The 72089-nt window shown below is 41.6% G+C and overlaps 1 protein-coding gene across 3 annotated transcripts; it reads left to right on the forward strand.

Moving 5' to 3' along the window:
• The first annotated feature begins 12523 nt into the window (after window positions 1-12523).
• FGFR4 (fibroblast growth factor receptor 4) lies at window positions 12524-33044 on the forward strand. 3 transcript variants are annotated; one of them, XM_077472492.1, is made up of 18 exons: window positions 12524-12813; window positions 16450-16605; window positions 18658-18909; window positions 19734-19832; window positions 20325-20491; window positions 20624-20747; window positions 22816-23006; window positions 23132-23270; window positions 24633-24826; window positions 25816-25961; window positions 26049-26170; window positions 26283-26393; window positions 26530-26720; window positions 27233-27355; window positions 27472-27542; window positions 28671-28808; window positions 31598-31703; window positions 31817-33044. In XM_077472492.1, the coding sequence occupies exons 2-18, from the start codon at window positions 16509-16511 to the stop codon at window positions 31976-31978; spliced, it is 2433 nt and encodes an 810-aa protein (XP_077328618.1). In that variant the 5' UTR covers window positions 12524-12813; window positions 16450-16508; the 3' UTR covers window positions 31979-33044. The 3 variants fall into 3 exon arrangements, with proteins under 3 accessions (XP_077328618.1, XP_077328620.1, XP_077328619.1); XM_077472493.1 differs by lacking the exon at window positions 12524-12813 and adding an exon at window positions 15357-15493; XM_077472494.1 differs by lacking the exon at window positions 18658-18909.
• The last annotated feature ends 39045 nt before the right edge of the window (window positions 33045-72089 follow it).

Raw genomic sequence — 72089 nt, forward strand, 5'->3', positions numbered from 1 at the left:
AACACACAAGGGCACCGTTTTTTCAGGAATGAAACCAACTCTGGATATCAACATAAGACAAAACAGGAAAGCGCCTCTGAGTGCAATGTTTAATGTAGAGTAATAAAAAATCTATCCAACATAAAAGTAAGGAATGATGTGCTCATAGTGAATCAAATCTCCCGGGATAGTCTCCAGCATCTCTAATGTGTCCCGTGTGAGCAGAGAATCAAGCTGCGGAAACCGCGGTGACCCAGGAAGGAGACCGGCTAATTTTATGGGTGGCTGGAGGAGGTGGAAGTGTTCGGCTCTGGGAGCGATGCTTCTGGGAGTGTAACGTCACCGGGGTGTAGGGGATCCACAACGTGTTTCAGAGCATGCGCGAAGTGCATATGGAGCATGCTCCGTGAAGCTAAAAGGCTACACTGCAAGGTTTCCTTACCCGCTATGTCGGCGGCAGCCCCCGACCAGTCGATGCAAACATCGGCTGCGGTGCCGACATCTCTGGACTTCAGGGCAGGTAAGTGTCCTAATGTTAAAAGTCAGCAGCTACAGTATGTGTAGCTTCTGACTTTTAGTTTTGAGAGGAGCTGGCAGATCTCCGCTTTAATGCACATTACATCTTAAAGAAACTCAAAGAAGCTGCTCATACAGGCTTTTGAGCTTTTTAGAGCTCTCGTTTTTTTCTGCCTGGAAATTCCCCTCCATGTTAGCCAATGTGTCCATGTACACAGGAGTTTACAGGCATATGCTCTTAAAGGCAGAACAAAAACCCCCACCAAACTTGTGTTTTTGAGAGGAGCTTTCGAGCAAAAAAGATGCCTAAAAGGGCACAAAAAATCATAAAAATCCTCAAAGAAGCTTGAAAATGCACAAAATGAAAGAAAGATAAAATTAGTTGAAGGGAGGGTTTGTGAAAAAACAGTGTATGCTCAAAAAAGCTCCAAGAAGCTCAATAAAATACAAAAGAGCACAAAAAAGTACAAGCTTCTTCAAGCTTTTAGGCAGAAAAATAAAAGCTCAAATGCCTGCAAAAGCAGCTTTTTTAAGCTGCAGTGTGCATGAGGCTAACTTTTTCCTGTAGACACAGGCTAAGGACCAACTGACAGTGACAGCACTTGAGAGCAAGGGACATAGTCCCTTGATTGGGACATGGTCCCATTCAAACGAGACACATTTCAGCAACAAGAAGTGCATCTGCAGCTATGCCACTCATGCATAAAGGAGAAGCAGATAAGGGATTTTAAATAATTAAAAAAATTTAAAAAATTATACCGTAATTAAAATTATAATCTTTCTGGTCACCTGGAAGGCATCTGTGGGGCTACAAAAATGTAACGTGATGTGTGGAAATGCTTTGTTGCTTTTAATCATGTACAGTAAATTTTACCGAGTGCTTTCCCACATTAAATTGTGATAACGAATCCTTAAATAGATGCAAACTGTTTTAATATAGATTATATTCTATTTTTTGTACTTATTGAATAGATATAACACAATTGTGTTATAAGATTAACACAATCGTTTATTAGGCAGATCAAAAGGCATGCTGGGAAGATTTTATAGATGATAAGTTCAGCTTTAAGTTACTTTTCTCAACTTATATATTTTTATCTCACAAAAGCATCTGATAAGTCGAGGAAAACTCATACTTAGCTAATGTCTAAAAAAAAGAACATAAAAAAAACAAAAAAAAAAGGTAGGCTGATTTGTGAACCAGCAAACGTCTGCTCAATCTTAAATATTCGTGCATTTTGAAAAGATGTAGGATGGTGGTATCTGTGCACGCACATTTACAGTCACTGTACGACTACTTGCTACATTGCCCACATGATCAGTTTAGACAGTTTTGCCCAAAGACACAAGTGTGGCTACAGTATTGAGGGCAGAGTAAAAAGCAGACAAACACGTGCCATTATATTTAATTAGTTATAATAACTATTAGATTGTGTAATGAAACTGTCTTCCTCCTCATTTACATAGAATGACAGTAGCATTAAGTTGTGAGGATTCAATTGTTTGGCTTGATCACTGAATGGCTATTGAGATCCTAATTTGGTCACAGTATTATTGCCTAAGGGTGGCAATTGAGAGGCAGATATCACCCAGAGAACAATGGCTAGTGAGACATCTACCTGTCCCCACTCGCACTAGGACCCTCTAAATTATATTCGTGCTGTCTCTTAGATGAACAGAAATGGTTCACACACATGGTTTGTTCTTCATTCTAATACTTCCTTACATACTTCTCTCCACTGAACAGCATGGCGATAGGATTGGATCCATTATGCTGATATTTCCCAAACATCTGTGAAATATACAAGAGTGATAATGAGCGAAAATGTGAGACATGTCTGCTGTCCCTACCTTGCTCATAGATATAAGATGTTAATCACCTCTTCTATGGAGAAGGTGCAAAGGGGAAAAGTACCATGCATGCACCATTTAACCATTGTTAAGGGAAAAATCTTCTTACTTATGGGCAGCCTTATACAAAATGAACAATGAGAATGCTAACCGAAGGAGCACCCAAAGCTAAATTAGACCCAGCTCAGGACCAGTTTAAACAAGTGGATATTTGAATTGGAGAAGGTTATTACTCAAATGAACTGGTAAAGGGGCCCTTCTATGTCAGGCAAGCTCCCAATCTGGAATATATGGGTTCTTGTGCCCAATCAAGGTAACTTCCAGTCAATGGGCCAGTTGGAGTTTGCCTTATGTATATAAATGGCATAACACATAGTTAGACATCTGTCACTTTTTATTACGTAATTGCCCTCTTTCTAGATTGTAAGCTCTAACGAGCAGGGCCTTCTGATCCCTACTGTATTGATTTGTATTGTAAGTGTACTGTCTGCCCTCATTTTGTAAAGCGCTGAGGAAACTGTTGGCGCTATATAAATCCTGTATAATAATAATAATTTGGACTATACTAAATGCTTCCCAACATATTTCCCTGTAAAGTGGGGAGGGATTAGAACACTTTTATTGCTGGCTGTTCCCCTGTTAAGGAGATTCACCCTCTCTATGTGTTCTGTTTTACTTTCACTTTCAATGATAATAGTAAAGAAACCCCTAAATGTTGGGTTGTCCTCAGAAAATTAATGTAGGGGAAACCTTCCAACGGGGACACTAGTTCTGGTGACCTGAGGGTCCACAAGGAATTCCCATATTTTGTAGGGGTTTCCTCTCACTTCCTGTTTGGCTATGAGACAGGAAGGGAAGGTAAATCTCTGCAATGGGATGCAGATGGCGAAAATAAAATCTGACAGGGGTTATCCAAAGTGAAAAAAAAGTTTTGTCTATAGTTCTACTTTAACTAAAATGTATAAATGGCTTTCCAGTAGCTGTTTATATTTACAATTAAACACACTGGAGGTAGTTCTACTGTTATATAAATCTCCAAGTTTTCAGTTAGGCTTAGCATAGATGATGGGACAATACAACAGACTTGTATTGTAGTCTATAGTATTAGGGTTCACCTCTCTTAATGAGGCAACTTGCATATGTAAATTTTACACTTTCATTCCCTCTTCTTAGCGAGAAGAGGGAATGACTGGCCAGATTGCTCAGGTATTTTCCAACAAGTTGTAAAAGCTCCACAAGCAATAACAAGCACTTTTAACTTTGAAAGTGCTCATTATCGCCTCCTCAGGATACCCCTATATATCTGAACCTTGCCCAAGCATCAGATCGGGCTGTTGGACCGGCAAAGGATAGAGCTATTTTTGTCTAGCTTTAGTTGTGCTGTTGCTGCCAAATAACTGAACTGTCCAAACCTCATTTGAAGCCAAGACTCAAGTAAAGAGCTTTTCTACTGGAGGCGGCACAATATTTCCAGTACGGAAAGTGACAGAGAGAAGGAGGGAAAAGAAAAAAAGTTTTACTTATCTTATAACTAATAATCCCAACTTTATTTTCACCTCTCAAGCTGGCTGTTTGTATTTCAGGTGTTAACAGAACATGCTTTAAAACCAACAGCTTGGCTTTTTTCCAGTAGAATATCTGGACAAGCCTATTTTTCTTTCCGCGATTATAGATTTGGCTATTTATGTGCTGTGTTTTTGCTACTTTTTCTTACCCCAGTCATATTAGGCTCAAGTGGATGTTTGATACAGAAAAGCATCCAGCACCCATGTTTTTTAAGGGTGGACTTTCACCAACATTTTTGCTCTCTTGCTGGGAAAGGCATTGGAAATCAATGGCCAAGCACAGCCCAATTATTGTATACTAAGCCTGGGTCAGCACAATATAATGATGTGCCCAGTAAACACAAACAGGTCTCAAGCTTCTTGTCTTGGTATGCCATTTAAAGAGCTCTTGGCATGGGCTGGGACTGTGCAACAAGCGTCCATTTTTTAACATCCATCTGAACATATATTACAGCCATTTTTTGTTTTTAACATAGTGGAGAATTAACAATTCAGCAAGAATCAGCCAAATGTCGATCTATCTATGGGTTGGCTGATAGTCCTGAAGTCAATCTGTCAAACGATTTCAGTACAACCAGCCTGTTGTTTTTTATTCGTGGGGTCACTGCCAGCAGTGACCATTGAATTCTGACAGGGGAGAATCCCTCCATCTGTGATATTGAATTTCAACAGTGGGAGGGATTCTGCCATGAACACTGACTGTGCTGATGGGGGAAATTAGCAAATGTCTTTCCTTCAAACCATGGTTGAAAGAAAGAAGGCCCCTTATAGGCCCCTTACACATGGCACAAGCTCCATTAAAGTCCATCTGTTTAGTGGGCATCTGCCCACTGATCCCTGTTGAGCAGGTGGATGGCTGGCCTGTGTCCACTCTGCTTATGCAGAGCGGACACAGACACAGCCTGCTGTGTTCTATGGGGGCTGGATGTAAATGGACCGCCTGTCCGTATAAATTCGACTACCATCCGATCCGCTAGATGGATGGAGAATGGATCTCCATTTGTCTGTTTTTAGCGGACAGAATCGGATGTCGGCAAATGTCAACAGGCATATGTCTATTGACACCCTTTGCTCCATAAAGGGCAATGGCTGGTCCGATGGGCTTTGCCTAAAAAACTGACAGGTGGACCTAATCGGTCCACCCATGTGAAATGGGGCATAGACTTTTAATCCTGTACGATACAAGTGCATTTAGAATCTTTTTGCTGTTGGAACAGCCACGTACACTAGAAAGTTCTCTAATGTCTATAAACCTAGGTATACAGAAAAAAAGTATACAGGGATTACAAAGGTTGCAATATTTTTTATTTTCATCTTTACATTAACCATGTTCAACTCAACCAAATACTATTTACTTTGCTTATTAAAAGGACAATTTCTAATTGTTAGCTGTTGGGTAATTCAATCTAGCATACTACTAGATTACAACTTGCAGTTTTACAGGCACCATTTAAAACAACAACAACAAACTTTAACATTGCAGCTCATAATACTGAGGACTTTTCCTTTGTCTCTCAAATGTAGTACCAACTCTAGCTTCATTATCTAATCAAAACGCCTTTTAAAATTCAGTCAGACTCAATCTGGTAGGTGAGGGTGTAGAGACCTGACTGTAGGGGGTAAAAGTAATTGTGTGTTATCTTTTCACAGGCATATTCTGACTGTTTTAGTCAAACATCTAATTAACTTCAATGCACACAAAAAAAAGAAAGACTAAAAAAAGAATGTGATTGAATAAGGGAAGGCACAATGCCTTAAATGCTAGACTACTGCACTGGCAACCAAGAAATGAGCAAATATATACTGTGTTAGAACGTGTCATCTTATGACAGTGTCAGCATACAACAAATTTGTTTTATCTTTACCCAACAGTCCAAAGAAAGGGGATGGTTTACAATTCTACACTGGTAATTCCGAATAAAACACATTTTTCTCCAGTAAATTAATTTTTACAGAATGGATTTAATCCAATATTTAGACTTTTAATAGTATTAACTGATAAGTCGCATATAACATTGAAGAGTTTTATGTTCTAATTTAGCTAAATTTTACATCTTTTTTAGGTTACTCTATAGTCCTTTAGATTGTAAACTTTGAACAGGGCCCTACTAACTCTCTAGTTTTGCATTGTATTGTAACTGTACTGTCTTTGTTTATGTTGTAAAGCGCTGTTCTATCTGTTGGCACTATATAAATCCTGTATACTAGTCCTTGACGATAGTTTTGTATGTGAAGTGCTATAATACACTAGACTAGAACAAGATCACCGGAAATTAAACTATATCTGATACTATGATAAAAGGTTCTGTAGCAGAAGCCTGCTAATTACAACTAGTAGCTGTGTTAGCCCTTGTACACACGGTCGGAGATTCCGACAACCAAATCCGTCGGAGTAATTCCGACGGATTAATTCTGGAAGAGGTCCGGAAGTGATGTTGCATACACACGGTCGGACTAAGTTGTTGGAAAATCCGATTGTACATAACGTGATGACGTTATTTCGTTACGACGGGACTACGTTCAGGCTAGTAGCCAATAGCTTTGGTCTAGGAATTTTATCTGAGCTTGCGTGGCACTTTGTCCGTCGGGGTAGGCTACACATGATCGGAGTATGTCCGATCGGAGCATTTTGTCGTAAAATTTTACCGGCAAGTTGGAAAACTTGGTCCGTCGGATATTCCGACGGAAACAGTCCGATGCAGACCACACACAGTCGGAATATCCAACAAAACGGTCCGATAGGAAACATTCCGTCGGAATCTCTGACCGTGTGTACAAGGGCTTAGAAATTTGATTTAGTGACAGAAGCCTGCTAATAGCACTAGCTAGTAGCCATGGTAAAAGTTTGATTTTGTAGTAGAACTGTGGTATTTACACCAACTAGTAGCTATGTTAGATATTAGATTTAGATTGTAAGCGCCCCAAAACAGGGCCCTCCTAAACTTTATGCCTTATGTTAAATTGTAACTGTACTTCTAATTTTTATTTATTTATTGTAAAGCAATGTGCAATATGGTGCTATATGAACCCTGTGTAATAATAATAATTATAGGACGATGCGATTTGTACTAACTAGTAGCTATGTTAGAAATGACAATTAGTAGAAGTCTGCTAATTGCACCAACTAGTAGCCACGGTAAAGGTTAGATTTAGTAGTAGAACTGCGCTATTTGCCCTAACTAGTAGCTCTGTATAGGGTTAGATTCAGTAGTAGAAGTGTGCTATTATTATTTTTTATTTTATTTTATTTATTATATCTGTACTGTCTTCCTTTATTGTTTAAAGCGATACACAAACTATTGGTACTATAAATTCAGTATAATAAAAATAAAACTGTGCAGTTTGCTTAACTCAGAACTAAAGTCACTATACTTACCTTCTCTCTGCGCTGGCTTCTTCTCCCCAAGTCTTCGGGCATCCTCATTCATTGGCTGGTGCAGGATGACGTCACTCTTGCGCACGTACAGGGGTCAGCCATCCCAAGGCACACATGGACCATGTGTTGGAGATGTAAGCTCAGTTTATATTAAACAGAATGCTGCAAACAGGCAGGTAAGTGTACATATTTTATTTCAGAAGAGGCATAGCATATCTCTTCTGCAACAAATAGCCTGCTTGTTTGCAAGTTTTAGGAAAATGCCTTCAGTTCCACTTTAACTAGTAGCTTTATTAGAAATTAAATTCATTAGCAGAAGCCTGGCAATTTTACTAGCGATAATAGCTATGGTAAAGGTTAATTATAAATATAATTGTATAACTGTGCTTTCTGTACTTTCTGCCCTAATTAGTAGCTCTGTATAAGGTTAACTATATTAGTAGAAGTCTGTTAATTGCACTAAATAGTAGCTCTGTTTAGTAGTAGAACTGTGCTATTTGCTATAACTAGTAGCTATGTTATATTATCTGCATAGCTCTTTGTTAGTAGAAGTCCATTATTTCACTAACTTGTAGCTATGCATAAGGTTTTATTGATTTATTCGATTTTTTCATGTGACAAAACAGAAGAAATGACACTTTGCTACAATGTAAAGTAGTGAGTGTATAGCTTGTATAACAGTGTAAATTGGACATGGAGTTCACCAGAGATTCACAGGTTGCCACTGGAGTCCTCTTCCACTCCTCCATGATGACATCACAGAGCTGGTGGATGTTAGAGACCTTGCGCTCCTCCACCTTCCATTTGAGGATGCCCCACAGATGCTCGATAGGGTTTAGGTCTGGAGACATGCTTGGCCAGTCCCTCACCTTTACCCTCAGCTTCTTTAGCAAGGCAGTGGTTGTCTTGGAGGTGTGTTTGGGGTCATTATCATGTTGGAATATTGCCCTGTGACCCAGTCTACGAAGGGAGGGGATCATGCTCTGCTTCAGTATGTCACAGTACATGTTGGCATTCATGGTTCCCTCAATGAACTGTAGCTCCCCGGAGCTGGCAGCACTCATGCAGCCCCAGATCATGACACTCCCACCACCATGCTTGACTGTAGGCAAGACACACTTGTCTTTGTACGCCTCACCTGGTTGCTGCCGCACATGCTTGACACCATCTGAACTAAATAAGTTTATCTTGCTCTCATCAGACCACAGGACATGGTTCCAGTAATCCATGTCCTTAGTCTGCTTGTCTTCAGCAATCTGTTTGCAGACTTTCTTGTGCATCATCTTTAGAAGAGGCTTCCTTCTGGGATCACAGCCATGCAGACCAATTTGATGCAGTGTGCAGCGTATGGTCTGAGCACTAACAGGCTGACCCCCCACCCCTTCAACCTCTGCAGCAGTGCTAGCAGCACTTTTCAGCAATTTTGCTAGCACTCATACATCTATATCCCAAAGACAACCTCTGGACATGTGCACTCAACTTCTTTGGTTGACCATGGTGAGGTCTGTTCTGAGTGGAACCTGTCCTGTTAAACCACTGTATGGTCTTGGCCACCGTGCTGCAGCTCAGTTTCAGAGTTGTAGCAATCTTCTTATAGCCTATGCCATCTTTTTCAGATCCTCAGAGAGTTCTTTACCATGAGGTGCCATGTTGAACTTCCAGTGACCAGTATGAGAGAGTGAGAGCAATAACACCAAATTTAACACACCTGCTCCCCATTCACACCTGAGACCTTGTAACACTAACAAGTTACATGATGCCGGGGAGGGAAAATAGCTAATTGGGTCCAATTTGGACATTTTCACTTGGGGGTGTACTCACTTTTTGTTGCCAGTAGTTTAGACATTAATGGCTGTGTGTTGAGTTATTTTGAGGGGAAAGCAAATTTACATTGTTATACAATCTGTACACTGACCACTTCACATTGTAGCAAAGTGTCATTTCTTCAGTGTTGTCACATGAAAAGATAGAATAAAATATTTGCAAAAATGTGAGTGGTGTACCCACTTTTGTGAGATACTGTATATATAGGAGCAGAGTTGGGGAGGTCCTATGCAGTATATACATGTGTGTGTATATGTATACACACACATGTATACCCCCCTAATGATATATATATATATATATATATATATATATATATATATATATATAAAGCAGAGTTGGGGATGTTCTGTGCAGTGTGTATATATGTGTGTATATATGATATATATGTGTGTGTGTGTATATATATATATATATATATATATATATATATATATATATATATATATATATATATATCTATATATAAAGCAGAGTTGGGTATGTTCTGTGCAGTGTATACATATATATATATATCAGAGTTGGGTATGTTCTGTGCAGTGTATATATATATATACAGTGGTGTGAAAAAGTGTTTGCCCCCTTCCTCATTTCCTGTTCCTTTGCATGTTTGTCACACTTAAGTGTTTCGGAACATCAAACCAATTTAAACAATAGTCAAGGACAACACGAGTAAACACAAAATGCAATTTGTAAATGAAGGTGTTTATTATTAAAGGTGAAAAAAAATCCAAACCATCATGGCCCTGTGTGAAAAAGTGATTGCCCCCTAAACCTAATAACTGGTTGGGCCACCCTTAGCAGCAACAACTGCAACCAAGCGTTTGCGATAACGTGCAATGAGGCTTTTACAGCGTCCTGGAGGAATTTTGGCCCACTCATCTTTGCAGAATTGTCCTAATTCAGTTACATTAGAGGGTTTTCGAGCATGAACGGCCTTTTTAAGGTCATACCACAACATCTCAATAGGATTCAGGTCAGGACTTTGGCTATTCCACTCCAAAGTCTTCATTTTGTTTTTCTTCAGCCATTCGGTGGTGGACTTGCTGGTGTGTTTAGGATCATTGTCCTGCTGCAGAACCCAAGTTCGTTTCAGCTTGAGTACACGAACAGATGGTCGGACATTCTCCTTCAGGATCTCTTGGTAGACAGCAGAATTCATAGTTCCTTTTATCACGGCAAGTCTTCCAGGTCCTGAAGCAGCAAAACAGCCCCAGACCATCACACTACCACCACCATATTTTACTGTTGGTATAATGTTCTTTTTATGAAATGCAGTGTTCCTTCTACGCCAGATATACTTGGACACACACCTTCCAAAGAGTTCCACTTTTGTCTCATCGGTCCACAGAATGTTGTCCCAAAAGTCTTGGGGATCATCAAGATGTGTTGTGGAGAAATTGAGACGAGCTTTGATGTTCTTTTTGCTCAGCAGTGGTTTTCTCCTTGGAACTCTGCCATGCAGGCCATTTTTGCCCAGTCTTTTCCTGATGGTGGAGGCATGAACGCTGACCTTAACTGAGGCAATTGAGGCCTGCAGTTCCTTGGACGTTGTTGTGGGGTCTTTTGTGACCTCTTGGATGAGTCGTCGCTGCGCTCTTGGGGTAATTTTGGGCGGCCGGCCACTCCTGGGAAGGTTCACCACTGTTCCATGTCTTCGCCATTTGTGGATAATGGCTCTCACTGTGGTTCGCTGGATTCCCAAAGCTTTGGAAATGGCTTTATAACCCTTTCCAGACTGATAGATCTCAATTACTTTCTTTCTCAATTGTTCCTGAATTTCTTTGGGTCTCGGCATGATGTGTAGCTTTTAAGGATCTTCTGGTGGACCTTACTGTGTCAAGCAGCTCCTATTTAAGTGATGCCTTGATTGTGAACAGGTGTGGCAATAATCAGGCCTGGGTGTGGCTAGAGAAATTGAACTCAGGTGTGGACAACCACAGTTATAGTATGTTTTAACAAGGGGGGCAATCACTTTTTCACACAGGGCCATGATGGTTTGGATTTTTTTTCACCTTTAATAATAAACACCTTCATTTACAAATTGCATTTTGTGTTTACTTGTGTTGTCCTTGACTATTGTTTAAATTGGTTTGATGTTCCGAAACACTTAAGTGTGACAAACATGCAAAGGAACAGGAAATGAGGAAGGGGGCAAACACTTTTTCACACCACTGTATATATATATATATATATATATATATATATATATATATATATATATAAAAGCAGGGATGTTCTGGAGAGGGTATACATGTGTATAAATTAGGGGTCAACTGATATTGTTTTTTCAAGGCCAATACGATGGCGATTTTTCAGCCGCCCTTCAGGCTGATAGCCGATATTTTGTACATTTAAAATGTTTATTTTTTGCACTGTCCTTTTAATTTTTTATTTATTTATTTATCCCTTTTATTGCTGTGACAAGGAATGGAACATCTTAGTGACAGTAATAGGCAGTGACAGGTACTCTTTACGGAGGGATCGGGGGTCTATAAGACCCCAAACCCCTCCTCTGCACTTCAAAGTATTCAAAAAAAAGCTATTTGAAGTAAAATGTCAATATTGCCTCCACCCCCCCCCCCCCCCCCGATAATCGGCCACTCAGATAATTGATTGACCCCTAGTATATATATATATTAGCAGGGTGTACACATGTGTGTGTGTATATATATATATAATGTATTAGCAGGGTGTACACATGTGTGTGTGGGTGTGTGTGTGTGTGTGTGTGTTTATATATATATATATATATATATATATATATATATATATATATATATATATAAAGTATTAGCAGGGTATACACGTGTGTTTATATATATGTATTAGCAGGGTGTAGACATGTGTGTTTATATATATGTATATTGTATTAGCAGGGTGTACACATGTGTGTGTATTTATATGTATAATGTATTAGCAGGGTGTACACATGTGTGTGTGTGTGTGTGTGTGTGTATATATATATATATATATATATATAATGTATTAGCAGGGTGTAAACATGTGTGTATATGTGTATTAGCAGGGTGTAAACATGTGCGTGTGTATATATATTATATATATATATATATATACATATGTATGTATATGTGTATTAGCAGGGTGTTGGGATGCTGGTGAAGAGAGGCCATGCTGACAATAGGACAGGGTGCTCGTCCAGCCCAGGCAGGCAGGAATGTCATCATTAGCTGCAGGCCGTTGTATAGAGAGCCCGGAGCCATGCTGGCATTCAGGATAGCAGCCGAGGGAAGGAGTTTAATCCTCCCGCACAAAGCTGGGGGAGAAGTTAGCTAATTTGAGTGTGAAAAGGGTGAATTGGGAAGGGGGAGGGGGGGTTGGTGAATGAACCCAGGGGGAGGGGAGCCTGGGGGCGGTGTTAGTGGTGGGATTCCCTGTAGCCTTGCACCCTTATAGTCCATTGTTGCTGCCATAGGGGAAGGAGAGAGTGGACAGCCCGGGGGTGTGATGATCCGGAGAGGGATGAGCCCCCTGTATATCGGATCGTGTGTGTGCCCCTCGATACTATACTAAGTCGTGGATTGCTGACATGTGCGGGATGTTTGTTGTATGAAGAGGACTTGGCAGTCTGGAGCTGGCTTTTCTTTGGACATAACACGTTGGATTTATCCCTCCTGGGAAGTATGTACCCGGACTGGTTGTAGATGGGGGAGACAGCAGCACCCCAATAAGGCCGATCAGGTGAGATCTCATCGCCCCCACCCCCCTGTATTGCTTGGAATGATTACTAATGCTTGGAGATAGATAAACTTCACACTTGTCCGGCGTCACTCTTCTCACTATCTATAGATCGGTCTCCGGCTCTGTGATCAATAGGTGCCTATAGGCACACTGCTCCTTTCATGTCACCAGGTCCTGGGGAGGTCCATGTTTACCCTAGAAATATCCCCCTCATCCATAGTCTCCCTTAGACACAGAGCAAAGGTGACTGTTGTATGGAGCTGATCTCCTCCTCATTTTATAGATCATCCTTTCCCAAACTTTGTACTCATTCCCAGGTCCTGCGGAACCCCTGCTTATACCAACTCAGCTGGGGTCATTGGTAAGCAGATCAACCACCCTAGAAAAAAGTTGGTGCCATGTCACTGATTCTGAAGTAGCATTGGTCTCAGAATTAGACAGGCACCATCCAATGCAAGGTAAATCAGCCTCCACTCAAGTTCCACAGTCTTGTTGAGAATGGCAACCAACCTTGGGCACTACACTAGTTCCAGGGTAGGTCAGTAATTGGGCTTCATGGTTTGGACAGTGTAAATGCTTAAAGGTTCTCTGGCTCAAGACAGGCACCATCAAATTGGTGGTCAATCAGCCACGGCTCAAGGATCCCTAGGGTGCTACCGAACTTTGGTTTGGAATGGCTGTCTTAGATACTACACTAGGTCTAGAGTGGAGCAGCTTTTTTTTTGGTCTCTGTGGTTTGGGCAGGCTAATTGCTTAATGTTCCCTGGATCAAGACAGGCACCGTCAAATTGGAGGTCAATCAGCCACAGCTCAGGAAACCACTGAATGGTACTGTAGGGTTTCACAGAACCATGGTTGAGAATGGCTGTTCTAGAGTGGATTGGCAATTGGTCTTCTTTGGACAGTGCTTAATGTTCCCTGCATCTAGACGGGTGCCATCAATTTTGGAGGTCAATCAGCTGCAACTCAAGGATCCTGGTGGTGCTACAGAACTTTAGTTGACAATGGCTACCTTAGACACTATGCTAGTTCTAGAGTAGAACAGCAATTGGTCTTCATGGTTTGGACAGTGTAATTGCTCAATGTGCCCTGGATCTAGACAGGCACCATCAAGTTGGAGGTCAATCAGCCCAGCTCAAGGAACCCCTGGGTGGAAGTAAGGTTCCAAAGACTCCTGATTGGGAATGGCTGTACGTTCTGTGAACCTAAGTTTTACAGTTATTGTAGAGTGGATCTGCGAACTGTATCCATGTTTTGGACAGTGTAAATGCTTAATGTACTCTGGATCTAGACAGGCACCATTAGATGGGAGGTCAATCTGCCACAGCTCAGGGCACTCCTAGCTGGGACTCAAGGGTTCCACAGAACCCTGTTTGAGAATAACTAACTGATAATTGCACTAGTTCTAGTAGATCAGCCACTGATCTATGTGGTTTAAACAGTGCTAATGCTTCAATACTATACTAGTTCAGGAGTGGATCAGCCATTGGTCTTCATGGTTTGGACCGTGTTAATACTTAATGCTCTTCTGGTTAATGTTTTGACATATTTAAACTGGAGTTTAGAGACTGAATTGGTTTTATGGTAAAGTTGTGCAAATTTTTTTTCTGGGTTTTCCATTAGTGCTTTTCAGTTTATAAATGCCCTGGATTTATGGTAATTTTGTGGTATTAGCCCCGGTTGACCTGTCATGCGACTTGAGAGTTCAAAGTTGCATGACAAGCTGTGCCCCATTAATGGCAATGGAACCATTCTAATTGGTGCGACTCAAGTCGCCTTGACTTGGGGAAAAAAGGCTCATGCACTTCTTTTAGTGTTGCTTCGACACAGCTTGCATTGCATTCTGTTAAAGAGGTCATATGCAAGCTGCGATGGAAGTCACACAGCGATGTTGGATTTAAAGCTGGCAGTGTAAACAAGGGCTAATGGTTTTACTTTACTTTTTTTTTTTTTTTTTTTTTTTTTTCCTCTCTGTTTATAAATACCCCGGTGGTCTGTAGTAAACATTTTCCAATCTGACCTTGTGGAGGTGCTAAATATAAAGTTTTATGCTTCTGCCTAGGCTTGGTGACTGTGTATTGGTAATCAATGGTCAGCAGTAATAGTAGGAATGGCATGCTTGTAAGTGCGGGGACTGCTGTTAAACATCCAGGGCTTTGTATGATTGGCTGTGCGCGCTGCTCTTGCATGCCAGTGCTATGAACTGAATGCTATGTTTTAGGAATGGTTCAGTTATGTATCGGAAGGTTGCATATGATGATCTCGTGTGTGTGTGTGTGTGTGTGTATGTGTGTTTTTTTTTTTTTTTTTTTTTTTTTTATATTTACTCCTTTTTTTTTATCTTGTGTGATTGCAGAGGATCTCTGTAAACTCTCACTCTGGTACCATAAGTATTCTGTAAATCTGTAACTAGGGTAGCCTTGGCACACAAAGGCCTTTGTCAATTTGTGTTCAAAGATTAAGCTGGAGCCCCAGGTCCCTGCAGCTAGTTACACATTGATATCCCTTGGAATGCACTGATGGGTGGAGATACTACCATGTGTATTATTTCTTTATCCCTCCCTTTTTTGATTAATGAGAGCTGATCTGTTAGCAGCTGGACCCAATGTATAGGTGTCCACCAGTTCTCTTTTGGCACTAAAGCATGGTCTGTGTTTATAGAAGTGACATCAAACCTTACGTAAGTACAATGAAGTCCCAAAACTTTCACTTTGCGTGTGATGTGTTGGTTTTAATATTATGAAAAAAAAATTAGATTTTTATTTATTTTTTGGTAGATGTCAAAGGAGATATAGATAGATATATTTATAATTTTTATTAAAAAAAAAAAATGCTGTTGTCTATTGCATGGTCCATGTGTTTAGTAAGGGTGCCTAAAACCAAGATTTTACATGACCATAATTTAGAGCAAAGACTGCATGAGTTGCAGTTAGGCACACCTGGTTGCTTATGTGTGGAGCTGATTTTCTAAAATAGTAGAGTGTGTAAAGTCTGGTGCTGCTGTGCATGGTAGGCAATCGGCTTCCAACTTAAGCTTGTTTAATTAAGCTTTGACAATAAAAATCTGGAAGCTGATTGGTTTTCTATGCAGAGCGGCACCAGCTTTTGCAAACTCAAGTTTTAGTAAATCAACCCCAAGTGTAGAACACGGTCATATTGATACAAAGCATAGGACTCATGTTGATACCATAGTGTGTGTGGGGGTGTCTTTTTTTTTTTTTTTTTTTTTTTTTTTTTTTTTTTTTTTGGCTGCTATGGGTCAATCAGAACAGCTTTTAACCATATGGTAATACAGTCTTGTGGTTGTGCCTTGGATTTAATTTTTTCCCCATTGCGTATCTTACATTTATCAACCGAATACATGACCTAAAGCGTAAATGTTCCTCATTGGACATCATTTTGATGCCACGTGGTTCTGAAGACTTTTGTTTTATAAATGCATAGCTTCAGATATAATTTTTATCAATCAAGAGGTTATCTAAATTGGTGTAAATTAGAAATTATTCCCTTCTGTACAAATTGCCACATTTTATCAAATGTGAAATTGGTCTATGGATGAATGTATTGGCATCTGTGTATATAGGTTTATGATTTAGTGTGTATCTATATTCATAAGAATGTGTTTTTCTTCTCCAGTTTCAGTACTTTAGTGGGTCCATTCCTGCCTTTCCAAACCTGTAAGAAGCCAACACACAATGCTCAGCTTTGCAAGGCTCCTGCTCTGCTTTCTGGCTCTTGTCATGTTGACATCATGCAAACCAACAATGTCAGAAGACCAGACCAGTCAGAAAGGTAATTATAGGAATGTACAGTCTTTAATAAAGCTGATGTGTTAGTTGTATGTTTTAGGGCTGAAAAACTATTTCAGATGCAGTGCTTTCCGATAAGTGTTAAAACTATGTGCATTATCATGTTGCAGTGGTGTTCATTTTGACAACACAACTGCAACGTGCCACAATGCAATGCACTACCTTGAATTCTAATGTACTGTTTTGCCAAAAATGTTGCACATAATTTTTTTTTTATTTTTTTTTTTTGGGTGTTGAACACTCATCCATTGGAATGGGCTGCATCAAGTCAACACACCAGGTCGCGAGTTCTGAATGGGACCTTAGTGAACTGTTGTCTAAAGTATAGATGCACACTAGGGCCAATGAGAAGCTTGGTCAACACTTTTACTTGTTGCCCTGTAATAAATATAATACCTTTTTTTTTTTTTTTTTTTTTTTTTTTTTTTTTTTTTTTTTTTTTTTTTTTTTTTTTTCCTACAATGCAAAAAAACCTACCTATTTTGGCTTCTAACTAGTTTGGCCATTTGAATGTGTCTGTGTTTATGGCTATGATCCCATGAGGTAGGTAGTGATGTGATTTGTTTTCACAGGCAGAAAATGAAATGTTCATACACTTCTAAAGTAAAGGTTTGGTGCACTGCAGGCCGGAAAACTGCTGTCAAAGCCCTATGTTGTTGGGATGCATAGCAGTAGGCTGAGAAAATGGAACAGTCAATTAAAGCGGTAGTAAACCGTTTAAAAAAAAACTTACATTCCCGGCATGCCGGAAATGCTAACTTTCACATTGGTTGTGCTCTCAACCAAACTTTCAAACCATCCAATGGCTGGTTTCATAACTGATCACATGTGCAGCATTATGGCAGTTAAAGAATCATTAGAGGCCAAGATGGCAGCTTCATTGCCTGAAAACGATAGAAGGGTTTACTTCCACTTTTAAAGGCACCCACTATTAAAAATAATTTTTGGGTCTGATGGAATATCAAAGAGAAGTCTTTGGGATTTATTTGCTAAAACTGGAGAGTGCAAAATCTGGTACAGTTGTGCAGAGCGGCCATTCAGCTTCTAAACTTCAGCTTGTTTAATTAAACTTTGACAAAAACTTGCAAGCTGATTGGTTTCTATGCAGAACTGCACCAGATTTGGCGCACACCAGTTTCAGTAAATCAACCCCATTTTATTTATTTTTTCCATTCTTGTGTGCCCAGGTAACATGGCAATGGGTGATTTGGCTAAGGATGCATGCTATGGAGGCTCTCCTATAAGGTCAAAAGTTGACAGCCAGGTCATACTACAAGTTCACAAAGGTCTCAATTTTGTTGAGGTGAGAAAATTCTCACCCTTCTGGAGTGTGTCTTTCTCACCCCTCAAAAAAGCTTTAGAGTTCATCTAATGGTTAAACAAACATGGTGTCTTAAGAGGAATTGATTGTGTATGTATCTGGGAGGTTGAGGTGTTCCATTAACACCTTTTCATTTGATGTATAGTACATATGTTTTTCTAACCTTTTACTGCATCAGTATCTCATGTCTAAGTTTAGTGGTGATCTAATGTGTGGGCTTTAGGTTATAAAAGTTTTCAACTTCCTTTTACCAAGGCGAAGGGTGATCTTCAACTCATAGGAACCATTGCCCTGGCATATTAGTCTGATGCTGAATATTTAAATGCTTCAAGATAAATAGCATTACTGTCCCAAGCCACTTTAATTTCATTAACTAAATCTAACAAAAAAAATATATATTCTCATGGTTATTGGATACAAGCATTTTTACACTGACCACAGGTTTCAAGTGACTATGTTGGCATTTTGAATCACTAACAGTATTGTGTTTTTGGACTGGAGAAACTAGGCCTTTGAATGTAATAAAATTTCAGACTATCTCATTTTGCAGAAAGTTTTAAATGAAGAATAACATGACTAGGAGACTGTTCTTCTAGAGTTCAAGATAGGTCAGCTAAACATTTGTCAGTGTGTTTTCTTTGCATGCTAAGGAGAGTGTATTTCTGAATTAAAGTATTGACCCCCCCTTGTGTGTACTCTGCTCCCCTCCTGCAGAGTCACATCCTGGGACTGAAGAACATCTCCTGCTTGACCCTGGAAACTCTTTGCGACTCGCTTGTGACACCAACTATAGCAGCAACATTAACTGGTACAGAGAGCAGGAGCGCTTGCTGGCAGGAGAAAAGATTCACATACAGGGCTACATCTTGGAGCTTACAGATGTGACCTATGAAGACTCTGGCCTATACATTTGTGTGGTCCGTGGTACTGGTCAAATCCTTCGCAGGTTCACTATATCTGTAGTTGGTGAGTTTCTATATGTGAGGCCATAGCACTGTATTTACCTTCTTTATGGGACTCTAAAAATAACCTAATTGTTGCTTTACAGCAGCCTTTCTCAACCATTTCAACACAGAGGAACCCTTGAAATAGTTCTCCGGTCTCAGGGATCCCCTGCTAAAAATTAGAAAGCTACAACTCCTGATATTAGTGTGATGGTCAGCGGGAAGAAAGGTCCTTACACTTGTGGTCCTTGGGAAGAATTAGCGCCTTACAGATAGTTATAAAGGTTGATGGTATCAGTGGGAACTTATCTGAGAGGCAGAAATTGCCCAATGCTGAAGGAACCCTAGTTGAGAATTGCTGCTCTACAGTAACAATTTTTAATGTTCTCTGTGGACCAACTTGCTTGTCATTTTAAATGTAAAAGCTAATGCAAACCATGCGTGTTCCACAGACACATAACATTGTGTAGCATCATGTATAATATGACCTACGCCTTGCAGGGAGTCTTCTGTAAATTTTTTAAATATGTTCTCCCTTACTTGTTCTAAATCTTCATTTGTGTATACGAAAAAACGCTCAACCACTAAAATATTAATCATTACCTTATCAGCAATGACCCTTGATTTTTTATTTTTATTTTTTTTTTTTATTTATTCCCCCTTTGTGGTGCTTACTACAGTACTAGCAAATAAGCTAGACTTACACAATCAATATCGGAGCTGCTCTAATTTGTACTAGCATTGTGCTCATGACCTGCATGGTGAATGCTAATATTTGAATCAAAAGTACATTGCCTTTTGGGGATTTGGGGCCTTCTCACATCTCTTGCTTGTGTTTTTTTTTAGATTCAATGGCATCTGGAGATGATGATGATGATGATGAAGATGGCCGTAGGGAAGATTTCCAAGGTGATCTAAGTGAGGATCCTGTGTATATCTACAAAGGTGAGTGCTCTCTTGTTCAGATAACTAATTGGAGGTTATAATAACTCGTGTTCCTCACCCAGCAAGGCCATAAACTGTAATCCCAGTACAGAGCAGTCTGGTCCTAGCGTTCTCCACATACCAAAGACCAGACTGTCTGTGATGGCTAGATAGATGACTACATGCTGCTGACCTATGCCCTGGGGTTAGTAGATAAGCTGCCACAGCCTGTCCTTCCAACATAATCATATTTTAGTGTCCATCAAAAGATGGTCTTTTTAGGCAAATATTCTTTCACAGCAACTAATGCTATTCTCTTGCACTTAATCTTTTAGATTACACGTTTTGCTAGACTTGTCAAATATTCTGGAAATTGCAATAAACTATGTATTGTGAAAATGTTTTAATTTGGAAATCCTGCAGTAAAAAGACTTACTATTTTAATTCTCATTGACCTGCAGTAATTCATAATACCAAAGCTGGGTATATAGGAACTGTGCTTCTGTCTTTTAGCTCCATACTGGACCCATTCTCGGAGAATGGAAAAGAAGCTATATGCCCTGCCTGCTGGAAACACTGTGAAGTTTCGCTGTGCTGCTGGTGGCATCCCACTTCCAACCCTACGATGGCTTAAAAATGGGAGAGAATTTCGTGGAGAGCATCGGATAGGGGGTATTCAGGTAAGTCATTAGTACATGACACTTTGGTTAATGGTGTTTTATTTCAAAATAATCTGTTTATCAGTGGTCAGTTTGCTGTAGGCCTTCTAGGTGGTGTTTTTAAAATTATAATTTTTTTTATTCTCTTTATAGCTACGGCATCAGCACTGGAGTCTTGTCATGGAGAGCGTGGTTCCCTCTGATCGTGGCAACTACACCTGTGTAGTGGAGAACAAGATGGGCAGCATTAGACACACCTATATACTGGATGTGCTTGGTGAGCATATATGTATTTTGGGTCCACAGAGTGTGTGTATGTAAAATCTTTTAACCCTGTCACAGCCAGGTTCGTACATCTTAAAGTGGGAGTAAACCCACTGAAGGTGTGTGGGGGTTTTTTTTTTTTTTTTTTTTTTTTTTTTTTTTTTTTTTTTTAATTTGATCTGCAAAGGAAAAGGGCATAATGAAATGCTTACCTTAGAACGAGGCCCCGACATCTGGCCCGATCCACGCAGAGGGAGCTGACCTGTTCCCTTGGTGTGTCTTCCGGGTATCGTGGCTCCGGTGCTGTGAGTGGCTGGAGCCGCAATATCGTCACTCCCGCGCATGCACGCAGGATATTTCGTTCCGGCAGGGTCCAGCGTCTTTCAGCCGAGAATCCCCTGTGCGCGTGCGCCACTGCAGTCGGCGGCGCATTGCAAGGGGAATATCTCCTAAACCTTACAGGTTTATCTACAGGTAAGCCTTATTATAGGCTTACCTGTAGGTAAAAGTAAAAAAAATGACTGTAAAGCCGCTTTAAGGACTTGGTAGCGGGGGGGGGGGAGTTTCACACACAATCCTCTGTGGGTGCCCCTGCCATGTATTCTGGGCTCAGCTTGCCCATCTGTCAACCTGGTACGGACACGTCGGTTGGAGGAAAGCCTAGACACATCCGCCACCCCCCAGAGTCACCCTGTTACTTTCTCCGGCAAGCGTAGCCGGGAAGGAATGTATTGTATTACATCTAGCGGAGGCCAGAGGAGATGTGCAGGGTCTTGAGAAACCTGTCAAAGGATCATCACATAGGGGACTCTTGTCCCCTATATGATGTGAGGGGGAGTTAAATTCAAAAAAAAAAAAAAAAAAAACTATTTTTGATTGCAAAAAAAAACTCTTACAAGCACATAAAATCCATTGAAAATGTTAATTGCAATACACATGTTATATATTGCCACACACGCCTAAGTAAGCACAATCATTTCCGTAACACTAAACTGGTGAGCTATAGGGGGCTTTTGAAGTGATGACTATAGAGAATATAGGGTACTGAAGTTTGTCGCCATGTTGGGTATCTATTTATGTCTTTAACCAAAAATTGGGTATTGTATTGTGTTTTTGTTTGCCCTAAAGTTTACTTTTAGTGTGGGGGTTTTTTTTTTTTTTTTTTTTCCCCCCCTCTTCTTCTGAAACCTTTGCAGTAATATATAAAAAAAAAAAATTGGAACTCTGACCCTCTGGAACTTCAAAGGCTATAGGACAGCATTTCTGTCATAAACCTAATAATGAGGGTCATTATTTGCCTTGTAGACAGACTTGCCCTCTCTCTATTTAGCTACCACAACTATCTGCAAACTATCTTCCGGGGTAATTGAGATGCTGTTTCCACTGAGTAGATCTTTTATGGCTGTTTGTCATTTTATTCCCTCCTGCAGTGTGCAGCTCTTAATGCTAACATTAGATTTTGTAGGACATTTCAGAACAAGAATCATGTTACATTACCAGCTCTTTTTAGAAGGTGTACAATTTTCATATCAGTTTCACAACACTTAGCCTAGGATCACATATGTGCGATCTCAGACATCGCATGTGACTCGCAATGCAGGTTCCAATCACATGCAATGTCTGTTCAGCCATACAGTTGTATGGCTGAACTTGCATTGGATTCCCACAAAAATAGTGCAGAGGCTATCTTCTCCCCCCCCCCCCCCCCCCACCAGAATCGGATCGCATGGGTAATCTCACCCATGTGATCTGATTCATGTGAAATTTCAGTTTGCACTGCGATCTGTGAACCGATATGGGGGTGTCTTTAACAATGTATTGACACCCGCAGTGGTTAGCAGAGGGCAGTGTGAGCTGCCTGCGCGAGAGATGTGATGTGGGAACTGGCGCTGTAATCGCACTGGTTCCTGCATTGCACATATGTCAACCTGGGCTTAATGTCATTTTAAAATGTGTAACTGTCTAAACTATTGCAAAGCAACATAGGTAAAATGACATCTAGTCCCTCCCCTCTTCTTTTTTTTTTTTTTTTTTTTTTTTTTTTTTTATTAAAGTATTTATATCTTTATTCGTTTCTAAAGAACGATCTCCTCATCGACCAATCCTGCAAGCTGGTATTCCGGCGAATACCACCGCACGCGTGGGCAGCGACGTGGAGTTCTTGTGCAAGGTGTATAGTGATGCGCAGCCACACATTCAGTGGCTTAAACACATTGAACTGAATGGGAGCCGGGTTGGACCTGATGATGCACCATATGTACAAGTGCTTAAGGTAATTTTTCATAACTACTGTTTAGTATTATGGCACATCAAGAGGCACTGCTGGCTATTTTATATTGTTGCGGTACTTCTTGTAATGTAAATTCTTAATTTTTTTTTTATTTTTTTTTCTTGCAGACTGCAGATATTAACACATCAGAAGTAGAGGTACTCCATCTGCGAAACATCACAATGGAGGATGCTGGGCAATATACATGCCTTGCTGGAAATTCCATTGGTATTTCTTTCCAATCAGCCTGGCTCACTGTGTTACCAAGTAAGTGGAATAGCTAAAGAACCAATACATTGAAAACATTTTACATTTGTGTGTGTGTGTGTGTGTGTGTGTGTTAGTTAGGGATAGGGAAGGGGGTTGAACATCAGAGGGGAGATGTAATGTATAATATACGAACTCTCTCGATTTTAACACCATTTTAGTCAACTAAAATACGACTCAAAAGGCTATGACTAACCCTAAATCAAAATCTGATGTCAAAATGAACACTGGTTCTATATCACAACGACTAATTCTGTGTCCTTGGTGCATGTTCAAACCTTAAAGCGATTGTAAACCCTTTTCCTTTGTTGTAATAAAAAATAAAAAGTCATACCTCCACTGTGAAGCTTGGTTTGCGATGAGTGGCAGCAATCATCCTCTTCTGGACCCCCCCCAAGAGAATCGCTGTGCCAAAGGGGTTACCTTACAGGTGCGCTCCCGAGGCCAGCATTTGCGTCCATAGACACGAATGGCAGACTCTGCCCGCCCCCGAATCATTGGATTTGATTGACAGCAGCGGGAGCCAATGGCTGCGCTGCTATCAATTTATCCAATCAAGAGCCTGGACCCCATGGAGAGAGGGAGAACATGTCTCTGCCGAGTGAATGAATGGGCTCAGGAAAATAAAAGGGGGGGGGGGGGGGTCCTGATCACTGCCAGGTGTGTGTGTGTGTGGGGGGGGGGGGTGTTTCGCCTTAATGCATAGGATGCTTTTAAGGTGAGAAAACACAAGGGTTTACAGCCACCCCCCCCCCCCCACATATATATCCAATTTTTTTACTCTAGGAGTATGTAATAGGTTTGGAAATTCTAAAGAAATCGTGCATTACAATTTAACTAAACCCATTTGATTTTAATCGACTAAGGAGTACTGGAGATTTTAGTCAATTAAAACAATTGAGATGACTAAAACTAAATCGAAATAAGTGAAGTGAAATGAGGACTCGCATGTCTTTTTGTTTCATCAATATCTGAATTGTACTGCTTTAAGACTGAATAGTCGGGTCATGCATATGTCCCATATTGACTGGTTCTCTTTAAGGTATTTTTTGTTAGAGGCTCTTTACAAGCTACACATTTTTTTGTTGGCAGTATAATTTGTATTAAGTATGATGATGGAGATTTAGGGCATATGCAGAGCATGTATGACTTCAGTGATGAATGATGTACATGCTTTTGTAAGAAGCAGAAGCCACATCTGTGTAAAATGTATGTATAAATATAAAAAAATTTTTTAACTATCGTGTGGATGGATTTGGAATAACAGATTGGTTGGGGTGAGAGGGGATGCAAGGTCCATAAAGAAGGTCAAGGTTACAGATGTAGCACTGACCCTCTGTCTCTACTTCCTTTCCTTACCAGATGAAGACTTTCTAGAGGAGGGAGAGCCAGCAGAGTCCAGATATGTGGATATAATTATCTACACTTCAGGATTTCTGGCCGTGGCCATGGCAGTTGTCATTGTAATTCTATGCCGTATGCAAACGACGCACAACAAGCAGACCCTTCAACCACCACCTGTTCACAAACTTGCAAGGTTCCCTCTTATACGACAGGTAAGTAATGGTTTATAACAATTGTCTGATTTAAATTGTATTCTTCAGAAACGGCATATGGGTTATTTAGGTTGTATTGACATTTTCAATCAAAATGTTAAAAAAAAAATAGTATATTACACAACATAAGAAATATGCTGTGCTAAAAGCATATAAATCTGTGTTTGGTTTTTGTCCCCCCCAACACCCCCCCCTTTTATTTTTTTCCAGCTGTTTTGTAAAAAAAAAATTTTTTTTTAAAATTTTTGCCCTCAGTAATATATTCATAGCAGCAAATTGCCTCCAAATAAGATTAATAACAAAGTAACACAGCTATGTAATTAAGACACGATCTTGTAATTGTATTTAATTTTGTCTCTTGGTGAAAATATCCCTTAAAAGACATTTATGTGCATTAAGTCTAATGTCTTGGTGTGTGTTTTATTTTTATTTTTTTAAAGTTCTGGTGGCTTCACTGAAGTTGTGAACACCCACTTTCGATGGGGATAAATGGTATTGCATGTAACCCACACACAGAGGTGTTGCTGTGCCTTAGGACAGTGGTCCTCAACCCTGTCCTCAAGTACCCCTGACAGGCCACGTTTGAAGGTTTTCCTTTTATCTTGCGCAGGTGCTTAATATCGGAGTCAATTGCTTGGTATTTTGGACCACTATCTTATCTAAGAGAAATTTCTAAACAAAAGTGGCCTGTTGGGGGTACTTGAAGACAGGGTTGAGAACCACTACCTCTAGATAATCTCATTGTTACCTGGAAGGTCTGTAAGGGAAGGCCTCAACCATTGGAATAGTTTGTCTACCTTACTGTGTCCTATATGTATTTCCAATATTATTTTCAAATCTATCCCAGGAAATATTTCCTAAACTCTACCTACTTGTACATTTTGTGTTTTTAGAAAAAAAAAAATATGATAGCATTGTGTAGATTTATGCAAAGTACATTACTAATCATCTTCTCCCTTTTTATTTATTTTTTTTTTTTTTTTTTTTAGTTTTCCTTAGAGTCTAGCTCTTCTGGAAAGTCCAGTGCCCCTTTGATTCGTATCACCCGACTTTCTTCTAGTTGTGCTCCCATGCTTCCTGGTGTCATGGAAGTTGAGTTACCTTTGGATGCCAAGTGGGAATTCCCCAGGGACAGGTTAGTAACTGTCATGTGTAGACTCTTTGTGATATATATGTACTTTACTATGATCTGATTTTTAAATACTTGTTTTTACCCCATCAGGCTTGTGTTGGGGAAACCTCTAGGAGAAGGCTGCTTTGGTCAAGTTGTGAGAGCTGATGCTTATGGCCTTGATAAGGACCGCCCTGACAAGCCTGTAACAGTTGCAGTAAAGATGCTTAAAGGTGAGATCATGAAACCGTACTTCTGATTAACTGGCTGCCCTGAAAAAGTAACTAGAAGACAAATGAAGCAAAATTGGCATCCTAAATAAGTGTATTTCCCTACTTTCTTTAGATAATGGCAGTGACAAAGACTTGTCTGATCTCGTATCGGAAATGGAACTCATGAAATTGATTGGAAAACACAAGAACATAATCAACCTTCTGGGCGTCTGCACTCAAGAGGGTAAGCTGTGAATAAAACCGACACCTTGGCTTTGGGTATCGGGGGGGGGGGGGGGGGGGGGGTCTGTAGTGATTGGGTGCTTTAGGCCATGCAGGTATTCTAAAGAAAAGCTTAAAATAACTTCTCTTTTATACAGGTCCCCTCTTCGTTGTTGTGGAATACGCTTCAAAGGGAAACTTGCGAGAATTCCTTCGTGCTCGTCGCCCTCCAACCCCAGAAGATGGTTTTGACATTACCAAGGTGCCTGAAGAACTGCTGTCTTTCAAGGATCTTGTGTCCTGTGCCTACCAGGTGGCTCGTGGTATGGAATACCTGGAGTCCAGAAAGGTAAGAAGGGGAGGTTAAGTGCTTATCTGTGAACTGTTACATCCGTACATCATTGAATGTTTATAACTCCTCCCTCCCATCAACTGACTTCTTATGGGATAGTTTTAGATCGAAACGCAAACCACTTAACTTAACACTTAAAATTAAGTTCAAACACGTCTGATTCGCATATATGTGAACCAAGTCTTCATTCAGTTCATAGGCAAAACCCGTTATGAGAGGGTCAGCTAATGTAGACTATCCTTCTGAAAATGCTACTTGCCTGGTTTGTTAAAGTGATTGGTTTTGTTCATTTTATTTTTTTATGGGGGGGGAGAGGAGGAATCACTAACAACCAGGCAACTAGCATTTTCAGAATTAAGTCTTTTTAATTATGTTTGGCTAGCAATTCTCCCTCTCCCTCTCCCTCAGGTTTTATGAAAAACTGTCCATCATAGAAAATGCCCATTAAGTGCAATAAATGATTGCACTGATAATATTTTACAACTCTTGACTTTGACTTTGTCCTACAGTGGATACACAGGGACTTGGCAGCCAGAAATGTCCTTGTAGCTGAAGATAACGTTGTGAAGATCGCTGACTTTGGCCTTGCTCGAGGGGTGCATGACATTGACTACTACAAGAAAACCAGCAATGTGAGTTATTAAAGCTGCCTTGGAGGAAAAACTAGTTCCTTAGCCTACTCTGTAGGAGGCTGTCAATTCTGCATGGTAAACAATCCCTATTTATTTCCTCCCTCCCCCCTCAACAGGGTCGGCTGCCTGTGAAGTGGATGGCACCAGAAGCATTATTCGACAGGGTGTACACACACCAAAGTGACATGTAAGTATTATGTTTTTACTAAAGGAAGGACTATTTTAAAGATTATACATCAGTTGGTCAAAGCAATCCAAAACTTTAATGGGAACCCCCCCCCCCCCTTCCATTGCCTAGTCTTTCTGATAAAATAAGCAGAAAAGGTTTCAGGACAGGTACCTTTGCTACAAAAGACTGTATGACATTCTCATGTCAGATGAGCCGGGTCACTGTTTTTGACTGTGTGTTGTGGGGTTTTATTTATTTTTATTTTTTTTCTCCCCCCGACAGATTATTTAAAGTGAACCTAGATTAAAAAAAACTGCCTGTATTCAGATCATGCCTGTAATTGACACTACAACATAATTTGAACTTTGTGACATCACAGAACACTTAGGTTCATGAAACTATTTACTACAAATATAGGGATTAAAAGTTGATCCAGGATTATGGCAACAAGGCTGTTCTTTACTCCTTGATCTCTTAATATGAGATATTCTGAACACTGGAGATATTTTTGGCTGTTGGAATGCCTCTTTGGGTAACTGATATTTTCAGCTACACTCCAGTCACATTTTAAAATTTATAAACTGGTGATGTGGATCCTTTCCGTTAAAATTTACTGTACATGAGATATTATTTTTTTTCTAATGTTTAACAAATCAATATTTTAGAATTTTTAAAACGATCCCTCTTGCTTGCTCCCTACCTAAATATTTTTTTTGCTGCCTGCACAATCCGATTCCCCCCCGAAAAGTGCCAGTGGGGTGGGGGGAGGAATCGGATGTTCCACTTTTGGGTGACACTCCGCTTTATGATGGTAAAAAAAAAGTATAAGGCATAAACGATAACCTATACTGGAGAAGCGGTTGCTCCAAGTTCCCTTCTGTGCTGACAATATACTAGAAGGTCATGTGATCTATGCTGGACACGTTGACATGTGGCTTGCACTGCAAGAAAACTGTAGCAAGGGTGTCTTTGTTGTTTTATAGCTATGTCCCAGCAAGATTATTAACAGTAAAATGCTAAAGCAAGACTATTATTAAATTCTACTTTTAAAAGTGTGCCACTATAAGGATTTATGTATATTGTTGTGGCATTAGAAGTGCAATAATATATATTGTGTGTGTATATATATATATATTCTTTCTGCAGTTGGTCCTTTGGTGTGTTGACCTGGGAGATATTTACCCTTGGCGGATCTCCCTATCCTGGCATTCCAGTGGAAGAATTATTTAAATTGCTTCGAGAAGGACATCGAATGGACAAGCCATCAAATTGTACTCATGAGCTGTAAGTATTTGCCCAGTATTGAAAAATGGTTAGTAATATTGGCTATTAACATGCTGTTAAAATGAGCCAATGTAAGATTTTACAGTTGGAGCAATCAGATTAGAACCAGAATTAAATTTCGGAAGTCCAGAGTTTACTTTTATTTTTTAATCCAGTTTACAATAACATCTGTTTGTAGTACATAAATCGTAGGCTTTTGTTAGCCTGTTGAGATCAGCGGGGGACCATAAGAGACGCGCAGCGCGACTCGTGCATGCGCAGTAGGGAACCGGGCAGTGAAGCTGTAATGCTTCACTTCCCGATTCCCTGACAGAGGATGGCGGGGGCAGCAGCGAGACAAACGATCGCTCGTCACCTGCCGCCGACATCGCTGGACCCTGGGACAGGTAAGTGTGATTTTATTAAAAGTCAGCAGCTGCAATATTAGTAGCAGCTGGCTTTTAATATTTTTATTTTAGGTGCAGAACCGCTTTAACCACTTCCCGACCAGCGCACGCCGATGAACGTCGACAGAATGGCACGGGCAGGCATATTGGCGTACAGGTACGTCCAATATTCAATGCCGCCCTGCCATCGTGAGCGCGGCGCGCTCCCACGCTGGTCGGGGTACCGTGAGTCCGGTCGCGGGACCCGCGGACTCGATCGCCGTGGGCATCCACGCGATCGTCTCACGGAGCGGCCGAATGGAGGAAATGCTGTGTAAACAGCATTTTTCCATTCTGCCTAGCAACTAGTGACGCTGATCTCTGCTTCATGTGATTGGACCAGAGATCAGTGTTCACTAAATGAAAGACCAACCCCCCCACAGTTAGTAACACACCCCTAGGAATACTTAACCCCTACACTGCCACCCACTGGTTAACCCCTTCACTGCCAGTGTCATTTACACAGGAATCACTGCATTTATATAGCAGTGATTACTGTATAAATGACAATGGTCCTGAAAATGTGTCAAAAATGTCCCATGGGTCCCCCACAATGTCGCAGTCACAATAAAAATCGCTGATCCCCGCCATTACTAGTAAAAAATAAAAATAAAAAATTATTAATAAAAATGCTATAAAACTATCCCTATTTTGTAAACGCTATAACTTTTGCGCAAACCAATCAATCGCTTATTGCGTTTTTTTATTTTATTTTTTTTACCAAAAATATGTAGAAGAATACGTATCGGCCTAAACTGATGGGGAAAAAGTTTTTTTTATATATTTTTGGGGGATATTTATTATAACAAAAAGTAAAAAATAATGCGTTTTTTTTTCAAAATTGTCGCTCTATTTATTTTTGTTTATAGCGCAAAAAATAAAAACCGCAGGGATGATCAAATGCCACCAAAAGAAAGCTCTATTTGTGGGGAAAAAAAGGACGTCAATTTTGTTTGGGAGCCACGTCGCACGACCGCGCAATTGTCAGTTAAAGCGACGCAGTGCCGAATCGCAAAAAGTGGTCTGGTCTTTGACCAGCAAAATGGTCCGGTCTGCAAGTGGTTAAAGACCACTGAGCAAATGCAGTGTGACATAAAATATTGCAACAACCGCTTTTTTATTCTCTAGGGTCTCTGCAAAAACTACTGATTTTTAACTTGTAAGGCTGCTTTCACACTGGGGCGGGAGCAGCGTCGGCGGTAAAGCGCCGCTATTTTTAGCGGCGCTTTACCGTCGTTTTAGCGGCGGTGTGCGGGCGCTAGCGGGGTGGTTTTGACCCCCGCTAGCGGCCGAAAAGGAGTTAAACCCGCCCGCAAAACGCTGCTGCAGCGGCGCTTTGCCGGCGGTATTGCCGCGGTGTCCCATTGATTTCAATGGGTAGGAGCGGTATAGGAGCGGTGAATACACCGCTCCTTCACCGCTGCAAAGATGCGGCTAGCAGGACTTTTTTCACCGTCCTGCCAGCGCATCGCTCCAGTGTGAAAGCCCTCCGGCTTTCACACTGGAGTTAAAGGGGCCGGTTTTTTTCAGGCGTTACACAGGCGCAATTTTTAGCGCTGTAACGCCTGAATACCGCCCCAGTGTGAAAGCAGCCTAAGCAACAAGTGTCAGGAAAAAGGTTGGTCTTTAAAGTGGACGTGAACCTCCTCAGATGATACACAGGGACGAAACAAATCTACTTCAGCTTTATATACAATTTAAAAAGTGCAGATCCTGTTAGATTTTCTCTTCCTGGTTAGCACTGCAGTGAAGTCCAGGCATACAGCCAAGACAACTGATTGGAGGAAAGGCACACGCCTCTCTCTCCTTATAGTTGGCGGCTTTCAGCTGTGTTCCTTGTGTTCATTGTTCAGCACACTGCTAATCTATAGCACAAAAAAAAAACACAAAACTTGGGCTGCTTTATCTTGGTTGACCGAAAACTTGTCAGAAGTTAACAGAAGAATGGAGCAGGAGACTGCTATAGGACATAGGGCTTTGAAGAGAGATAACAAAACACTGAAGATGTATGTTCCCAGCTCAATATTCAAGAATCCGGTTTACATCCACTTTAAGTAGCTAAACTGACCTTGTTTACAGACCGAAGCTCTTCCCTTTTTATTTTGTTAATAGTTCTCTCCCAGAGCTGACAAGGTTGGTAAACATTTGCCAGCTCTGCACTGTATGAATCAAGGAAATTCTGTGTTAAGATTGTGAGGGGGTGGTTGAATTGAGATAGCAAATTTTTTTTTTTTTTTAAATACGATTTTAATTGTGTAGCTCTAAGCATGACACATACAATACCATCTGGTGTGGAGTATAGGGTCAATGAATGATGGCAGTAGACCGGATTACATCATGCTAAAACAATGCAATTTATCATAGGTACATGCTGATGAGGGAATGCTGGCACGCTGTACCGTCCCAGAGACCGACATTTAAACAATTGGTGGAACACCTAGACAGGATCCTTACTGCTGTATCAGAGGAGGTAACTGTTTTGTTTATTGTTCCTAGTGTGGCGGGTTTAATTTTTTTTTTTCTAGGATCTGGCTAAATCATCCACTAATGACCTTTTTTTTTTTTTTTTTTTTTTTTTTTCAGTATCTGGACTTATCTATGCCGTTTGAACAGTATTCACCTTCCTGTGAAGATACCGCAAGCACGTGTTCCTCCTCTGATGACTCTGTGTTCACAAATGACCCTGTAGCAGAACCGTCCTGTCTCTTCAGTTATCACAATGTTCATAGTCAAATGGGGACCTGAAAAAAGACTGCAAAGGGGGAGTATGGACTTCACAAAACAGCATTCTCTTCCCCCCCCATATCAGCAACTTAATTTATTAAGAGACACTGCCAATGTCTAGTTCTATAGACTGGTGAAAACACTGTGCTGCTTTTCTGTTCTGCTTGGGAGAAAAAGAAAAAGAAAATGGCGCTGGAGTCAAGCCACCAGTATGCAGGATGTAAAGCACTGTGAGCCCCTGACTGGTTCTGTCAAGCCGTGTCAGGGATATTTTCTATATTCCCATGTTGTGGATGTGAAGGACTATAGCTAGCAGGGATGGACTTGCCAGGTCGGTTCAAAGAAATCTAAAAATCAGACAGGTGTAGCACACTAGTGCTGAAATCCCGGTACGAAGAGGAATGGAGTTAACCTACTTCTTAGACTTTTTGCATTTGTAAAGCCAAGCTGCAATCTGGTCTTACAAGTGGCCTTAAAGTGCCTAAAATTCTGTTATTATATAAAGCCTGTAAATATTTTCTAATAGAACTATTTATGTCCTGTTTGCTCCGAAGAATATTGTAGGTCATTTTAAATGTTATATAAAAGAAGACCTCTTTGAAAATGTGTTACACAGTCTCTCTTAGCAGCCATATAATTTATCATAACTTTTTTTTTTTTTTTTTTTTTTTGATACTTTTTGGACTCCGAAGAATCCCTACAACATGTTGATTTCATAAATGCTTTTATACATTATAGATATATTTAAAACAGAATATGCTCTTTTGCAATTTACCAAAAGTTTCACATTTTTGTGTCAATTTTATTTTATATATTGTTAAAAAGTTACTTTTAATATAAAGATCTAAATTATATAAAAAAAAAAAAATTCTTGAATTTTATTTGAGTGCTCTTATTTTTACATTCCATGGAAGGCTGTATGGATCCACAGAAGATGGGTGTAGGTGTAGCGTGTTCACTGCTTGTAACCACATTAGATTTACAAATCGCATCTAATTGGCAAGTATGAAAAGTGCATGTTTGGGGCTGAAACATGAAAACAGACCATACCAATTTAAAAATGCATAAAGAGTCACTAAATGCAAAACCAGCCTCGCTTTTTAGTTTTGGATGCTGAGGAGAGCTTTTTTTTTTTTTTTTTTTTTTTTGCCGTCTGCCCTCGTTTGGGAGATTAGCTCCCTCTATTTGTCCTAATATCAAAAGGAGAAAAAAATTCTCAAATTTCAGGTTGACAACACACAGTAGTGGAATGGGGACACTAGTTCAGGTGACAGCCCAGGATTCGCTCACTTTGGAGGGATTTTCTTTCACTTCCTGTTTTGGCTATGGGACAGGAAGTGAAGGAAAGTCCCCAATGGGACAAAGATGACAAAACCGACAGACTATAACCCTTCTCATACTGTATCCAAAATTAAGAAAAGTGACACTTTTGTCACCATTGTAGCTAGGTAGGTGATTTTCAAAAGATTACTAGTCGCCCACAGTATAATGGTTTGCAAACCTTCATAATGGGCATTGGCATTTTTATCCACCGCTACCAGACAAATGCTTTGCTTTTATTTCCCAAATTCAGATTTGAGAGTGGAAGAGTCTGTTTGCTATCGCAACAACCATGCCACTAAATCAAACCCTATATAGTCAGCCTGTGGCAAATTCACGTACAGTATCCATAGTTTGGGCTTATTCAGTAATGCCATGCAAAAAAGCAATGATGTACAAACGGCATTAAAACATTGGTTGCAATCGGCTTTCAGTTTACTAAAGATGGTATTCTGATTGGCTGCTGTTGCTTTAAAAAAAAAAAAAAAAAAAAAAAAAACATCCTGTCTGTGCAGAGTTATTTTTGTTTGTAAGGTCATCTTTTTAAATGAGAGAAACAACTTCAACTTCTATTTCCATTGGCCTGTTTGTTGAAATGCCACATCTTGGCTGTTCCCTAGGGATCTTTGCCCAGTTTTCTTCCAGGTTTGACATCTGTGGCCATTTTGATTGGCTATGCCGTGATGACATAAAGCTGACCACACATATTCCTCCATCTGTGCTGTGCAGTGATTTTTTTATATATATATATATATATATATATATATATATATATATATATATATATATATATAAATAAATTTGTGATGGATACCAGGCAGGAGGGTGGTGTTATGGCCACCCAGAGAGGGGTTTTAAACCAGTTTATCAGGAACCACCTTGTTTAATTAAGCTGACAGTAAACCTAGAAGTTGATTGGTTACTATGTACAGCTGCACCAGTTTTAGTAAATCTTCCCCCACGTGGTAGTAAAAATTCTGCCGCTTATTTTTTTTTTTTTTTTTTTCCCTCCCCTCTTTTGGAGGTGGGGAGTAGTAAATGTCTGCTTTTAATATGCATAGTAAAAAAGCATAAAGAGTTGGGTTAAGATTGATCAGAATGTTTTGGCTTGGAGGTTAACAGAGGGAGATGGAACGCTGAAGACCTGTTTTCAAAAAGCCAGTCTTGGTGATTGATGTATTGTCAGCCATGTGTAGATGGGGGGGGGGGGGGGGGGCTAGTTACTCGCTGCAGGCCCCTTTTTAGCCATTTACAATTCTAACCCAGTGAAACTACCTGGCAGAGCAGCCAGTGTCCCGAAGCAACTGTTTTTTCCAGTAAGTATATTGTTCTGTGTCCAGCAGGACAGGCTCAGTAGCCTGGGGTGACTTGCTACACATTATCTAATGCTGCCCCTCCCATGACTCCTAATGAAAGGAGTCTTCCATATACACACACACCTGCTCCCCCTCTCAAGCACACATGCAATTACACTGCGGGGGGATTACAGATTTACCAAACAACAATACTGTGAATATTTAACTAAAACACAGCTGAGCTTTGCCTCCAATTTAGGACAGATTTTGAGATCTTTGTGTGCAATGTCTGCTTTCACAAGGATTTCAGCTACTTGGCCAAAGCCTATTTTAAGTCCCATAAAGATTTCCTTTACAGTGTCAGTCTGCAATAATAAAATTGGCTTTTGGTGAAAAAAAAAGTCTCAACATAAACCTAATTATTTTCCTTACCATTTATTTGCTGTTGGATTATGGTCCAGAATGTTTAATATCCTTAAAATAGATTTACACCCCATCACTAAAAATCTAAGTAATCTTTTACGGTTAAAGAAAAATCTCAATCAAATCTTTAACATGCTAATGTAAATTCAAAAGCCAGTAAAAATGAATAGCATCTGTCTGAATATTACTTTGGGATCAATACGAATGTTCTTTAGAAAGATAGGAGCATGCATTTTCATTCACTGTACAGGCTATCTAGGGATCAGCTTTATCTCAGGAGAACAATGGGGACTGCCTGGGAGGTTCTAACTTGGCTGGATTGATTCCTTCACCCAGAACCATGGGGCATGTGCAAAAGGCTGCAGCGTGCCCACACATGTCGTCATTTCCCAAAGCGGCCATAATTAGCCAGAGCAAGCGGTGATATTAATTTTCTGTCCACGAGCACCTATAGGGCAATTAAATTAGCATTTTTTTTTTCCAGTAAGTCTAACCAACCTAAAATGCTAATTTATTTTCCTGTAAATGCAGTGGGTACTGTTCCTTCCCAAATTCCCTCTACTTCTGTTAGTTCTGCCTTAGGATGCATTGAAATATTGTACAGTTAACAGTGTGTATGTATATATATATATATAATCTCTATATCCTAGATTAGAGATGTTTCTGTCTGATCTGACAGTTACACGTAGATGAGTAATTTGTTATTCATAACATATAAAGCATAATTAATTCCGTAAACATGCTTGTAATCCAAAGCACTTGTATATCAAAGCGAATTTCCCCATAAGAAATAATGGTAATTCAGATGTTTCATTCCACAACCATTTATTCATAGGTCCTTCGGTTCTTAGTCCATATAAAAAGATTATAGGAATGTGATAGGTTGTGTAACCATAAAATGTTCATCCACAAGGGGATTGGAAGCAAAATCCAGCAGGAGCTACAGAGTACAAAAGAGAAGAGCGGCGCCTCCAAGTGTAGCAATATGGTTACATTTAATGAAGGTACATAATTTAGCAACTCACATGGATGATGATTAAAACGGGCACATCCAAGTATGCAGGAATCCGGGGTAAAGCTGTCCACATAGACCATTCCCCGCACCACCCACTCTCACCGCTGTCAGTCTGCAATAGTGACTGGGAAGACTACCCTGCAGTAGAGCGATCTGAAAGCAAGGCTTGGAGCGCGGTGTGGAAGGGATGATGGATGGTCTATGTCAGTGATGGCGAACCTTGGCACTCCAGATGTTTTGGAACTACATTTCTAATGATGCTCAACTACACTGCAGAGTGCATTAGCATCATTGGAAATGTATTCCAACACGTCTGGGGTGCCAAGGTTCGCCATCACTGGTCTATGTGGACAGCTTTACCCCAGATGTCTGCATACAGGGGGTCCCCGGGTTACGAATCAGTTAGGGACTTTCCTGTTTGTAATCCGGAAATATTTTTAAGTCTGCCGCTCATGCGCAGAACGACAATTATGGACATTTCTGATGTTCCGTCAAATGGCATTCGGCGCATGCGCTACAAATTACGGACATTTCCGAAATTTTACGAGGTTCCGTCTGCCCGCGTATGCGCAGAATGGCAGAGGGTCCCCGCAGCGCCCTGTTCGTAAGTAGGAGTGGTTTGTAAGTCGGGGACCCCCTGTACTTAGATGTGCCTGTTTTAATCCTAAACCATGTAAGTTGCTAAATGTTGTACCTTCATTAAATGTACATCTATTGCTACGGCGCCTCTCGTCTCTTTTATACTCCGTTGTGACATGACGCCGCTTGTATATCAAATCAAAATTTATCAAAAAATTTCGCTGGTCTCGCAAAACACTCTCAAACCAAGGTTTTACTGTATGATACTTTCCGATTTTCAGTGTGAACACCAGGCACCACTGCTACTAAAGTGAGAGTGCAGGGAAAGGAAGAGGCTTAAAGAGATTTTCAGGTTTTCAAATATTGCTTGCATAGGCATAAAAAAAAAAATTGATTGTTGATCGTCTTTTAAAATGCATTCCTTAGGAAGATGGACCTGCTTGGTATGTTGCATAAAGTGCCTGGATAGGCTGCGGCTGGCTATAGATGTAAAATTGTGTATGGGTGTGCAGTCAAAGTGTGCCCATCGGTCACTTTTTGAAACCTCCTTGAATGAACACGATCTGAAACTGCTCAAAGCTAAATCTTGGGCAGACAGTAGTAATAAAACTGTCATAATGGTTATAGCCCAATAAGACCAAAAAGCACCAGTAGACAATTGTCTTATTTTTACGACTTAAACCCTAATTCATTACTGTTTTGCTTAATTACAGAACAACCATTAGGACTGTACTTTTGTTAATTACAGAAAACTATGGAAGGATTATGACCCTAAAGTCTGAATTGTCCTTAGCACTAATCTAGATTTGATCTATGTAAAGTCAGATTTTCTTTTTTTTCTCCCAAAACTAGTTTTTATTGAATTACAATACCACCACACTAATGCAAATGTTCCACCTTTTGACCTTTTTATTTTCAGCAGGGAGCTCTCTATTAGTCTGTGGCACCTTTTATTTGAGTGACAATACAATTGGACTAAGAAAACACAAGCCTATCTAAATTAACCCTAAGCAGAAGTTTAATTAGATGCGCAACCCCCACTATATAAGAAGTTCCATTTGCCACAGCTTGGCATGATGTATTGATGTATACTTAGGACAACTGGGTGGCATCGCATGTTTTTTTTAGCCAAATCAAACAATGCAGGGAACGGTATAATGTAGATCACTGTGGCTTAGCATTTAACACTTCTATCTTGAAGCACTGGGATCCCTGGTCTGAGTCTCGCTCAGCCCATTATCTGCATGGGGTTTGTATATTCTCCCTGCACTTGTGTGGGCTTCCTTTGGGTACTCTGGTTTGCTCCTAAAAGCCGAAGACATGCTTGTAGGTTAAATGGCTCCTTTCCAAACTGAACCTTTAAATTGTAAGTTCCTTGCGAGAAAACTGCTACATAAATTGCTAGTACTGTATAAATACCTCTAATAAAAAAGGGCAGGCAGTGTTATGTAGACACCTGGGGGAAGATGCAACTGATACATTTTAATAAATTATATATATATACAGTATATATAAAACAGAAATCAGTGTTTTTAGTTAAATCATGTATTTAAAAAAAAAAATAGGTACGTCTTACTAGTAAACTGAGCTCTCCTGCAAAAAAAGTATCTATGCAATTGCAGTTTTCAGGCGTGTATTGCGTTTTTAAACATACGTTTTGCATTTTGGTTTTTTTTTTTTCCTTTAACAAACTGGGTATAGCTGGTTGTTAAGAAGCGGGTTGGGAAGCCGGCCACCGTGCCCTTAACTGATTAGCCATCAGCTATCAACGGTCTTCCCCGCTGACAGATGAATGTAAAAACAAGAATTGCCAGCAAAAAAAAAAAAAGTGGTTCCCCCCTCCCCAATCTATACCAGGTCCTTCAGGTCTGGTATGGATTTTGAGGAGAAACCCACGCCAATTTATTTTTATTTTTTTAAATGGTGTGGGGTCCCAAAATTCATACCAGACCCTTATCCGAGCATGCAGGTCAGGAAAGGGAGGAGAAGAGTGAGCGCCCCCCCCCCCTCCTGAACCATACCACCAGGCCACGTGCCCCCCCCCCCCAAAGCACCATGTTCCCATGTTGGTGTGGACAAGGGTCTCTTCCCCACGACTCTGGCTGGTGGTCTGCAGGGGGGGGGCTTATTCGTAATCTGGAAGCCTCCAAATCCTGCCCCCCATGTGAATGAGCATGGGGTAGTACCCCTACCCATTCACCAGAAAAGTGTAAAGAATTTGTAAAAACACTACCCACTACCCCCCAGCCAGGGATGTTGGGAAGAGACCCTTGTCCCAAATCACCCCCTCCCCTTCCAATGTTGAGGGCCGCTCGCTTGTCCCCTCCCTTTCCTGACCTGCTGGCCTGCAAGCACAGGTAATGGTCTGGTATGAATTTTGGGGGGGACCCACAGCATTAAAAAAAAAAAAAATTGGTGTGTTTCCCCTCAAAATCCAAACCAGACTCAAAGGGCCTGGTATGGATTGGGAGGCACGCCATTGTGCAACATTAGTAGACACATATCCCAACAGACGAAATGCTGTAATTAAAGCAAAAGGTGTTTCAACAAAATACTCACACAAGGGGGTGATTCTGTTTTTTATTTTTTATTTTTTATTCTGAAATGTTGGTGTTATATCTTTCACTTGGATGTTTTAAGTTGTAACTAAATAAACTAAACTAAACTAAATAAATTCAGCTGGATAAAACAAAAACTGTGTCTGTCTTCATTTCAGGCTGCGAAGCAACAAAATGTGCTTATTTTAAAGGAAGGTGATTATTTTTTATACCCACTGTATACTGTACAATTACATCTAGAAGATACTTGAATGTACATTAAAACTCATTTGATCTGCAAGAGATGCTGGAGCATTGCCTGACTGGTCTGTTAGTTAATAAGGCTCCCTACTAAATGGAAAACTGCAACATAATACTGGTGGGGCAGGAGAGCTGAGATTAAACACAATTTTAGAAATAATGCAAAAATATATATATATTGTAATGACCTTACATTACCAGCACCTAATGCTCAATAAATATGGATAGTAATCAGTCTATAGGTGGTAGCAAGCAATTTTATTGTACAATATATGCAACATTGTATTGAATTCTTAAATATGTGTGGACTGACATAAGATTAAATGTATTTATAAAAATGTGACGATCTTGTGTGAAAACTGATTGGATATGTTGGAATATTTTATATTTGGGTCAACAAAAATGATAGAGGAAAAAAATAATTGATTTTAAACATTGTACATCTAAGGGTACTTTCACACTGAGCCGCCACGGGCATCGGCATAGTTTTAACTGCGCTTTTCAGACGCTAGTGAGGTGATTTTAAGTGGGGTTAAAAGTGCCTGCAAAGCGGCACTTTGGCGGCGCTACCCTTTGATTTCAATGGTGTATACATCGCTCCTAAAGCACCTCAAAGATGCTGCTTGCAGGACTTTCTTTTAACTTCCTGCCTACGCACCGCTCCAGTGTGAAAGCACTCTGGCTTTCACACTGAAGTGAGAGGAGAGGCGCTTTACAGGTGCTATTTTTTGCTCTATTTTTTAGCGTCTGTATAGCTCCTCAGTGTGAAAGGGTTCTAAGTGTAGAGCTTGAAACTAGCTCCAGTAAGAGTTACTTTGCTTGTTTTGTTAAGAGTTTTAGGCACAAAGTGTAATTCACTAGACTCCAATGCTGCTTTGTATTCTAAAGTCTTGATAGTGTATACAACTTGTCCTTCCCTGGCTTCACGCATTCATACGTCATGACTGTACGCACTCTTGGCCAATGCCATATATACTGTGCGTCAAAGCAATCACAGGGTGACATTGAGAGTTTGTTTTTATTCTGATCCTTGGTTCCCTGCTAAATGTACAAGTGATCTGGCTGCTGCAAAGGTTTCCAGACCAGTGAACAAAAAGTATTCATTATACTAAACTGTCTATTGAATTACATTTTTTTATGCTTTTTCATCATTTCTATTCCCGTCTTTTTCTTCTATGCATTTTTTAATGTAGTGGAGTTCCAGCCTCTAAAAAAAAAAAAAAAAAATGTAAATGTCAGCAGCTACAAATAATGTAGCTGCTGACGTTTAATATAAGGACACTTATCTGTTCAGGTATCCCACGATGTCGACCTCCCCGAAGCCAATTCGGCCATCCACTCGGATGCAGGAGCCACTATTACAACTAAGGGAAATTGGCAGTGAAGCCTTCAGGCTTCACAGCCGGTTTCTTACTGCGCATGCGCAAGTCACGCTGGACTTTCTGAATGGCCCCGTCGTCTTCTGAGACACACAGGTCTCAGAAGGCAGCGAGGGAGATGGAATACGGGCAGATTCAGATGCGGAAATGACGTACCTCGCCACGGCAGAGTAAAGAGGAAGAAAAATGATTAGCCCATGTAAACAAGGTAAATCAACATAAAAAACAAACAAATGGCCTATGATGTTTAACTTGCTGCTATGAAGCAGATGGTGCAAAGATGAAAATGTGGGTGGAACTCCGCTTTAAATGTCAAATGTGGTAAAAGTCAAGGGGCTGTTGGAAATACAATTGTTAAAACATTGCTCTGTAAAGGGATTGTGATGGCAGTAGTTGATGGCATTCCCATATGACATGTCTGCAGTCTCTGACTTTCCCCTGTAATATGTCCACAGCCTCTAAAGCTGGCCATAGATGGATCAAAATTTGGTCAGTTCAGCAAGAAGATGTTGATCTAACAATTAACTTCTGTTGAATGGGCTTGTTAGAATTTTTTTCTCGATCAGCAGCTACAGCCAATGAAATGCAGACACTGATCAGTGTATTCTGACAGCACAGACTCTCCACTGTCAGAATACAATGTCTGGGGAGGATTCCTCTATACACCTCTGTAAGGGGGCTTCTGATTAGCTGACCGTTGGTGTCAAATAGCCTATGTCAGTTAGCTTTCTGGGTTAAGTGTGTTTTCTGCTGTGTTAATTGCATGTAGCACCCTGATGTTTAGGCAGGGTTGCTATTAAATTTATTTGCCCAGTGATAGTTGCCTTGGCCAATTGGTAGGTGGTCAATTGATTTCACCCTAATTCTGGAATTGCTGCACTTCTCTCTTCTGCCACGAGATGGCCGGGTATCTGGTGGCATTAGATAAGGCATTGCAAGCACAGATTAGGAATGAATAGGGTGCCCCAGCCAATGGTCAGGGATTTTCTTGGGTCCCTTGGCCTGCTGGGAGAGCCTATTTATTTGGATGGGGTCAGGTGATCGGGGTTCTGTGCCACCTGAATGGCTGTCTGGGTGGACGTGTGTTGTAATGCCCCATGTTGCTAGGCCATAAGCTTTGGACCTATCCCAGGGACATCTTGCTGCCTTTCCCTGCATGGCTGTCAGCCTATAGAAGTCTCGGAGTCTGACAATTAACAGTGCATCTACTAAAGGGTGTCCTGGCCCTAACCCTCTCTCCCCCAGTTCTGTTTAAGAGACAATAAATCTCTTTGCATTCAACAAGTCCATCAATCTACCTTGCATTACACCCACAATGCCTTGTAACCCACTCTACCCAGAAGGATGTCAGCTATCCCTCACTCTGGAGGTCACCATTGGGCTTCAGGGACCCCGGGACTTTGCTACATTTGGCACCCAACTTGGGGCCAAGGCTTTATCCTCGCAGAAGTCATCCCATAGCAACTGACTACAGCTACATCGGGATTTCGTCTGGCTCCGTGGGAAAGTGGCAAGTAACATCTCTACTTCTTATAGACTGTGTTATTATGCATTCCGACAATGTGGGGAAGAACCAGCAAGTCTCATTGCTCATGGGAGAGTACCAGCCTGGTCTTTTGACACTTCCCGCCAGCGCTTCTAGGGTTAAAATGGACTCCATTACAGATTTGCCGCGCCCCAGAAGTAAAAAGGTGGGCGCTAAAGTTTCTCCAAAGTATCTACAACAATCTGTTGGCAGGGGGAGGAGCTCCCGCTCTGCAGAGGAGGATAAGGAAGTGCTGCCACATGTGCCTGGTTGTGGGTTGGAGAAGATGGCCCAGTTTGTAAGTGCGATGGTGGATTGGAAGATGTATGCTCCGGGTGATGGTTTTGGTCTGAGCGAGTCAAAAAACATTCTGACTGACACCGGAGTCAGAAGGGTAGTCTTGCCCTTTACACGGCTGGAGGCTACGAGGCTTTCTGACTGATCTACGGGAAGTCTTCTAGTTTGGCCACACATCTGAGGCATTGGATCGTCTGTGGACGCTGCGGGGAACCCCTGCTCGAGGTAGTCTCACCAGCCCATGTGAATGACAAATGTGTACTTTGTGGAGTTAGGACGCTATACTGAAAAGCCACTCCACCTTCGTACAAAAATAAATTGTTGCTAGTGGAGAACATTCCTGTTGTTTGTATTGCTGACACTGTGCTGGACTGAATACTCCCAGCAGATACAGGGAATACCCACTTGAGTGGTTAGTGCTGTGGAATTGCCAGTGTGTCTCCCTCTGAAAAGTAACCTGTTGAGATGACATTCAACATGTTTGTTCTTCAACCAATGAGGAATTCTTTCTCAGTCCCCGGCTGTTGTGTGGACAGACTGAGATTACCATTGCAAGGGGGCCTGTGTTAAGAAGTATAGTCCCTTGCACCATGGCACTGGAACTGTCCCTAAGAAGAAGGGAAACTGCTGGGAAATGTTGTCCCACCTAGAGTGAGACTATTGAAGGACCTTGAAGCATCAAGGACACTGGGGTGTTTAGTTAGTTTGGTAGAATAGGCTGTGGCAAAAAATGGGGCAAATTCTTACCTTATACTATGAATAATGGACTGTTCAGTGCCAGGACTCTTTTATATACGGGCCACTAGGTGGTGTGAGAAGTCCTGGCCTGAGTGAGCCTTTATTCACATCATGTGTTATCTATAGGAAATGTTAAGAAAGTTTGTAGGATAGCTGTGCAAAGGGGTGGCATTCTCGGATGAGGATGGGGCCCACTTTCACTCATATGTTTGTAATTTAGACATATTATAGGGTGTATTTACACTACTATGCTGCTTTTGGCTGCGGTTAACTAATGTTCACTCAAAATTCACCTATGTAAATATTGCACTGTTATCAGAGGAAAAGGATGCATTTTGTTGCTGTCTGTGTTTCTTTCTTTCAGGTGTCCCTGCACTCATTGCATCTTCCTTGGACAAGGAGAGTCAGTGACTTCAACTTGGATAACCACACATTAGATAGATAGTTAGGATATAGGGTTAATGTTTGCATATTTTTCCCCCCTCGACCCTCCAATACTCACCTGAGGTCCATCTACATCCAGTGATGTTGCAGGAGTGTCTTGGCTGCCTGGGACTCCCTCCTCATTGGCTGAGACAGCAGTGCGGCGCCATTGGCTCCCGCTGCTGTCAATTAAAGTCAGTCAGCCAAGGAGGAAAGAAAGGGGGCAGGAACGGGCCATGGCTCCATTTCTGAATGGGCACATGGAGCTGTGGCTCGGCTGGGGTGCCCCCATACCAAGCTGAAGCTGCTATGGGGTGCTGTGGGGCACTCAACAGGGGGGAGGGGCCAGGAGAACCAAAAAGGGAAACCCAAGAAGAGGAGGATCTGGGCTACTCTGTGCAAAACCACTGCACAGAGTATAACTTTTTTTTTTAAATAACAAACAACAAGACTTTACAATCTTTTACATTTTTTCAGTAACATTGTAATTATTAAATTTTTCTGGTCTTAATTCACTATAGGGGTGCATGCATTGTGTATCCAAAGAACAGGGCTTAATAAGGGGACAACAGGAGTTAGTAAGTGCTGTAAAAATGTAGCGGCTTCATTGACCCCTAGAGGCCTGATGGTGACCTCCATCATTGTAGAGTGGGTTACCAGGCATGGTGGGTGTAATGCAAGATGAAATGATGGGCGCCAGTCAGTTTTTGAATGCAAATAAAGAGATTTATTGTCTCTTAGCAAGAACTGTGGGAGGGGGGTTAGTGCCAGGACACCCTTAGGTAGATGCAATGACAATTAGCAGACTCAGAGACACAATAGGCAGACAGCTATACAGTTCAAAGCCTCCAGCCGGATGCAACTTCTATATTGTAGGATCCCCTGTCTCCTATGGCAACTAAGCTTTTAACAGTTTCCAAAGATCTTCACACATAGAACTTGGCAAAAGTGTACGGTTCTTCTCTTATCTCACAGTTTCCCACTGTAGGTCTTCAGTTAATGAGCTCTCAGTCTCTCACTAGACTTCTAGATCCCAGCCGCCCACTGGATCCCCTGAGCTCTTCCACAGCTAACCCGCTGTATACTCCTCAAGCCTCACTCCCGCTAACCTGCTGGGTCCCTGGCTTGGCACTTGCTGAAGCTTTTCCACTTCTTCACCATCCCCGGCTGGTGAGAAGACTGCTCTGGTACGTCTTCAGGCTTACTCACAGTATGCTCTGGTAATAAGGTGGATGGACTCTTCCCCTTTACCACCGAACACGAATGGTTCTCCGTCCGGGTGAACCTCTGTAACTCAGTTGGACTCCAATCCTGCAGTCCCAATCCTGCGCTGCTTCTCTTGCTCCTGAATAGGCCACAGGCTTCTGCCCTAGCAACCCAGGACAGGAAATAAATAGGACTCTCCCAGAAGGCCAAGGGACTAAGGAAACCCCTGCCAATTGGCTGAGATACCTCATCCATTCATAGTCTGACCTTGCTATGCACTTGTCGATCTAATGTCACTAGTAACAGTGCCGCCCAGTGACAGAAGAGAAAAGGTGCAGCAACTCCAGAATTAGAGAGGGAACAGTGGATCTTCTAATAAATTAACCAGAACATTTACTATCTGGCAAACTAAATTTGTGAGCAACCCTGCGTAAAACCAGGGTGCTACACAAAGAACAGAGACGCCATCTGGGAGGAGGCTTTATTGCCATTATGGATGACTACAGTACTAGTGTTGTGTACATATGCAGCTAGCCGGTCAGGAAGTGGGTGACATGGCAAGGGTGACAGAGGTCCTGGTAGTGAAGGAGCTTGGTGCTTAGGTTCTGTCAGGGAAATGGCCATAAAACTGGCAATGTTACCAGCACCCATCATAGCCCCATCTGGCGGACTTCCATGCGCATTGGCACATGCAATGCGAAACGGCGCGAACAGTATACATATACATAGGCAAGTGGCAGATTAATAGCAGACGATATATACAATTTTATGTGCGGCGTACCTCCCAAACAAATAAGGGGAAATAATAGTAATCTTATATCCTAACTATCCATCTATGTACACTCAAGAAGAATAGAAAATGTTAGCATTGTTACACAAGCTAGAGTCACTGTCTCTCCTTAGCCAAGGAAGACGCAATGGGTGCAGGAACACCTGAAAGAGAAAAATAGACAGCAGAGAAATACATCCTATTCCTACAATAACACAGTGCAATATATACATGAGTGACTGTTGATTAAATGTTAATTACTCTCATCAGAGAGCAGCAAAACAGTGCAAATGCATAATATAGCATATCTTACTTTACACGTATAATAACAGTGACTATATCTGTATCTAAGTGTGTGTGTGTGTGTGTGTGTGTAGAGAGAGTTATAGTATTTTTTATTTATTTTTCCTTTAATCTATTATCCAGTTGAGGTGAGAACTTGCCCTTTTTGCCACAGCTTATCCTACCTATCCAACTAACATCCCAGTGTCCTTGGAAGTCCATCAAGCTTTCACTCAGGGTGCAATCACGTGTCAACAACATTCCCAGCAGTTTCCCTTCTTCACAGGGATAACTCTGGGGACAAAAGGCATGGCTGTAATCAAATAGCAATAAGCCATGCCATGGTGCAAGGGACTGTACTTCCCGAAGGCAATATCCCTCAACAGTCCTCCTTGCATTTGAAATGTCAGTCTGTCCACACACAGCCGGGGACTGAGAATAGTTTCTCATTAATGAAGAACAGGACATGCTGAAGTCACTCAGCTGCAAATCAGCATGTCACTTTTCAGAGGGAGGCACACTGGCGATTCCAGAACCAGAAGGCCAGTATGACTCAAGTGGGTACTCCTGGCTACTGCCAGCAGAACACAGTCCAGCAGTACAGCCAAACAGGAATGTCCCCAAGGCAACTTTCTCTTCAAGGCGAGTAACTTTCATTAAAGCATCCTGACTCCACAAAGCATACATTTGTAATAGACAGTGATTTTGGTAAATTGACACAGTTTAATAGTATTTGCCAGTAATACCTGGGATCCGGTAACTGTAGGGTTTCCCCACTTGCATTAACAGTGGCGATATAATGCCGAATATCTTTCTTATCAGGCCTACGGGTAATTACTCAATCTGGATTGATGACTATATGCTGTAACTTGGACAGCCTGGGCAGCATTTTAGGGTCTCCATACCCAGGTAAAACTCTTCCATCCGATGCACGTCGGGTGGGGTGTCCAGCAAGGTTTGCAACCAGACTTGGTCAATTGAGATGCCTTAGCTATCACAACTTTAGGGACCCAACTTGCCTAATGATCTTCCTCAAAGGATTTAGTGATACACAAACGTGGAGCTGCACTGGCAGACAGTTCAATTTTAACACTGGCAGCTGGCACAGAAGGAATTTCATCCTCCTCTAAGCAGGGCTGGACTGAGAAAAAAAACCAGCCCTGGAAAAAATATCATCCGGCCCCATAGCATTATTATACCAGCCCAACATCATAACGTCATTATTTCCTTATTCATGAAAGGGAAAACCATGCATTTTAAAGCCTATATATATATATATATATATATATATATATATATATATACATATATATATATATACATATATATATATATATATATATATATATATATATATATATATATATATATGTATATATATATATATATATATATATATGTATATATATATATATATATAGGCAAGGGGCACCCCAGGAATGTGGGGGCTCTGGTTTCCAGAGACCACCTTTCACAGAAAGAAAGAGGGGGATTACTGATATAAGGGGGAAACCTTTATATCAGTGCCCCCTTATATTATCGTATTCACTCCCCCCTTACATAAGTGACGCCCCCTCAGACTTGCCTGGCGGCGCTGTCACTGACCTCCTCTCAGGTGCACTGTGCAGGGCTCAGTTAGATGGCTCCAGGTTGGTGGCTCTGGTTTTATCCTATAGTCTCCTCTCCACAGTCCACACACATCTGACTTCTCCTATGACTCCCATCCTGGCGGCACTCCCAATCTTAACTCCTCTCCAGACTCCCCCTCAGAGACTGCAGACATGATATAAGACAAGAGATGGTCAGAGGTTGTGGATATGATACAAGTGATGTATCACCAATTGCAGCCTCACCGTGCCCACCAATGCAGCCTCACTGTGCCCACCAATTACATCCACTGGCCTCTGCTACCTGAACCTGCTACTGACTGATCTACCTTTTATGAACTCTGGCCTGGCTTCTGGTTCTTTTTCCAGTCTACTCTGCTGCCAAGTTCGCTTAGTGCCACCCAAGCACACCTACCCTTCAGTGCTTCCTGCTTGTTCCAGCTACCTTCCAGTGATCAGCTCGTCAGACCACAGCAACTGGCAAACCGTGCTTCTTCAGGTACTGCATTCCCTGTACCACCTTTAGGGGTGCGCTGAACTTAGCCCTCGGCCTGACACCTGGTACGTGACAGGCTCCTTGCCTAGCGACTGGTTCTCCACGTACTGGGACTAAGCTTGCAGCACAGGGAGTCATCGAGACCTACCCTGGGAGTCACGAAGGATGTAGTGAGGCCTCGGGAGAAGAATAAGCATGGGATATGTATAAGTGAGCTTCCTAGTATTTAATTTAAACATACAAATCATTGTCACTGGGAGTGAAGTGACAGGTTACTAGTTTGGTGAAAACAGGTACAAGCTTGGGGTATCAGCTCAGAAATGTACAACTTATGTGAGAGGAGTATTCTGAAGCATAATGAGGAACTGTGTCTGTAGTGAACGATGTGAAGTGTTACAAAAGTTAGCCATAGATTACTAAGAGTTAACTGTGTTCTCGCAGAGAAGCCTCACTTTTAAGTCAGAATACTGCCTTAACGCTGTATCAGTGTGAAAGTTAGCCTCAAACGTCTCTGGGGGCACTAGCAAGAGCTCAATCCGGACCCCGAACTTGGGTACAGTAATCCCCACCCACACACTGTTTTGGGACAGAGCCACCTAGTGGCAGACTAGCTAATTGCACTTCCTTACACATTTACTGTACAAAATAAGGTCAGTTGGCATGAACAAAAGGGGGAATACATAGATTAAAAACTAACTACAAGGGCGATTTCAGAGGGTGTTGATAAACGCGGAGTACTCGGAATGGTCAGGGGTGGGTAGTAGGGTCCCACAGGGTTCTGTGCTGGGACTAATCCTATTTAATTTGTTCATAAACAACCTGGAGGATGGGGTAAACAGTTCAATCTCTGTATTTGCAGATGATACTAAGCTAAACAGAGCAATAACTTCTCCGCAGGATGTGTAAACCTTGCAAAAAGATCTGAACAAATTAATGGGGTGGGCAACTACAGTGCCTTGCGAAAGTATTCGGGCCCCTTGAACTTTTCAACCTTTTGCCACATTTCAGGCTTCAAACATAAAGATATAAAATTTATATTTTTTGTGAAGAATCACCAACAAGTGGGACACAGTTGTGAAGTGGAATGAAATCTATTGGATAATTTAAACTTTTTTAGCAAATAAAAAACTGAAAAGTGGTGCGTGCAAAATTATTCGGCCCCTTTACTTTCAGTGCAGCAAACTCACTCCAGAAGTTCAGCGAGGATCTCTGAATGATCCAATGTTGTCCTAAATGACTAATGGTGATAAATAGAATCCACCTGTGTGTAATCAAGTCTCTGTATAAATGCACCTGCTCTGTGATAGTCTCAGGGTTCTGTTGAAAGCGCAGAGAGCATCATGAAGACCAAGGAACACACCAGGCAGGTCCGTAATACTGTTGTGGAGAAGTTTAAAGCCGGATTTGGATACAAAAAGATTTCCCAAGCTTTAAACATCCCAAGGAGCACTGTGCAAGCGATCATTTTGAAATGGAAGGAGTATCAGACCACTGCAAATCTACCAAGACCTGGCCGTCCCTCTAAACTTTCAGCTCAGACAAGGAGAAGACTGATCAGAGATGCAGCCAAGAAGCCCATGATCACTCTGGATGAACTGCAGAGAACCACAGCTGAGGTGGGAGACTCTGTCCATAGGACAACAATCAGTCGTACACTGCACAAATCTGGCCTTTATGGAAGAGTGGCAAGAAGAAAGCCATTTCTCAAAGATATCCATAAAAAGTCTCGTCTAAAGTTTGCCACAAGCCACCTGGGAGACACACCAAACATGTGGAAGAAGGTTCTCTGGGCAGATGAAACCAAAATCAAACTTTTTACCCACAATGCAAAACGATATGTTTGGCGTAAAAGCAACACAGCTCGTCACCACACCATCCCCACTGTCAAACATGGTGGTGGCAGCATCATGGTTTGGGCCTGCTTTTCTTCAGCAGGGACAGGGAAGATGGTTAAAATTGAGGGGAAGATGGATGCAGCCAAATACAGGACCATTCTGGATGAAAACCTGTTGGAGTCTGCAAAAGACCTGAAACTGAGACGGAGATTTATCTTCCAACAAGACCAAACATACAGCAAAATCTACAAAGTAATTGTTCACAAATAAACGTATCCAGGTGTTAGAATGGCCAAGTCAAAGTCCAGACCTGAATCCAATCGAGAATCTGTGGAAAGAGCTGAAAACTGCTGTTCACAAACGCTCTCCATCCAACCTCACTGAGCTCGAGCTGTTTTGCAAGGAAGAATGGGCAAGAATTTCAGTCTCTCGATGTGTAAAACTGATAGAGACATACCCTAAGCGACTTGCAGCTGTAATCGCAGCAAAAGGTGGCTCTACAAAGTATTAACGCAAGGGGGCCGAATAATTTTGCACGCCCCAGTTAAAAAAGTTTCAAAAATCCAATAGATTTCGTTCCACTTCACAATTGTGTCCCACTTGTTGGTGATTCTTCACAAAAAATAAAAATTTTATATCTTTATGTTTGAAGCCTGAAATGTGGCAAAAGGTTGAAAAGTTCAAGGGGGCCGAATACTTTCGCAAGGCACTGTACATGACAAATGAGGTTTAATGTAGAAAAATGTAAAATAATGCATTTGGGTGGCAAAAATATGAATGCAATCTATATGGGGGTAGAACCTCTAGGGGAATCTAAGATGGAAAAGGACCTGGGGGTCCTAGTAGATGATAGGCTCAGCAATGGCATGCAATGCCAAGCTGCTGCTAACAAAGCAAACAGAATGTTGGCATGCATTAACCACTTGCCATCGAGGCCAATTCTGACATTTCTCTCCTACATGTAGAAATCATAAGTTCGGTACTTAAAAATCCCCATAGGCGACGCTTGAAATTTCTTTACTGGTTACATGTTTTGAGTTACAGAGGAGGTCTAGGGACAAAATTATTGCTTTCATACCAACGTTCACGTCAATACCTCACATGTTTGGTTTGAACACCGTTTTCATATGTGGGTGGGAATTAGGTATGCGTTTGCTTCTGCGTGCGAGCAAACAGGGAATTTTTACATTTTTTTTATTGTTAATTATACTTTGTTTTATTTTGAAACAATTTTTTGATCATTTTTATTCCTATTACAAGAAATGTAAACATCCCTTGTAATAGGAATATAACATGACAGGTCCTCTTTATAGTGAGATATGGGGTCAATAAGACCCCATATCTCACCACTAGTCTGGGAAGCCTGAAATAAAATAAACCAATCACCACTTCCCAGCCGAAGCGGCGCCATTTTTTTTAATGCAGAGGCCAGGCGTGATGTCATAACATCGCTCCTGGCCTCCGACAATCATAGAGACTCTGGCGACCATCTGGTCCTCCAGAAATCGATATAATCAACATCTGGGGCCGGCGGATCCTCTGTCCGACTCACCGATCATATTGGTGAGTCGGTAGAAGCACCGGAGGGCGGCGGGAGGGGTGGTCGTCCCCTCTCACCTCCCGTAAGAACGATCAAGCGATGGCTGCTATGATCATTCTTATAGTGTAGGGAATCGCTGGCTGAATGATGTCTGTAGCTACAGGCATCATTCAGATATACCCGCTCAATGTCCATCACATCATATGACAGCGGGTGGCAGTGAGGCGGTTAAAAAAGGGATTAACTTCAGGGATAAAGCGATAATTCTCCCACTCTACAAGACTCTGATCTGGCCGCACCTGGAGTATGCTGTCCAGTTCTTGGCACCAGTCCTCAGGAAGGATGTACTGGAAATGAAGCGAGTACAAAGAAGGGCAAAAAAGCTAATAAAGGGTCTGGAGGATATTAGTTATGAGGATAGGTTGCGAGCACTGAATACCGTACTGGTGACCCCACAATAGGGATAAAACATTTTCGTGGAAGAGAGTTTAACAAGAAAGGTAGCAACTCATTAAAATTAGAAGAAAAGAATATTGACCTTAAACTACGTAGAGGGTTCTTTACTGTAAGAGCGGCAAGGATGTGGAATTCCCTTCTACGGGTGGTGATCTCAGAAGGGTGCATCAATAGTTTCAAAAAACTATTAGATAAGCACCTGAACGACCACAACATACAGGGATATACAATGTAATACTGACATATAATCACACACATAGGTTGGACTTGATGGAATTCTTTCAACCTTAACTACTATGTAACCTACATGCCAGTTGTGTGTATGGAGGAATCTATTTGTTTTTATTTGTGATGAAAATAAAACAAAAAAAAACCAATACATTTTGGTCATCTTAACTATTTCCTATAGCAGTACATAAACTGACCATTTTGTGCCTCCATATGTCCAGTTAGTTGACCACCTCGCAACAAGAAAATTCCAAATTCACATTCTGATACTACATACATTTTTGCATTTCCTTATCCCAATTCAAATTAATTTTAAAGAGTATAGAAATAACTGAAAGACTGGATTGCTATACTTCTTTACCAGGCACAAACTACCCATTGCATGACAAGCTACAGTAATGGAGTCCTGGCCTGCAATCAGTTGTCATAACAAGCAGGAGACACTAAGATACAACAACTCCCTGACTATACCCTAATCAGACACTTGTTTTAAAACTGGGATTAAGAAAGAGCAGAGCCAACTACCATTCTAGTAAGCTCAGTTTTCATGGTCTTATTTAGCCATGAGTGTACGATACCTATTATGGTCCTAGCACAAGGAATGACTGACACATCTGAAGAGGAGACTTTTGCTGTCTTTACAGAGCCAAATCCTCAAAGTGCAACATTATTATTTTCATTGTTTATGCTAACCCCATCACTAGCTGTAACTATTTGAAAATTATTCCTAGGGACACTTCAATGTTCAATTAGTAGATTTAAAATGGTCATTTACAGAACACTAGAGACCCAATTAATGCATGCTGACTAAATTCTAAATAAGTAAATAAAAATAAATAGAAAAAATTTAAAAACTGATCTCCAGCAAACTAAAGCCACAGTTTAAATATATAGTTATGGGAGGCATTTTACCTGCCAAAGAATTTGTAGTTCTGTCAGTCCAGATATGATATTTACACAGTTCTGCCAGGATGTACAATTGGGTTAGTTACATGATTTTTATCTACTGCAGTTAACATGACAATAAATTCTAGTTTAAAATTAAAAAAAATCCTATGTATGTATTCTTAGCTAACAAAAAAAAATAAAAAAGTACTTTCTATTGCTCTCAGCCTCCTTTAAATCTTAATTTTGTTACTGCCGTGTTGCAACTTCCTGTTAGAGGGTGACTACGCTCATTCTCAATTATCCCACTGTATGTAGGAACGTAGCCACGCTCTCCTGCGCATACCCAAGATGGACTAAGGGCTATAGCATCTGTAGAGTGCATAGAGCAGTACACATGACCACAATTAACATGCACTGTACCTTCCGAATAAATACAACCAGGGCCGTCTTTAAGGCAGGGCAAAAGGGGCAGCTGCCCTGAGCCCTGTCATTGTTGTGGGGCCCAAAGCAGCTGCCTCGTACTTGCCAACTATCCCAGTGTAAATTTCCTTGTCCCTTGAAGTTTTAGTCCTGTGCTATGTCCCGATATCTCAGTGTGAAGTGATGGTACTAATGCTGCCCAGCTCTGCCCTATTGTTGTGTACAAATGACTCACCTGCAGATCCTGTGTTTACATGTAAATAACCGGCATTCATATGTAAATAGTGGTGGCATTACTATGTAAATAGATTCGGCCAGCAGCATTGATATGTAAATAAAGGCGGCATTCATATGTGTATCATGCTCCCCTGCAGTGAGGAGATAATGTGCTGTAACCTCTAGCAACCAATCAGTGAGCAGTATTACTTTACAGTAATCTCTAGCAACCAATTAACAAGCAAAAATAATTAGCTGTAACCTCTAGCAACTAATCAGTGAGTCGTAATGTGTGCTGTAACCTCTAGCAACCAGTCATTAAGCAGTAATGATATGCTGTAACCACTGGCAACCAATTGCAATTGCTGCCTGATCTGATAAAGTAAACTGATTTTAAGTCTAGCTGCTATTTATTGTATGTCTCAGAGCAGGTGGAGAGCAAAATTGCATGGGGGGGGGCAAGAAAAAATCAATATTAAAGACGGCCCTGAATAGAAGTGAGTGGGAAAAGGTGAGGTCCCGGAGCGCATGGCGAATGTTACAAGGAAGCAGATTCAGGGTCATTAGATAGTGGATGTGTATAGATTTTAAAATTTTTTTGGGGAGAATAAGGATCTTGTTTAGTGTTGTTTTAAGAATTACAGCCTGGTCACCTGCCCCCAGCCTCAGGGGTGTTGCTAGAATTCTAAAAGACCTGGGGCACCTCTGGGCACCCAAGGAGAGCAATAATGTGGTGCGCTGTGCACATCACAATGAACGAACGTTGTGTGTGTCAAAATTTTACAATGGGAGAGGGGCTGGAGGGGCATGGTTAAACAAAACCTGAGCCTCACTGTACCTATAAAATATGCTTTGATTGCCGTATCACGTGTAAGAGTCTCATAGACTCATATTACCCTCAAAGCAATAATTCAATGTAAAAAAACAAAAAAAAACAAAAAAACACTCCCATTACATACACTATATTACCAGAAGTATTGGGATGCCTGCCTATACACACACATGAACTTTAACGGCATCTCAGTCTTAGTCTGTAGGGTTCAATATGGAGTTGGCCCACCCTTTGCAGGTATAATATATTTAACTAACCTGGGAAGGTTGTCCACAAGGCTTAGGAGAGTGTCTATTGTCTATGGGAATGTTTGACCATTCTTCCAGAAGTGCATTTGGGGTACCTTTACTTGAACAGACGACTGAACTTTAATAAACTCTCTCGATGTATTATATACCCCCACTATTCTTGTGCGTTTAGGAAGGATGCGCAGAGCCCTTGCCCTCTCCACTCGTACCGCATATCACCCATACCTCACACCCAGCACCCTGAACCTAGCGCTGATTGACTGTTTTTATGATAAAGCTGGTCTAAAATTAAAATACATGGATATTTCCAGGAACAACAAATTAGAATAATAAAATAAGATAAAAAGTAAATAAATAATAAAATAAGAATGAAAACTGAAAAGTGGAACGATCCACGAAAATGGACACAGTGTGCAGCTTTGGTAGCCTATATTGCAAAAGCTCCATGTAGCAGAAGCAGGACTTACAGGGTTAAGGAGATGCAGCAATATTATGAGCCAGTAACCACATAGTTCCTGTAAAAGCATCATGTTGCATTTTAAACATGTGGAACTACCAATAAGCCCTTTTATTGGAAAAAGGGGAAGGGGGAGCACCCTGGGAATGCCGTATAGGACAAAAATACATTTTTATAAACACAATTATGCATAAACCATTTTCCTACTTTGCTTGTCAGAAATTACCTGTAAACAGGCTGTTGTGCCCAGTGATATTGGCACCTACAAAGTGAGTGAAAAACATTGCTCTTGTCATAGGCATTAGCTGTTTTACGCTCTTAGAAAAGGTACCAGAAAATTCCAGGGGATTGTTGTCAAACTGACCATAAAAAAAAAGAAAGCAAGCTTTCTGAATTGGTTGTAATTGGCAGCACTGTTTTCAAAGCTATATTCCAGTCATAATGGAAACCACAGGCTCTTGCTGTGCAATTTAATCATTCTGAAGCGCTACTCCCAAAGGAGCTGCCAATAGACTTGGGTCCTCCGCTTTTTTTCCTAGCCATAAACGGAGTCTCAACCCTACTGAAACCACCAGAATATCTTCACTGGGGTCCTCCCAGCAGTCACACAAGAAAGATACACACCAGCTGTAGAAAAATGAACAGGTTTCATTGATAGAAAAAAAATTGTAAGGCAATAAAGTCGTTGAGAGGTTAACAGTTAAACAGAATGGGGGTTATTTACTAAAGCTGGAGAATGTACAATCTGGTGCAACTCCAATCAGTATCCAGGTTTTATTGCCAAAGCTTAATTGAACTAGGTACAATTAGGCTCCATGCACACTGAAGCTCAAAAAAGCTTTTTCTGGATGCTAGATTGCTGGCAGAAAACGCTGGTTGAAAAACGTGCTTTTAACAGCGTTTTGTACTGCGTTTATGAGCGTTAGCGTTTATGGGCGTTTTATATCAAAATACACAGAGGACACTCCAAAAATCCCACATTGCATTCCAAACTCCCACAATGCATTGAAAAAATTGAATGCCGAACACTAATTAACGTGTGTTTATGAGCGTAAGCGTTTATGAGCGTTTATCAGCGTTTGCCGTTTTTTGGCGGTGAAAGACGGCACTTTGAACATGAATTTCTGGCGTTCAGAAAAAAACCCATAAACTCCACTGCTCATTAAAGCTGAAAAACGTCCATGTGTGCATGGACACATAGGCAAGCATAGAGTGGAGTTGATGGGCTTTTAAAAAAACGCCCAAACTCCAATAAACTGCAGTTTATGAGCTGATTGGCTACCATGCATAGCTGCACCAGATTCTGAGTGCACCAGCTTCAGTAAATCTCCCTCCATGAGTCAACACAATGACAATACAGTGCAGTTAGCTCAGATATCATTTAAAGTGTGGCTTATTATGTCTTGCAGGACCAAAAGCATAAACAATTGCTCTCTGACGGTGAGATCACTCCCCATGTGAGATTTAGGTGGCTAAAAAAAGAACATCAGGCTACTTGAGGGCCCCCAGTCGAGAGAGTCTGGGTTTAAGCTTGAGAATCTGTTAGGTCTCCTGCACACCAGTGCTGCTAACAGACCCATCCTTGGTGACAAAATAGTCCTATGATCGAGACTTCTGCCGGCGTAGTTGGGGCCCTTTAGGTTGGCAAGCAAGACAGTGTGACGTCACTTTAAGGTGTGGAGCCAACCAAGACAGTTCACTTTATGGGGTGAAAATATTGGGACAGTTTAGTTTAATAGATAAAAGGCGATGAGAAAGTTCCATAAAGAAAAGTTGAACTTAGTCAGTAAGAGCTCCCCCCTTAAGGTGCCTAGGCCAAAAAAAATGCAGCTGAAGAGAAAAATCTGCCAAGCAGAGAGCAAAGTGGTGATACAGTTGATCAACCTGAAAGCAGTGACCGCAGCAGCAAAAGGGCTGCAGCTTGTGGCAATAAATGGCAGCAGTGTTGATCTCCGATAAAGGGCAGTGTCAAGAAGTGGTCAAAGTCCAGGCAGGCTTGAATAGAAGCAAGAGTTAACTGTAACTTGTAGCAATAAAGTGTGGGTCAGTGACCCTCTCACTCAGTTCCACTGCAGTGATCCAGAGAAGTGTTAGGTGTCATAGGTTGGGGGGGGGGGGGCCTTAACTAAATTTGCAGCTATGGGGGGTAGGACACATGCACTAATGCAGCTGAAGGGCCTCCTCATAACAGTCCTCACATCTTAGCGTACAGCCCAATGGTCTCCTCTTCAGTTCTCCCAGCAACTTTGTCAATTCCGCTTAACCTGGCCTGGTCTGGAAAAGCACGGGTCAGCACAGTCACATACACACTCTTTCCTGCTGAGAAATGTCTTTCTTCAACTTCTTTCGTGTCTTCCTGGGCTTTTTCTTTTATAGTGTCCTGCCGCTTGGTGGTTGCTCAGGGCCAGATTAAGAACATCATGGGCCTGGTGCTGAGGATTTTGGGGGGGCCTTTTATAAACAATAAATAAATAAAAATGCAAACTATTTTTTGTTATAACAAATTAAATTAAAGAGAGAGAGGGAGGATGAGAGCAAGAGAGAAAGGGGATGAAAGAGGTGTGAGGGGTAAGGGAGGGAGGATGAGAGAGAAACGGGGGGATGGGAGAGAGAGGATGCACATGAGCATGTGTGGGAATGACATCAACGCAGCCTGGCCAAGGCAAGTGACGGAAGGCACAGAACCCAGAAGGAAGACCGGGTGAAGATGGAAGTGCTCGGGCCCTGCCGGACTGATCACAGCACAGCACTGGAGGGCTCAGTCTGACAGGTAAGTGTACCCTAATGTGCTATATGCTGGGCATACTTGTACATTATGACATAACCTACCCCAGGGCCTCTAAAAAGTAGTACTGTTAGAAAAGTTTACTACCGCTTTACTATCACCGGAGCCTCTCATGGGGCCCCTACTGACCCTGTGGCCCTTGGGCAGTGCCTAAGTACATGGTTGTTAACATTTCAAAAATATTTTCAGGGAGGCTTTGTTTACAAGTGCTATATTTAGAGTAGCTGACATCCCCCGTGTTCCTCTATACATCACAATAGTAATTACAAAATGAAATAAGTACTAATAATGGAGCAGAACAAATATCAGGACTGTGAGATTTCCTTTAGTTGAACTGACAAAAGTGCCCATTCTAGAACTGGTAACATTGAGGATATTCAGTACAATTTTAAAGAACAGTTTTTGTGGGTAAGAGGCATAGGGGAGGAGTATGGATGGTATAAAAGTGGGAAGTATGTGCAGGTGAGGGAGAGAAATGTGGAGGGTCTAACAGTGGGCACTATGTACATGAGAGGAGTGCAGAGGGTATGGTAGAAGGCACTATGTACAGGAGAGGAGTGTGAAGGGTATGACAGTGGGCAGTATGCACAGCAGAGGAGTGTAGAGGGTATGACATCGGGCACTATGTATAAGAGAAGAGTGTGGAGGGTATGACAGTGGGCACTATGTACAGGAGAGAAGTGTGGAGAGTAGGACAGTAAGCAGTAATTACAGGAGAGGAGTGTGGAGGGAGGGTATGACGGTGGGCACTATGTATAGGAGAGGAGTATGGAGGGTATGACAGTGAGTAGTATGTACAGAAGAGGAGTGTGGAGGGTATGACAGTGGGCACTATGTATAGGAGAGAAGTGTTGGAGGTATGACAGTGGGCACTATGTATAGGAGAGGAGTATGGAGGGTACGACAGTGAGTAGTATGTACAGGAGAGGAGTGTGAAGGGTATGACAGTGGGCACTATGTATAGGAGAGAAGTGTTGGAGGTATGACAGTGGGCACTATGTATAGGAGAGGAGTGTGGAAGGTATGACAGTGAGTAGTATGTACAGGAGAGGAGTGTGGAGGGTATGACAGTGGGCACTATGTATAGGAGAGAAGTGTTGGAGGTATGACAGTGGGCACTATGTATAGGAGAGGTGTGTGGAGGGTATGACAGTGAGTAGTATGTACTGGAGAGGAGTATGGAGGGTATGGTGGTGGGCACTATGTATAGGAGAGGAGTATGGAGGGTATGGCGGTGGGAACTATGTATAGGAGAGGAGTGTGGAGGGTACGACAGTGGACACTATGTACAGGAGAGAAGTGTATGACAGCCGGCACTATGTACAGGTGAGGAGTGTGTAGGATATAACAGCGGGCGTTATGTATAGGAGAGAAGTGTGGAGGGTATGACAGTGAGCAGTATGTACAGGAGAGAAGTGTGAAGAGTATGACAGTGGGCACTATGTATAGGAGAGGAGTGTGGAGAGTATGACAGTGGGCACTATGTATAGGAGAGGAGGATGAAGTAATCTGGGAAGGAAAAATGTAAAGGTTTGTGGAAGGATGTTTAGGGACTGCGTAGTGGTTAAGCACACATGGATTGAAATTACACCAATTAAGCAGAGACCAGCCATAGTCGATCTATGTATGGGCTAGCTGGTTTTACACAAGTCAACCTATTAACCGACTTGAGTACAACCAGCCTGTCAGGTTTTCCCCAAAACAATCAGTGCTGCCAGCTATAGTTAGCAACACGAATCATTGTATTCACTGGCAGAACACAATAACACTGCGGGAGTGATTGCCCCATTCACAGATCAGCAGGTGAGAGGGTGTGTGGGGACAGGCTGGGGAGAGATACTAGTCAGTCCCTGGGTAGGCACTGGTTAGTATCAGAGCCAGATACACACAGGTTACATACGCCGCGATCGTTAGAGTGAGAGCAATAATTCTAGCACTAGACCTCCTCTGTAACTCTAAACATGTAACCTGTAAAAAAATGTAAAGCATGGCTTAGTACACAACAAATATTTGTGCTAACTTTAGTGTTTTTGTTATGAATGAAACAGTTTCTTTCCAACATAAAAAGTTGCAAAGACCACCATTTTATTCCATAGGGTGTCGGCTAAAACAATATATAATGCTTGAGGGTTCTGAGTAATTTTCTAGCATAAAAAAAATGATGATTTTTACATGTAGGAGAGAAGTCTCAGAATGGGAGTGGTTGCCAAGGGGTTAATTATCATAAGTAATATACAAATAATTATTATAAGCACTGTGAGGTCATCCTCTCAGTCTGCTGCAGTGTTCCAGCTTGTATTTATACTGGCCACTCTGTATGTAGCTTCTGACAGGCTGTGCAAGCAGCCCCGTATCTCCAGAACCATAGATGATAGCAGCCCCATATTTTAACCAGCGCTGGAGTGGGTCTTTGGCTACCTACCCCCCAAATATGGGGTCTCTGTGACTCCTGATCGCCAAGCTACAATCCTAGAAGTCGATCTTTTTTTTTTTATAATTTTTTTATTTTATTTTTTTGGGCAAATGGGCCTATCTTGAGAAAGGGGCCTGGAGCTGCAGCTCCAATAGCCCCTATGTTAATCCGGCCCTGTGGTTGCTTATGGGTTTTGTAGTTTGACTTCACCTCTACTGCAGCCTTTTTCAACCAGGGTGCCCTGACACCCTGGAGTGCCTTTAGGTTTCTTCAGGGATGCCTTGGCAAAATGCCTAAAAATTGTATACAAGCTGGATCAAGTCTGCCTTTTAATTACACAAAGCCACATGCTTTCATTGTGCATCATTACAACCTTCCAGCCACCGGAGTCCTAACAACCAATGGTGTCATTGGTTAATAAGGTTGATGTCGGGCACTTGAACAACATTCTCTTGTTTTCCCCTCTCCTTTAGCACTGGGATCACACATTAGCTGAGTGAAAAAGATGAGAAACACTGGAATACTAGTCAATACCAGCGGGCAAAGCTGTATCTGCTTTGGAAGAATAAATCACCTCTAACGTTGGGTGACCTACATCTGTGGATATTGATGCCTTATGTAAAACTATTAGTTTAGTTTTTAACATTTTAGAATGGAGTGCCTCAAGATTTTACATCATTTTAAAGGGTGCCCTGACATAAAAAAGGTTGAGAAACACTGCTCTACTGTGTGGAAAGTCTTGCTTCCAGCCTATAATGCCCAGAATGCTCTGAGTACTTGTAACAGCGCCATCTTGTGGATAGAGTTCTGCATTTTCAGTAACATAGCATAGTGTTAAAATTCATTTACACCCCTACCACAATTCAGCCTCTATCACGTTCATGCACTGACGGCTGGTGTTTTTTGGGGGGGTGGAAAACAACCACCTCCGGGCGGTTGGTAGTGGCGGCACAACCCCTCCCACTCACTGTCTGCCAGTGAGTCCGGCTCTTACCCCATCTAAGTGGAGGGTGGCGGGTAGTGGCTCCGGTGTCCTCGAGCACAGCGGACCCCATTTAGGTGGAGGGCAGCAGGCGGCGGGCTGCGGCTCCGGTGTGCTCTCCTCCGGCACGGCGGCTTCCACTGTGCAGGCTGCCGTGCATCTCCTCTTAGACGCTAGGCATCCAATGGGATTGCCTGATGTTTTGGCCAATTGGGAAATGGGTCTCATGACCCGCTTCCTGATTGGCAGGGGGAGATTTAGTGAGAAAATAGGGAATATTCATTCACTATCGTCACACAACTTGGTAGGATCTGGCACATTGCTCTGCGCCCCGACCCCACCCTTTTTTGAGGAGCCTTTTTTTTAGAGCCTCTAGCTCTAATCATGTGCTTAAAAAAAACACACACACCCCCAATGGAATTCATAGTCCGACGCCCTGTATGTAGATCAGGGGGCTGAACGCATGGATGGGGGTGCGGCGCCCGTGCACCCCTAACGGACGGGCCACCACTGTGCCCATGTAATATATGCCCAGCACCATTTCTCCTTTTATCAGCTTGTCTCCTCTGCAGCAAGTTTGTGTGCAGTCTGGTCGTCAAACTCTGCTATCATTTTCATGGACTGTAGAATAGCCAACTGGCAACATTGACCCTGAAAGAAGATGAGGAGTCACCATGATTCTCTGCATCTCATCCTACATGAAAAGGGGACATGAGTGCACTGTACAGATCATACAACTATTGATTTAGCAAGACAGCCAGGAAACTAGCATTTTAGGAAAGAGTTGGCAATGGCAGATTCCATACTTATTCAATGCATGTTGGAACACCTTGGCAGGTGTAGTTCTACTCCACCCAGCAGGTGGTCCCTTGCTGCTCAGGGATGGAGTGGAGACTTAAAGTAGAACTATGGGCAAAACTATTTTTTTCATTTTGGATAGAGTAAGGGATGGTTATAACCCCTGTATGCTTGACCTTCTACCGGTCTCAAAAACGACTCTATAGGACCTGCTCAGCCTTCTCAACTGCCATCTTGCCAGTCAGCCGCCCATCCTGCAGATGCCACCCCATTAATATAGGCCTTGCCTGTGTTTAAAGCCTTGTACACACTAGTAGTTTATTTTAGTTCAAGCCAGCAGGGCTGAATAAAAAAAAAAAAAAAAACCTGACAGCACAGTAGGAGCTGCTGTATTAACTATCCGATGTTAGTACTGCATTCTCATCAGCTGTTCTATTGTGTTCTGACAGGGGGACAGCCCCCAACACCCTCCCGTCATTACTAGCAGTGTTACTGAGCCTGTTACTCCAAGTGTTACTCCTCAGTCACAATTATACTAGTGCTACAGTGCCTTGAAAAAGTATTCATACCTCTTGTTAACATCCCAATAAAATACATTTACAGTTTTTGTTGTATCTGATAGACTGACACAAAGTGGCACATAATTGTGAAGTGGAAGGAAAATTATAAATTTTAAAAGCGTGGCATTCATTTGTATTCCCTATGGGGAACCTGTTGTGAGCAAAAAATGGCCATGATCCATAAGCGTGAATGTGAACCCTCATGGGGAAAAAGAGTTTTCCCCCTCACTCTTTTTTCCCATGAGGGATCACATTCACGCTTATGGATCATGGCCATTTTTTGTTCACAACAGGTTTCCCATAGGGCTTTTTCAGTTCACATTAACTACACCTACCCACTCTGGATGTGTCTGTGGTGTTTGTCATTGCCTCTACAGGTCGCCCTGGCCCATTGGGGCTCTGCTCAGCGGCTTTTTGGCGATGCTTGATGCTGCTCCTTCGGTGCACGGATGCAAAAATTTGATATATAGCTCCTGATGAGCGGCTACAAGGTCGCGGAACGCTTTGAGCCTTTATCAATTTTTATCTTCACTTCAATCATGGAATATTAAGATATTATATGATTTTATCTATATTTAGTATAACTTAATATGACTCGTGTAGTATATGCATTGTCATTGCTATTTCTCTCAAATGTAAAGGTTTATTGTACTGTGGTACTTTATATATTGTATGTTGATCCAATCTTTATTATGTAGAGGTCTGATGCCCAAAATGTTTTATAGTGGATTATGGACTATAAAATACAAATAAATATAATTTTCCAGTCACTGGACCAACTTCTTTAGTACTGTGTGCTTCATATAAAGTCCCACTTCTCTCCCCTCCCCATTTTTTTATACTAATGTTAAGGATGGAGGCGGGCACCCCTTTGATGCTTGCTTCATTTAAAGTCCCAAAAATGTATTTTCCTTATCTGATACCCCTGACTAAAATCTAGTGGAATCAATTGCCTTCAGAAGTCGCTTAATTAGTAAATAGAGTCTACCTGTGTATAATTTAATTTCAGTATAAATACAGCTGTTCTGTGAAGCCCTTGGAGGTTTGTTAGAGAGCCTTAGTGAAAAAATCGCATCATGAAGGCCAGAGAGGTCAGGGATAAAGTTGTGGAGAAGTTTATAGCAGGGTTAGGCTATAAAAAAATATCCCAAGCTTTGAACATCTCACAGAACACTGTTCAATCCATCATCCAAAAAACTGCAAACCTACCAAGACATGGTGGTCTACCTAAACTGACAGGCCAGGCAAGAAGATCATTAAATCAGAAAAGCAGCCAAGAGGTCCATGGTAACTCTGCAGAAATCCACAACTCAAGTGAGAGCATCTGTCTGCAGAACAACTATTAGTCATGCACTCCACAAATCTGGCCTTTATGGAAGAGTGGTAAGAAGAAAGTCATTGGTGAAAGAAAGCCATAAGAAGTCCCGTTTTCAGTTTGGGAGAAGCCATGTGAGGAACACAGCAAACTTGTGGATAGGGATGAGCCGAAAAACCCCCCTGTTCGGTTCGCACCAGAACCTGCGAACAGACCTAAACTTCGTGTGAACTTTAGAACGCTATTAAAGTCTATGGGACTCAAACGTTCACAATCTAAAGTGCTCATTTTAAAGGGTAATATGCAAGTTACTGTCCTAAAAAGTGTTTGGGGACCTGGGTCCTGCCCCAGGGGACATGGATCAATGCAAAAAAAAGTTTTAAAAACGGCCGTTTTTTCAGGAGCAGTGATTTTAATAATGATTAAAGTGAAACAATAAAAGTGTAATATTCCTTTAAATTTCGTAGCTGGGGGGTAGCTATAGTATGCCTGTGAAGGGGCGCATGTTTCTGGTGCTTAGAACTGTCCCTGCACAAAGTGTCATTTGTGCAGGAAAAAAAGTCTTTTAAAATCACTTGCGGCTAAATTGTCGGCTCCCCGTAATACAGAGACCATTCAATGAGTGTTCTCTGTATTAGCCGACAATTCATTCATTCATTGATAAAAAAAAAAAAAAAAGCGTGGCGGTTCCCCTAAATTCAATTACCAGGCCCTTCAGGTCTGACATGGATATTAAGGGGAACCCCGTGTCAAATTTTTAAAAAAAATTGACGTGGGGGTCCCCCTAAATATCCATACCAGACCCTTCAGGTCTGATATGGATATTAAGGGGAACCCCGCATCAAATTTAAAAAAAATTGACGTGGGGGTCCCCTAAAAATCCATACCAGACCCTTTATCCGAGCACGCAACCTGGCAGGCCGCAGGAAAAGAGGGGGGGACGAGAGAGCGGCCCCCCCTCCCTCCTGAACCTTACCAGGCCACATACCCTCAACATTGGGAGGATGCTTTGGGGGTCTGTGACCCCTCAAAGCACCTTGTCCCCATGTTGATGAGGACAAGGGCCTCATCCTCACAACCCTGGCCGGTGATTGTGAGGGTCTGCGGGCGGGGGGCTTATCAGAATATGGAAGCCCCCTTTAACAAGGGGACCCCCAGATCCCGCCCCCCCCTGTTTGAAATGGTAAGGGGGTACAAAAGTACCCCTACCATTTCACAAAGAAAGTGAAAAAATGGTTAAATGAGACAAACACACTTTTGAAAAATTCCTTTATTAAAAAAAAAAAAAAAGATTCCAGCGGTGCTAATCCATTCTTGCTATCCAGCGACGAATCTCCGGGGTCCATCGATGGATGATCATATCCAGTGACTGGGGATCTCTCAGTCCAGCGCTGTCCATACATCCGTTTTCTGTCTCCAGTGCGGAGACACTGCGGAGATCCCAGCGCTGACGTTTCTTATAATAGGAGGGCGGGGCCACCCGTCACCTGACCCCGCCCCTCTGACGCTGGAGAGGGAAGCCAGGGGTTCCCCAGTGACGTGTGGGTGACCACGCCCCCTCTGATGTAATGCAGGTTTCCGTTACATCAGAGGGGGCGGGGTCACCCATACGTCACTGGAGAACCCCTGGCTCCCTTCACCAGCGTCAGAGGGGGCGGGGTCAGGTGACGGGTGGCCCCGCCCTCCTAATATAAGAAACGTCAGCGCTGGGATCCCCACAGTGTCTCCGCACTGGAGACAGAAGACGGATGTATGGACAGCGCTGGACTGAGAGATCCCCCGTCGCTGGATATGATCATCCATCGCTGGACCCGGGAGATTCGTCGCTGGATAGCAAGAGTGGATTAGCACCGCTGGAATCTTTTTTTTATTTTTTTATTTTTAATAAAGGATTTTTTTTCAAAAGTGTGTTTGTCTTATTTAACCATTTTTACACTTTCTTTGTGAAATGGTAGGGGTACTTTTGTACCCCCTTACCATTTCAAACAGGGGGGGCGGGATCTGGGGGTCCCCTTGTTAAAGGGGGCTTTCAGATTCTGATAAGCCCCCCGCCCGCAGACCCTCACAACCACCGGCCAGGGTTGTGAGGATGAGGCCCTTGTCCTCATCAACATGGGGACAAGGTGCTTTGAGGGGTCACAGACCCCCAAAGCATCCTCCCAATGTTGAGGGTATGTGGCCTGGTACGATTCAGGAGGGAGGGGGGCCGCTCTCTCGTCCCCCCCTCTTTTCCTGCGGCCTGCCAGGTTGCGTGCTCGGATAAAGGGTCTGGTATGGATTTTTAGGGGGGCCCCCACGTCAATTTTTTTTAAAATTTGACACGGGGTTCCCCTTAATATCCATGTCAGACCTGAAGGGCCTGATAATTGAATTTAGGGGAACCCCCACGCTTTTTTTTTTTTTTTTAATCAATGAATGAATGAATTGTCGGCTAATACAGAGAACACTCATTGAGTGTTCTCTGTATTACGGGGAGCTGACAATTTAGCCGCAAGTGATTTTAAAAGACTTTTTTTCCTGCACAAATGACACTTTGTGCAGGGACAGTTCTAAGCACCAGAAACATGCGCCCCTTCACAGGCATACTATAGATACCCCCCAGCTACGAAATTTAAAGGAATATTACACTTTTATTGTTTCACTTTAATCATTATTAAAATCACTGCTCCTGAAAAAACGGCCGTTTTTAAAACTTTTTTTTGCATAGATCCATGTCCCCTGGGGCAGGACCCGGGTCCCCAAACACTTTTTAGGACAGTAACCTGCATATTACTCTTTAAAATTAGCATTTTAGATTTCTCCCATAGACTTGTATAGGGTGTTCCGGCTTTTCGAATTTGCTGCGAAACGCTATGTGTGACGGAAAACTAACATTGCACATCACCATGAACTCACCACCCCCACCGTGAAACATGGTAGTGGCAGCATCATGTTGTGGGGATGCTTTTTTTTTTCAGCAGAGACAGGGAAGCTGGTCAGAGTTGATGGGAAGATGGATGGAGACAAAGACAGGGCATTCTTAGAAGAAAACCTGTTAGAGTCTGCAAAAGACTTGAGAATAGGGTGGAGGTTCACCTTCCAGCAGGACAACGACCCTAAGCATACAGACAGATCTAAAATGGAATGGTTTAGATCAAAGCATATTCATGTGTTAGAATGGCCTGGTTAATGTCCAGACCTAAATTCAATTGAGAATCTGTGGCAAGACTTGAAAATTGCTGTTCACAGATGCTCTCCATCCAAACTAACAGAGCTTAAGCTATTTTGTAATGAAGAATGGGCAAAAATGTCACCCTTTAGATGTGCAAAGCTGGTAGAGATATACACCACCGCTCAAAGGCAGGTCCTGAGATAATTTCTCCAGGTAAAGGGAGTAATGAGCTTATGAGTAAGCACTAGCCTTAGTGCGAAACGCGTCAGTTGTTACCATCTTTCGCTGTGATGTCATTTGCTGTGTCCTAAATATTATTTGAATAAAGCATTGTTTTAGCATTGAAGTGCGGCCGTCCAGAGTTCTGTCATTATCCACATTATCTGCAAAGCTGGTAGAGACATACCCAAAAAGACTTGCAGCTATAATTGCAGCTAAAGGTGGTTACACAAAGTATCGACTCAGGGGGGCCAAATACAAATGCACGCCACACTTTTCAGATATTTAGTGTTAAAAAATGTTGAAAGCTGTTTATCATTTTCCTTCCACTTTACAATTATGTGCCACTGCTGGCTTTCTCATGAAAGCGTTCCGAGTGGCTCATGAGCCTCCCCCTTCTGCCGCTCAATGGTGTTTTTTTCGGGCTTACCGTTTCCACTGGTTCGCCCAAGAAATGATCCGACCGTGCGGCCGGCTAGTCACAAAGGTGGTCAAAGAGTAGATCCTCTTTTATTGCCCCTATGGTCTTGGAGGATCGAATTAACGTCAAGCAAGAGATCAGAAACTTATTTTTTAATCTTTGGCTTTTAAAAGTAAAGGAGAGATCTGGGGTCTTTTGACCCCAGATCTCTGCATAAAGAGGGCTTGTCATCTTTATTCCTACTACAGTAAAGTTAGCCCAATTTTTTTTATATTGTGAAAGATAATGTTATGCCGAGTAAATTGATACCCAATATGTCACGCTTCAAAATTGCGCCCGCTCATAGAATGGTGACAAACTTTTACCCTTAAAAATCTCCATAGGCAACGTTTAAAAAATTCTGCAGGTTGCATGTTTGAAGTTACAGTGGAGGTCTAGGGCTAAAATGATTGCTCTCACTCTACTAATTGTGGCGATACCTCACATGTGTGGTTTGAACACCGTTTTCATATGCAGGCGCTACTCACGTATGCGCTTGCTTCTGCACGTGAGCTGAGTAGCGTTTAATTTTTAATTAAAACATATTTTTTTTCTTGTTTTACCTTTTTTTTACATTGTTTTAAAAAAAAAAAACAATTGTGTCACTTTTATTCCTATTACAAGGGATGTAAACATCCCTTGTAATAGAAAAAAGCATGACAGAACCTCTTACATATGAGATCTGGGGTCAAAAAGACCTCAGATCTCATATTTACATTAAAATGCAATTAAAAAAAAAACAAAAAAATGGTCCTTTAAGAGCTATGGGCGGAAGTGACATTTTGACATTGCTTCCGCCCTGCAGTGATTTGGAGACGGGTAGGGGCCATCTTCCCCTCACTCATCTCCATAGCCAGGCAGGGGACAGATGCAATCGCCTCTGCCTCTGCCGGCGGCTCCGGTAAACGGCGGAGGGTACCGGATCACGGCGGGAGGGGGTCCCCCTCCCACCACCGACAAAAGTGATCTCGTGGCGAATCCGCCACAGAGACCACTTTTATCCTAAACCAGACCACCCACTGAAGAAGAGGATACCGGAGTTATGGCAGCTGGCTGCTGCCATAACAACGATATTCTCCTTCAAACTACCGAAGTATAACAACGGTGAGCGGTCCGGAAGTGGTTAAATAACGTAGTTTGTCGCCATTCTACAAGTGTGCACAACTTTAAATCATGACATGTTAGGTATCTGCTTACTCGGCATAACATCATCTGTCACATTTTACAAAAAAAAATTGTGTTTTTTTTTTTTTTTTTTTATTCATTAAAGTGTACTTTTTCCCCAAAAAAATGCAAAACTGCTGCACAAATACTTGTGACATAAATTGCAACAATAGAGATTTTATTCTCTAGGGTCTCTGCTAAAGAAAACTCTCTCAAACCCCCCCCCCCCCCCCCTCTTCTCACTGCTGCCTTCCATGGCTTTCTTGGGCTTTTCTGTCCCACCGGGAGAGCCGAGCAACCAGCCAGGCAGCTGGTTTGGTATCTATTTAAGCGCCGTATCTTCATTGTGTTTTATTGCATTAAAATTCAAAGAAATGCATTTTCCCCCCCAAAAAAATTGCTTTTGAAAAACCGCTGCGCAAATACCGTGTGACATAAAAAATTGCAAAATCCACCAATTTATTCTCTAGGGCCTCTGCTTTAAAGACATAATGTTTGGGTGTTCTAAGTAATTTTCTAGCAAAAAATACTGATTGTTACAAGTAAACAAAAAGTCCTCGAAAAGGCCCGGACTGGAAGTAGTTAAAGGGGGTTTGTAATTAAAATAGGAAAATACTTTCATTGGTATATTAAAATTTACATAATCACCAGAGATTTTGCTTATTTGAACTGGATTTAAAAATATTTACACAGCTCTTCAAAAAATGGCAAATTACTATAGATTCAGGTGCACCATGTCCATTCTGTATCTGTTTTTCTCTTACTTCTGCGAAATGCAATGCTATACCGTTTACCTGCTTAGACTTCCTCCATTGCTGCCATTATGCCTTTTTGAATTAAAATTGTGTATTTCATCAAAAATATCTATTTTTTAATATATGAAAGCATGGCATGTGTGTTTGTGTGTGTGAATGAAGGGGATGTATTACAATGACAACACATGACTTCCTGCCCAGTAATCCCCCAGAAGAATACAACCACTGTCACTGATAAACCTCTTTGGCTTAAATAGCTGATAAGCTTAATTTAGGACAAAAGGAAAACAACAAAGTTAAATACAATAAAGGTTATTTTTTTTCAAAACTGGAGCACCCGGAATCTGGAGAAGCTGTGCATGGCAACTAGTCTGCATAAATATTTCATTTTCAAACTTTAAAGAATACTGTTGTACTCATTAAGTTTACATACATACATTTTTAAATTTTTTGCCCCTTTTTCAGAGAATATGAATAACACAAAAACTTTTTTCACTCATGGTTAGTGTTCAGCTGAAGCCATTTATTATTAATCAGCTGTGTTTACTGTTTTTAAATCATGACGACAGAAACTACCCAAATCACCCTGATCAAAAGTGTACACACCCCAGTTCTTAATACTGTGTGTTGCCCCCGTTAACATCAATGACAGCTTGAAGTCTTTTGTGGTATTTGTGGACGAGGCTCTTCTGAGAGTGATGAGACCAAAAAGCTCAATTTTGGTCTCGTTACTCCAAATTACTTTGTGCCAGAAGGTTTGAGGCTTGTCTCTGTGCTGTTTGGTGTATTGTAAGCGGGATGCTTTGTGGCATTTGCATAGTAATGGATTTCTTCTGGCGACTCGACCATGCAGCCCATCTTTCTTCAAGTTCCTCCTTATTGTGCATCTTGAAACAGCCATACCACATGTTTTCAGAGAGTCCTGTATTTTACCTGAAGTTATTTGTGGGTTTTTCTTTTCATCCTGAACAATTTTCCTCACAGTTGTGGCTGAAATTTTAGTTGGTCTACCTGACCATGGTTTGGTTTCAACAGAACCCCTCATTTTCCACTTCTTGATTAGAGTTTGAACACTGCTGATTGACATTCTCAATTCCTTGGATATCTTTTTATATCCCTTTCCTGTTTTATACAGTTCAACTACCTTTTCCCGCAGATCCTTCCCCATGTCGCAGAATCCAGAAACGTCAGTGCAGCACTGGATGAAAGATGCAAGGGTCTGTCAGGAGTCTAGAAACTCATTGACCTTTTATACACACACGCCAATTTCAAGCAAACAGATAACAGGTGAGGATGGTTACATTTAATAGCCATTCAAACCCATTTGTTTCAACTTGTGTGCATTTTATCAGGCCAAAATCACCAGGATATGTAAACTTTTGATCAGGGTAATTTTGGTAGTTTCTGTTGTCATTACGATTTAAAAAGAGTAAACACAGTTGATTGATAATAAATGGCTTCAGCCAAACACTAACCATGAGTGAAATTTTTTTTTGTTTTATTATTCATATTCTCTGAAAAATGCCCAAGAAATCATAAATTCTGTAAACTTATGAGCACAACTGTATGTAAACCCAACATTTGAAATTTCAGATATGCGACTGCTGTATCATGTATTTCTTTGAAAAAGGTACTGCTTCCCATGTTCCTTCCAGACCCTCTGCTTCCTAATAGAAAAACTGACTACACTAAGCAAGAGTACACACCATGGTCAGTTCTTCTGCTCTCCTTTAATTAACAGACTTGTCCTGCAACCCCCCCCCCCCCTCCTCCCAACAGTTTTTCACTGGGCTGCTTCTCCTCCCCCCAGTTGCTCTTATGCAGCTGAAAACAGAGGGAATGTGATCACTTATAAAAACGGGAAAAAGGTATTTAACTATTATAAAAACTGTTTTTTATTCTATCTATCTATCTATCTATCTATCTATCTATCTATCTATCTATCTATCTATCTATCTATCTATCTATCTATCTATATCTTTCTACAAATGTTTTGCCTTTCATCTCTATTTCAAAGTGAATGGGTTGTTTTATAAGGTGACGATTTACTTTAAAGTGAAAGTTCACCTTTAGTAATATTTCACAAACAAAAACCTTTGCAATTCCAGATCCCTTGAATAATACATACCAGAGCTTCTTATTTTCAAATGCCACTGCTGCTTGCCATTACATATGCAGCAACTAGGAGGGGGGGCTCAGCAGAAAACTGCTGTCCCTCCATTTCTGGCATTTGCAGCACAGGCTGGGCAATACAAGTG

The sequence above is a fragment of the Lithobates pipiens genome, unplaced genomic scaffold (assembly GCF_037356315.1).
Source record: "Lithobates pipiens isolate NorthernLeopardFrog02 unplaced genomic scaffold, aLitPip1_a1.2 Scaffold_8, whole genome shotgun sequence".
NCBI lineage: Eukaryota > Metazoa > Chordata > Amphibia > Anura > Ranidae > Lithobates > Lithobates pipiens.

What these genes read in the sequence shown, in the direction of transcription:
- FGFR4 (XM_077472492.1), top strand. Translation starts at nt 16,509, where the DNA reads ATGCTCAGCTTTGCAAGGCTCCTGCTCTGCTTTCTGGCTCTTGTCATG. An exon ending in TGCAGTAAAGATGCTTAAAG is followed by an intron (nt 26,171 to 26,282) that starts GTGAGATCATGA and finishes TACTTTCTTTAG; the next exon opens with ATAATGGCAGTGACAAAGAC. An exon ending in TCAAATTGTACTCATGAGCT is followed by an intron (nt 28,809 to 31,597) that starts GTAAGTATTTGC and finishes AATTTATCATAG; the next exon opens with GTACATGCTGATGAGGGAAT.